Source organism: Ammodytes marinus (assembly GCF_949987685.1).
Source record: "Ammodytes marinus genome assembly, chromosome: 18".
In the NCBI taxonomy this organism is placed as follows: domain Eukaryota; kingdom Metazoa; phylum Chordata; class Actinopteri; order Uranoscopiformes; family Ammodytidae; genus Ammodytes; species Ammodytes marinus.
In genome coordinates this window covers 10,523,309-10,594,389 of record NC_137222.1, presented here as the reverse complement: position 1 = coordinate 10,594,389, position 71,081 = coordinate 10,523,309, and the positions used below count along the sequence as shown (strand labels likewise).

At 40.0% G+C, this 71,081-nt stretch overlaps 5 protein-coding genes across 12 annotated transcripts in view; 3 read left to right on the top strand and 2 right to left on the bottom strand.

The window, feature by feature from the left end:
- Positions 1-8,153, top strand: part of dnm1a (dynamin 1a) — a gene marked incomplete at its 5' end in the record, with an annotated part of 50,462 nt that extends 42,309 nt beyond the window's left edge. For 2 of the 4 annotated variants that reach the window (XM_080046987.1, XM_080046985.1), the window contains 7 exons: positions 1,927-2,036; positions 2,664-2,775; positions 3,052-3,066; positions 3,506-3,679; positions 4,141-4,382; positions 5,727-5,921; positions 8,102-8,153. In XM_080046987.1, coding sequence (XP_079903113.1) covers positions 1,927-2,036; positions 2,664-2,775; positions 3,052-3,066; positions 3,506-3,679; positions 4,141-4,382; positions 5,727-5,921; positions 8,102-8,132 — 879 coding nt within the window. In that variant the 3' untranslated portion in view covers positions 8,133-8,153. The remainder of the gene's footprint in view (positions 1-1,926; positions 2,037-2,663; positions 2,776-3,051; positions 3,067-3,505; positions 3,680-4,140; positions 4,383-5,726; positions 5,922-8,101) is intronic. The other 2 variants (XM_080046986.1, XM_080046984.1) reach the window with 1 other exon arrangement.
- A 3,008-nt stretch (positions 8,154-11,161) lies between these two features.
- On the bottom strand, positions 11,162-30,689 carry golga2 (golgin A2). 3 transcript variants are annotated; one of them, XM_080046978.1, is made up of 27 exons: positions 30,614-30,689; positions 29,209-29,355; positions 26,631-26,783; positions 26,174-26,220; positions 25,572-25,635; positions 24,890-24,949; positions 23,885-23,965; positions 23,324-23,362; positions 23,175-23,237; positions 22,774-22,867; positions 22,532-22,638; positions 22,353-22,411; positions 20,989-21,130; positions 20,667-20,750; positions 20,321-20,428; positions 20,111-20,198; positions 19,559-19,701; positions 18,846-19,064; positions 18,525-18,638; positions 18,162-18,386; positions 17,784-17,883; positions 17,170-17,261; positions 16,633-16,915; positions 16,268-16,426; positions 16,022-16,128; positions 15,323-15,515; positions 11,162-14,584 (listed from the first exon to the last, which is right to left on the bottom strand). In XM_080046978.1, exons 1-27 carry the CDS (start codon positions 30,659-30,661, stop codon positions 14,313-14,315), a joined length of 3,291 nt encoding a protein of 1,096 aa, XP_079903104.1. In that variant the 5' UTR covers positions 30,662-30,689; the 3' UTR covers positions 11,162-14,312. The 3 variants fall into 3 exon arrangements, with proteins under 3 accessions (XP_079903104.1, XP_079903105.1, XP_079903106.1); XM_080046979.1 differs by having other exon boundaries at positions 11,162-14,581; XM_080046980.1 differs by lacking the exon at positions 26,631-26,783.
- Positions 30,690-39,644: 8,955 nt separating this feature from the next.
- hspa5 (heat shock protein 5) lies at positions 39,645-43,299 on the top strand. Its single transcript, XM_080046988.1, has 9 exons — positions 39,645-39,780; positions 40,288-40,437; positions 40,542-40,773; positions 40,886-41,023; positions 41,125-41,237; positions 41,351-41,741; positions 41,853-42,090; positions 42,199-42,366; positions 42,475-43,299. Exons 2-9 carry the CDS (start codon positions 40,322-40,324, stop codon positions 43,041-43,043), a joined length of 1,965 nt encoding a protein of 654 aa, XP_079903114.1. The 5' UTR covers positions 39,645-39,780; positions 40,288-40,321; the 3' UTR covers positions 43,044-43,299.
- Positions 43,300-43,403: 104 nt separating this feature from the next.
- Positions 43,404-47,152, bottom strand: rabepk (Rab9 effector protein with kelch motifs). 3 transcript variants are annotated; one of them, XM_080046990.1, is made up of 8 exons: positions 47,052-47,152; positions 46,525-46,817; positions 46,276-46,430; positions 45,624-45,779; positions 45,134-45,298; positions 44,289-44,438; positions 44,017-44,166; positions 43,404-43,889 (listed from the first exon to the last, which is right to left on the bottom strand). In XM_080046990.1, the coding sequence occupies exons 2-8, from the start codon at positions 46,575-46,577 to the stop codon at positions 43,672-43,674; spliced, it is 1,047 nt and encodes a 348-aa protein (XP_079903116.1). In that variant the 5' UTR covers positions 46,578-46,817; positions 47,052-47,152; the 3' UTR covers positions 43,404-43,671. The 3 variants fall into 3 exon arrangements, with proteins under 3 accessions (XP_079903116.1, XP_079903117.1, XP_079903115.1); XM_080046991.1 differs by lacking the exon at positions 47,052-47,152 and having other exon boundaries at positions 46,525-46,579; positions 46,709-47,008; XM_080046989.1 differs by lacking the exon at positions 47,052-47,152 and having other exon boundaries at positions 46,525-47,008.
- Positions 47,153-52,892: 5,740 nt separating this feature from the next.
- rgs3a (regulator of G protein signaling 3a) overlaps positions 52,893-71,081 on the top strand; it is a gene marked incomplete at its 5' end in the record, with an annotated part of 139,806 nt that continues 121,617 nt past the window's right edge. The window contains 5 exons of the mRNA XM_080046981.1: positions 52,893-52,971; positions 66,658-66,708; positions 68,337-68,395; positions 68,485-68,579; positions 68,739-68,807. Coding sequence (XP_079903107.1) covers positions 52,893-52,971; positions 66,658-66,708; positions 68,337-68,395; positions 68,485-68,579; positions 68,739-68,807 — 353 coding nt within the window. The remainder of the gene's footprint in view (positions 52,972-66,657; positions 66,709-68,336; positions 68,396-68,484; positions 68,580-68,738; positions 68,808-71,081) is intronic.

Below are 71,081 nucleotides of genomic sequence, written 5' to 3'. Positions count from 1 at the left end.
CATTTAGAGGCCTTATTGTCTCAATATTAACATGTCTGTCTTGTTTGATCATATAGTTTGCCTTTCTGTGCCTGCTTTAGTTCAGGTCCCTTGTACTTTTCCCCAACATTCATACACTAGTTCACCCCCCCCCACACCTCCTCCCTTTCCAACTCTCCTGACTGGATTTACTGGCCAGAGGAGAGGAAAATGTATGAATCAGTCCAAGGTTGCTCACTCCCAGGGAGAGGGGAAGCCAGAGAGCGAGGGAACAAGGGGAAAGAGGGAAAAAAAGATGAAGAGAGAAAGAGAGAGAGGAGGAAAAAGAGAAGTAAAGATGGAGAAATACTGAATCCAACTAGAGACGGCAGAGGACGGGGACCTCTTTGCCCTCACAGACACTATAAATGATGATGTCAACAGTAGTGTTGAGCAACTGCTTGTTTAGTTGTTTTATTCTTTATAACAGACACCTGGGTGTATCTCCGATTCCAAATGTGTGTGTTTTGCTGTGAGAGAGATTTTTTCTTTTAATTTTTTTTTATACATGCGTTTAGGGGACATGACCATTTTGCTGCACAGGTCATAAATCCTTTGATGAAGGAGTTTGGTCACACACACAACCCCCCTGTCTCCCTCTCCCTCTCCCTCTCTCTCTCTCTCTCTCTCTCTCTCTCCGTCTCTCTCTCTCTCTCTCTCTCTCTCTCTCACACACACACACACACACACACACACACACACACACACACACACACACACACACACACACACACACACACACACACACACACACACACACACACACACACACACACACACACACACACTGGGTTGGGCAGGGCAGGGCCGTGGTTAGCTATCCAGATGGTTTTAAGGTTAGTTAGAGACTACCCTTAAAGGTGCTGTTTGCAACCAAAAGTAGTGTCTGTGTGTATTTCGGTGTGTGTGTGTGTGTGTGTGTGTGTGTGTGTGTGTGTTTAGTGTATGTTTATAGACACTCACCCTGTACTATTTTTGGCTTTTTCTTTTCTTTCTATTTTTAATTGTAATTTTATTGTCGATTGTAAAAGATTACCACACACTTGCTAATATACCCTGGGAGGGTAAAGAAACGTAATCTTGTGACAAAATACTTTGAAGAGTTTGACCACAACACGTGTGTGTGTGTGTGTGTGTGTGTGTGTGTGTGTGTGTGTGTGTGTGTGTGTGTGTGTGTGTGTGTGTGTGTGTCTTTAGAGGCTGAGATAGAGAAGAAGTTAGAGTGTTGGCATGTGTCGGACTGAGCTTACTAACTTTTAGGTTCCCTGATTCATAAATAGTTGAACGTCTGAGTATCATATGTTGTGTGCAGATTTACAAGTACAAGGGATTTCTACACTGGGACGTCTCTCTCTCTCCCTCCCTTTTTTTCTCTCTCTATGTATGCGTGTGTTTCTCATTTGTTGCTCGCCTTTTTTTCTTTCTTTTTTTTACTCCGCTCAACTGTAATCAAAACCACAGACTCAAGGACCACAACTTTCCCATTCGTCTCTCTTGCCTTTTTCTCCTCGTTTCTTTCTTTCTGTTAAATTTAATAAGTGAGCCCTGAGTTCTTTCATCTGCTTTTTTTTGTCTCTTTTAATCTTGTTTCTGTTATTGGTGCTCTATGATTGAAGTTGACGCTTAAAATAAAACAAGGATATACATAAAGTAGTAAATTGGCCAGCCCACAATAAATATAAAGCAGCATTGACTTTTACATTGGCTTTTATTTTTAATATACACTGTATGTATCTATTTTTTTAAGAGCAAATATGTGACAGTGTTATACCGTAGTCATAATGTAAATACCCATGTCCATTTTGTTTTACTCTGTAGCGGAATTCCTCACCTATGGATTGAGTGGGTCTCTCTTTCTCTCTCTCCCTCGCACTAACAACCAGTGTGTTTCTCTTGTGCCTCCTGCAGGAGAAAGAGAAGAAGTACATGCTGCAGGTGGACAACCTGAAGCTGCGCGATGTGGAGAAAGGCTTCATGTCCAGCAAGCAAATCTTTGCCCTCTTCAACACAGAACAGAGGTGTCATATCACACACGCACACGCACAAACTAACATACTTCCACACAACAGATTTATACATTATTGATCACTTTATAAAACAGTGTTGAAATGAAAGCTCTGCCTGACTTACAGTCTTTCCATTCAGACAAAGGGAACAATTGCAGGGAAATATGCAAGATGGTGTATATAGTAGGCTACAACACTACAAATACAAAATAAACTGTTTCAATAAGATGAAATTGTAGTCTGCAGCCCACTTAAAACTGTATTTGATTCATGTGATTTCTGTGTGAAATCCCAAGAAACCTCAAGTCAAGGCGAGTCTTGAAGCTCAAAGTGTAAGGCGGTACGGGAAGATGTTTTTATACTTTCTAATTTGAAATAATTGCTTTGGCATAAATGTACAGGAGGGAAAAAGTACTATGTACATATGAATATTTTGGAGCATTATTGGCATAGGCCAAATTAACTAATGGAAAATGGTCTTTGAATTTTTACTAAGTGGTTACTTTCCACCCCTGGTGTGAGGATATACAGCTGGTCAGGTGACAAAGATATAGAATATAAAGGCATATTTAAAAAAAAAAAACATGAAGAAGAACATGATTTTCAGTGTTTAGTGTTGACCTTGTTGTGTGCCCACAGGAATGTGTATAAGGACTACCGTCAGCTTGAGTTGGCCTGTGAGAGTCAGGAAGATTTGGATGCTTGGAAGGCGTCCTTCCTCAGAGCCGGAGTTTATCCTGAACGGATCCAGGTAAGATTTAGTTTTTTTTACTGCTAAAGAAATCTAGGACATTAAATGTAGTACGCTGATATTTCTCCTTTTGCATTGATTGCAAGCCATGTACAGTATGAAAACACATGCAGAACACAGACCCAAACATTACAATGGATAAACATCATTATGGTTTTGTCAATAAATATTAAGTTACATGTGTTGTCCACTGTCTGTCTTTGTCTGTCTGTCTTTCATGTGACACTGTATCTGTCCTCTTTTCAATGTTTCCCTCATCGCTGTTTGACCTTATAGGAGAAGGAAGGAAAGGTACGTTACTTTGGTCTGCATCCTGCATTTTGGGCATATTTGTGTCTTTTACTATAACATCTCTTATTGTTTAGAAGGACTTTTCCGCCTCTTAGTTCGATGTTAGCTCTGATGATGTTTTGACCATCTGACATTATTCACATTCCAATGGTCCGACTCAATGTTACTAGCACAACCAGAAGTTTCCATTTGCAATATCTCAGCCTGAAACTGGTGCTACATAGTTATCCATCCATGAGACCATGTTGATGAATGTAACTGTTTGATCCAGCATAATTACGACAACGACAAACACAACTTATAATAGTAATAATAATAATGACTAAAATAGTCCAATGTTCCCATGTTTCTTGCTTTTGTGTTGTATGTTGTATTCTATCTTGCTGAAGCTGAACATAAATGACCTCCTCCCTCCACCCCTCCAAATTCATCTCCACAGAGTGACGGCGGAGATGAAAATGGCTCTGACAACTTCATGCAAGGCAGCATGGACCCTCAGCTGGAGCGGCAGGTGGAGACAATTCGTAATCTGGTGGACTCCTACATGGCCATCGTCAACAAGACCGTCCGTGACTTGATGCCCAAGACCATCATGCACCTCATGATTAACAATGTGAGAAGTCAGCACAGGTTGTTGCAGCTGCATTTATTTAAAGCTACAGGGCGTAACTTTTTCTTATAAACGAATGCCGGTTACATTCAAGCCATCGGCAAACAAGTTGACACAGTTGATTCAGCTCCATATAACTCTCTTGGTATTTCTCTGTATGGTTTACAAACTGGCACTGGCACTGGCGCAGGAGGTCAGAGAAATCCTAAAGAAGCGTCCAAGAAACGTTTTAGCCGTTGATTCTACCACTAAGAAAAACACCTGGACTTACAGTAGAGGCAATAAAATCCATGCGTGCAATCACCGAAAGCATACCTCATATAGATGCTCCGACGGTGTTGTTCCTCAGAATTTCTCGTGGGAGGGGGGGGGCGACAGAAGTTACGTACTATAGCTTTAAAAAGAAAATTGTGACACCCAAAGGCATTCACCAAAAAAATAAAAAACTGTCTTGTTTGTTCCAGACTAAGGAATACATCAACGCGGACCTGCTGGCCCAGCTGTACTCGTGCGGCGACCAGAACTCGCTGATGGAGGAGTCTCAGGAGCAGGGCCAGCACCGTGACGAGATGCTGCGGATGTACCACGCCCTGCGCGAGGCCCTCGGCATCATCGGTGACATCAGCACCACCACCATAAGCACCGCCACGCCGCCTCCGGTGGACGACTCCTGGCTTCAGGTGCAGCGGGGCAGCTCAGGAGGAAGGTAAGCAACCATGACACTAGACAGAGAGAGCAAGAGCATAGAAGGCTGCGGCATGGGGGGGGGGGGGGGGGGGAGCTGATGGCTTCTTCTTTTTTATCCCTTGAAATAATGTATTTTTAATCTGGGTCAATACTACTGAACTCAAAGGAATACTTCACCCATACGGAACCGGCATTCTATCATTATAAAATGGCTATTATAATATAATGAATGAGGTTTTTCTTCCCTCAGTCTTCCCTTGGCCCAGCTGTCCTGTTAATCCTAACCCTACGTGTGATGTCAGACGCATAAAAATGTTGGGTTAGACAGTGAGACCATAAAACACTCTTTCTACCTTTTCTCAGGCTAGGATGAACCGATTTAAAAAAAAAATTGCACATTAATACTACATGGGATCTCAGAGTTAAATACACCTTAATATTTCCACCGGTGAAGTAGGTCTTTAAGTAAAAAGATGAGCTCAGTACTCATGTAAAATGATCATATTGTTGTTTTTTGTTTTGTTAAAGATTGGTCAGTTATCATTCTTTCATCGATCCATTCCCTAAAATAGTTCTTAGTCTTGCCAATTCTAACACCATAGGTGTCATGTTTTACTGTATTTACACTTGAAGTTGCTGGGTCAGAAACTTGAAATTTCAATTTCAGAGACATTTTCTAACCTGTCAGACAGGTGTACAAACAGACACTTAGTGAATGGTGTCTCCCTAATCCTTAGCAGCTGGAGGACAAGATTAACGGATCAATGAATCCAAGGATATAGAATTTGTTGTGAAGGAGATTGAGGCTTATTTAGTAATGTTTTAAATATGTTGTGCAAAGCTTGTATGATAGAATATTAAGGGACTTAAGTTGAGGAAGAGAAAAATGCCAAGACTTCACAGAAACCATCAAACAACAACTATGATTATACTAAGCAACGTAATCCTTGTTGCAGCTCCTAATAAATTAAGGTAATTCTCTTTATTTGTCAGTTTACACAAGGTACAGTACATCAAAATTTGTTCTTCGCAAATTTCCTCTCAAGTTACCACACTTCGGAGGGGGTCAGAGTGCAGGGTCAGCTATAGTACGGCGTCCCTGGAGCAGTTTTGGATTAAGTGTCTTGCTCAAGGACACATGGTAGAGATGGTGGGCACTGTACATATAATACCAGCCACCACTAGTATTACAAATGACACCCTCTCCTGTCCTGTGCCGGGGATAGAAGCCAGCGACCTAATGGTTACTGGTCGGGCCACCTTTCCTGGTCGGAAAGATTTGCTCATCTAGGCCATCCTACAAACTTATGTGTGTGAGATGTGTTATTCAAGGGTGTCACTTCAATGACCTTCTCTCTCCCAGGTCTCCAGCCACTAGTCCAACTCCAAACCGCAGGGCTCCTCCGTCCCGCCCAGGCTCTCGCGGCCCTCCACCTGGGCCTCCTCCCCTGGGCGGACCACCCGTCCCATCCCGCCCGGGCGCTTCTCCGGACCCATTCAGCGGGCCGCCACCCAATGTGCCCTCCCGGCCTAACCGCGGGCCCCCAAACGTACCCAGGTGAGTCAAACCAGGAGGGTTCTTTCAAACTGCTTCTTGACCACTAGTATTTGACAAATGTTTCAGTAGGTTTTTACAAGGACTTAAACATCCACAACCCCAGCTGATTATATTACTACGCAACATGAATAGAAGGTAAATGAAAGTGAACAAACTGTGGATCTGGTGATAGAGGGCAGATGAATACACCAATAGATTGATAAAGATCCCTAAATAGATTAGGTTTAACTCATGAGCGATGGACTGCTTTTCTCTCTGGGTTTTGGTAAACATTTGACATCTTCCTTTCCCCTGGACTTGTTGGTATACCCTTCCGCCAGTTCTTCGAACTTTCAACACGCTGTCAAGCATCACCAATGATAGCTTAATATTCCGCTTTTCATCGCTCACACCCACCTCTCCATTGTCCTCATCTGACCATTTAGGATATTTATAGCCTAACTGGAATGGGCGTTAATGTGGGTCTAAAAAAAGTCAGATTTTTTCCCCAGTCACCATTAACTGTATATGACTTTGCACCATGTAACATCCGCCTTGTGCCTTGCTTGTGTTTCTGAGCAAGCTTAATCATTTTTCAGCAGCTTGCCTCTTTTGCCGAAGGAGACGCTAACATCGCTGGGCAAAGCTCTCGCTGACATCCACAGCCTCAAATCAAATCAAATCGGATGGAGGAGTATTTCATAAGCCTAAACCAAAACAACCCTCACTGGGGAACATAGTATACTAATCTGTCCGAAGTGAGAGCTGAGCCCACGTGACGTTGGACGTTTCCTGCACTGCACCGTAACTGTTTTGCACTGCTTTTCTCTTTTCCTTCACTTTTCATCCCTCTTCTCCTCACCACAACTCTGTCCCACACATTACTATGGTTCCCCTCCGCAGAATCACTATCACTGACCAATGAGGACTAACGTTTCTGGTATGTTTTCGGTACTGTCCGCCATCCTCATCACCAGTTACATTTTTTTTCGTCCTCTCAGAAGGCATTGTTTTTGCTGCATGCCATCTTCTTTTTCTCACTTTTCTTTTATTGTTCTCAGAGCGCTGCATGGGCAAACACACAAACCAGTTTTGGAGGAGCTGTGTGTTTGGAGTTGATTTAATGTTTTTTTATTGAAGGGGCTTTGGTGTGTCAAAATGTGTATCAGGAAGGAGGACATTTTCTCAGATACCAGCACCAACAGGTTACACAAGATTCACCTCGAATATTCAAAGATTTATAGAAATGATTGTGGTTTTTGTGTCTGTGTTGTTTGTAATGTATGTAAGCCACAACATCCCATTCATCCCTGACTTTTGTCTCTGGGTGTATGATGTTGTCTTTTCTTGACTCTCATGGTGTCATTATCATCAGTCTATACAGAATTTAACGAGGATCCACCGATAAGTTTTTTTCTAGGAAAATGCCAGATAGTTTTACTATTTTCAGGCCTAGCCTATAGAAACAATTCAAAAGAAAAAACCTGAAGGGGCAAGATCGCTCATATGGCACTTACAGACCAGCTTGTGAGAAACAGTCATGTAGCCTAACTCTGCATAAAAGCAGCTACATGTATTTCCCAAAATAACAAACTACTCTTAGAAATGTTTTGTCTATACTTAGTTGTTTTTATCTTTTAATCTATTGAATAATCCCTAGCCTGGGAGCTTCTTTTCTTTTCGGTTATTCTAAATGTATGCCCTTCCTACATCATCAACAGTAGCCTGTTCTCACAGTTTTGGCTCTCCTGTAGTAACACTGTATGATTATTTGTAGAAATTACAGCGGCAGAGCTTAAAAACATCTATATAATTGCATGCTTCTGTACTAAGACAACACACAGATACTGGCCTCTACTGCAAACATACATTACCTGCATTGTGGCCATGTTTAGGCTACTGAGCCTGATATCTTTTTATGATGTTGGTGTTTTTTTTTTCCGGGCTTTCTTCTTCCTTGTGTTATTTGGTGATAGGTGGTTGTGTTATGTGTAAGTTGATGTTATTTAAGTGTAGGTGCATGCATTTACTCATGTAGGGTGGGGTGGGGTTTTGGCTGAAATAACCACTCGTAAGTATATACACCCCTAACTCAAAGTTGAAATGAACAATGCAAAACACCTTGAAAACCTCTAAATCCAAACCTGTTCTCGTCTTCTCTTCTCCTTATGTGTTCCTGTGTGTTTGTGTGTCCATGGCAGTCGGAGACCCCCGCCTTCTCCAACCCACTAGGCTCTCTGAGATCCTCCCTCCCTCCTACTTCCACATCCATCTGTCCCAACCACCCACCTTTTGGATGAGAGTCCATGGACAACAGTGCCACCTTCCTGTCGTTTTCTGCCAAACCCGACCTGAACCGGCTCCGTCTCTCTTTACTCTCACAAACCTACAAAACCCTCCCCCCCTCCCTGACCCAACAACCACACCTCTGTTACACACAGAGAGGCGGAATACTTGAAACACACCTGCATGAGTGACGTACGAACGTGCTGCACCCTCAGAATTGAAATAAAACTATGTAGAGAATTCTAAAAACAGTTGATAAGAAACAGTGTACCTACTATGCGCACATGTGCATGCACACCTGCTTACATAAAATACACAATTTAACTCGACATCATTGTAAATGAGGGTCACCCCTCAATTGGTCTCTCGAGGATAAATAAAAGTTAAATGAAATGAAATGAAATTAAATAATTATATTTATGTATATATATAAATACACACGTGCAAAAATACATCCAGAATACTTGCTCTTGCTGTAAAAGAAAAGGTGGGAGGCATTTGCAAATTTAGCATGACACGAGTATTACTTTATACTCCATCCTTTCTAATGGGTATATTCTGGCTGCTGACTCTTATTAACAGTTTTTTTTATGAAATTTTTCTTTCCAGAGTTATTTTCTTCTCCAACAAATGTTTTTTTTTCATCTTGCCTGTCATGCTTGAAAAAAAACAAAGTTGTCTTCATGGTAGATACTCGCAGCAACACAATATCAGAATGTCAAATTCTTCTGTTCATTTCGGTGACAGTTTGAGCAGTTCCATATCAGAGACCTTGTTCAGAGAAAATACTTTGTAAATTAAGCCATGCTGGAGAAATGCTTATGTTCCTCACAGCATTCCAGGCCATAAGTTATCTCGACCCGTCAACCCATGTGTGAAACAAACTGCACACTCTCCGTCACAAGGGAGGATGGCTTGATGGAAAAAAAACTCACATTACATACTCCTAACCCTCAGATATCTGCTCAAACCAGGGGATGCTGCTCTTAATTGTTTTTCTCCCTCCTCCTCCTCCATTTATCTTCCCTTACATTGGGTCTTGTTCTTCATTCACTTACACAACTATCACTAAATTCACCTGTGTTGTAACTTTATTGTGTAATGTCATCACTCATTGACTGGACAGTCAAAATAGTCCACATAACTGTAATCTCACCACATACTGTGTTCAAAGAAACCCTGTCTGTGTTTCCACAGAACCTATGCAACACAAAAGATGCTATCGCCGATCTCTTTTTGGCTTAAAGAGGCACCGCACCTCCCATGCCCTTTCCTCCTCTCATCTTCACATAAATGTACTTGCGTTGTTGCTCTATCTACTACTTGTTTTTACCAAGAGGAAGACTATCTGTGGCCTAGGTAGAACCCTGAGACTGTTAAACTGTTCGATATATATAGGTCCTTTTTATTCAGAGGGAATGAGGTCCCGAATGGGAAAAGGTTTTTAAATATTTGGAGGGTGTTTCTGGAGTCAGCTCCGATCACATTATGCATCAAACCAAGGAAATATTTTCAGCATTGTATCCAGGTTTAAGCTCTGCCATTCATTTTTCTGTTTTCCTCTTTTTTTCTTTCTTTTCTCTCAGCGGTCATGGGGAGTGAGTGATGCGAGAACGCGAAAAAACAGCCACAGTCTATGCATAAAACGATCAAACGCTCCTCCTGTTTCACAACCTCACACCGTTGTATTGAGAGCCTGTGAGTTGAACCCACCTCTTTTCAGCAACCTGAACTCTGCTGTCATGGGTAATAATGTGTTATTGTATATTGACCTCCGAACAGCCATGAACACCACACAAACCAATCTCTGTACCTTAGTCCATGTCATCCTAGCCATTTAAAGACTACCTGAAACACTTCGGTGACCCCTTTGTGTATCTTATTACTGCAACGCAAAAATAAACACAACAAAGCATATTCTACTTATTATTTAACAGTAAATAGTTTATTATGGACACATCTAAATGTGTTATTATGTATATGTGTGGTGCATCTTATGGGACTTGTACTTTCACTGTCTATAGATTTTAGTCTACAATGTATGATATTGCTGAATATTTAAATAACTATGGAAAAATTAGTATGTGTATAGGGAAATAATATTTGAAAAACGTTAGCTTGTAGCAGAGAGGGTTTTTTGTTTAAGTTTATTCTTGGATTGTCAGTAAGGGACAGTGTGAATGTGTGCAGAAACCGGGTCCTGCATCTTGTTTAAACTGCTCCCTGTGAATAGAACAATGATTTTGCCCCCGCAGGACTGCTGTGCTTTGTCAATACATTAAAAACCTCAGTGTACTGAATAAACGTTATTTGTCTTTTTTTCTTTCCTTGTGGTGGTAAACAAAAATAGCAGAACAGCTACAAGGAATCTGAATAAGGGAAGTAAAAAAAAATTCAATAATGTCCACCATTTGATAGTGTTTTGACCCGCAGTGTTAACATATGCAAAAAGTATGTTGATAAGTCGGTAGAAAATGTATCTCCATCAGTTTTAGCTTCATTTATTAGTCATTTAGGTCTTTTCTAAAGCCAAAAAATTCACTAGTTCCAGGTTCTCTGATTCAAATAATGTTCTGCTACTTTTTTTACTCTTCCATTATAGCAAATTGATTATTTTTGGGTTCTGGATTATCGGACAAAACAAGACGTTTGTATGTCTATATGTCAGCTTGGGCTTTAAAAAATTGTTACGGTTATTTTCTATATTTTTTGACACTTGACTGACCAAACGATTAAATCAAGACAATGATCAGCCGATTGATCTAAATGAAAACCGTTTAAACCATAGATAGTAAGGTTTAAACTGAAAGTTTGAATCAACCCAAATCATTGAATGGAAATTAGTTTCATTAAGTGGTTGAAGGAATTGTCAGACATGATAAAGTACCTAAAAGCTGAAGGTGAAGACTTCATGTGCGTATCACAAAAAGAAATTTCAGAAAATCAAAATGAAGAAATCAAGACAATAATTTTATGTTGCTCAATCAGTTTTATTCAGGAGAAGGGGAGAAAATATTATTCAAGGAAGAAACAAAAAAAAAATCAGAAAGCTTCTGTCAGAAGCAGCCCTCGAACATATCAGTTCTCTGAAAGATTCTTCATTTGCATCTAACAGTCACTTCTATTTTACATTAAAACTGATTAGTTGAGATACTAACTTATTCCAAATAAATATATTTTCTTTTTTTAAGTCAATCTTTGTATTAAATCACAGCCAGTCAGTAACCGCCAACCTCCCCAAACTCTGAACAGACATACACACAGTCCCGTGTATGTCGGGCAGCTTTCTCCCACACACCAGGCATAATGAATATACAATATGTTACACAGTTACAGTATATACACCACCTCTTTTACAGTAAAGACAATAAATGCTTTCTCTTTGCTATTCGTTTCAATCACACATTACCTATTTAACAGACTTGGTAAGTGTGGGAAATCATTTTATCCACATTGTTTATTGGTATTTTGCAAGCCCCCTAACAAAAAAATTATTTTTATACAATATTCACCTCTAGGTCTCACTGCTCCCAACAAAAACATATTAAACTTTGTGGCATGTTTCAAAAGGAAGCCAAAAAAGGTGACAGAATGCTACGAAGCAAGGATTTTTTTATTATTATTATTTTTTTTAAATAAAGAATGACAGCAAACCCAGCTCTTTATTACAAAGTGCTGTGGTTAAGGGTAGACGCAGGGAAGTTTACTTTCCCAGTAAATCAAACACCAAGTATATATGGTCTCCACATTAGATTTTGATTACATTTTGCTTTTCAGTAATAGGCTTAAAATACCATGACAGTATTTGCACTAATACTTTCTGTTTTGTTGCGTTTGATATATCAAATGTGCAATTTAGTGTCCTCTAATTCTAACTAATCACAACAGAGAGGATGTTAAAAGTCAAATGCATCCAAATAAGAGGGTAAAAATTACCTCCAAAAGAAGTTGTGGAGTTTGGTTGCATATTAAAATCATGGAAATACTCTTACAAAATAGAGCACTCTGTTGTGATTTGATCTGAAATTGAAAAATGAGCCTTTATAGTGAAACTCTTGTTTATTGGTTATAAAGGGAAAGAGCTCAACATGACAACAAAATTCTTCCTCCAATCTACATATATGAATATGACCATCTCTCAGGGCTGGACCTGTTAAGTCTTCAGTTTAAGAGAAAATGGAATCTGACCTCATTTCATCTTTCTTGTGCCCAAAAGAGAGTGTTGTTAGCCAGAACAGGAGTTATAAAATATGAACATTTTGACTAGTTTTGGAAAATAATTTCTCAAATTCTGATTGGTCCCACAGTTCAGGGAATAACAACCAACTTCTTGTAGTGAGTAATCTTGTTATTTTCACCTTCTCATATTTACACATACAACTTCCTTCTCAATCCTCAAGAGTGCAACACTGCACTGCACGCACACACCAACACGCTTTCAATTAAATTAATTTCTTCAATAGGAAACCTCAGCTCAAAACAGCGGCTTCATAGGATTCCCCTGTTTCCTCCACAGACATTATAAAGCCAGCTAAGAGGCTCTATGGTAGAAACATCCCCCGTCCAAAGAGCCTTAGAGGACAGAGTGAATTGTGAAGCTCTGTACATTTTTAGTGCAATCATTCTTATATAAATCTGATAGAACTCTACAAAAGAAGTACAACAGATGCAAGTTGGACTGAAGGGGAAACGGTTTGGAATACACACTCACACAATCCAGTTGTAAAGTAGGTGCAGTAATTCATCTTTGATATGTGGAACTACAAGAAAACGTAACAGATAAAGGAGAGGCTATTACTAATAGTGTCTTAAACTTAAAGACCCCATGAAATAGAAGTGAGTCTCTCCAGTTTGTGATGAGGCCAGAAAAATGCCCCCCGATTATATAATATCCAAAAAGAAGCTATAAGTGCAGATAAAAATAATTGAATACCATACTTGGTTACTCTATCTCAAGCGACTGCACCTTAGTGTGTCAAGCAAAGATAACTTGCAGAGAGCATGAAGGTGGAAGCAGCCTATAGCATCGCTACCCAAATTCCTATTTGTTATCCTCTGAAAAGATGCCCCCCCCCCCATTTCAGCAACCAACAGAGATAATAATGCCTTTAACTTTGACTTAAACTTTTCTTCACAGGGTCTTTAAATTGCATCTATGCCCTCAATGACTTAAAAACCATCGCAGTGGTGGTGGATTCTCTCAGATGAAAACGATGTCGGACAACATCACAGCGCAAACATTTCACAAATATTAACATTTACACGTACAAACATGTGACTTATTTTTCAGTGTTTGGAGGAAAAACACAATGTGGAGAGAAGGTCGTTTTAGGAACAGTACCAATCTGCGACACCTGCCTTCGTCTTCCTGAACCGGATCATGTAACTGGCGAGGAGCTGGACTTTGAAACAGAACAGCGCCTACACTTTAAAAGCTATTATGTGCACCATCTTCTCTATTTGACTTAACGTACGTCTCCCTCCATCTCTTCTCCTCTTGCACCCTCTCACCACCATCTGACCTCCTCACATTTTGTCATTCCACAAACACCCCGGTAAATATTCAGGTTATTACATTCAAAAAGGTGATGCTCTCTTTTGGCATTTGTACAGTGAATTGTGTAAAACTGAGATTTGCACTAAAATTAAGCTGCAAACCAACAGGCTGCAAACTAGTTTTGACAGCTCTTTGAGCACTGTGTCAGCGAGGGGACAGAATATATATGCGGCCCCTTTATTGCACTTATGTGTTAGATGGGGGACGAGACGAAGGATGGGGATTAAACATTTTGGAAGGGAGAATAATCAGATTGCGTTAAGGAATGCTGATTATCTCTTCTCTGGAAATAGCTTCATAGGAGGGACGAAAAACAAAACAAAAAGATAAAAACAAACTAATAGAAAATACTCTTTAATCATGCACACCTTAGTGCCAACAATGTGAACGGAAAGGGGGGCAAATTAATGTAATGGCTCATGACATGTTTTTGCAGGGTGAGGTTTTTGTGAATATGATAAATAAGTAAACTGTGGTGTTCAATATTCCCCAGACTTCAAGACATGTCCAATACTTCCCACACACACACACTCAGACACACACACTCAGACACACAGCATCCGTTACACTCACACCACCAGGATCTTGACTTCATCCTGTTCATCGGGCCGGTAGAAGAATGGGATGCAGGGGTTCTCCCCGAGGAAGGGGGGCAGTCTCATGCCTCCCTGGGGGTTCTGGATCTCGTGGAGCAGCTGCATGATCTGCTGTGCCGTGCCGTCCTCTTTGGGCCCCGGGGGCGCAGAGTCAGTCTGGACCGACCCGCTAGAGAGAGACTGAGACAAGGGGGCTTCAGGGCCTGTGGTGGGCTCCGACAGAGGAATGACTTCCATGGCCTCTGCTGCAGAGAAGGAGGGAGAGAAGCATTAAGTTATTCTGAATATTTAAAATACGTTTTAGAGACTATGGGAAACAGTATTTTTATGGTAATACAAAGAACAGTACAATATTGACATGGCGTGCAATCATCCCGCTGCTGACTTTTGTCAAAGGCCATGTCCACACGTACAGGGGGATTTTCTTAACCGTATCTTTGCTTGTGTGGTTTGGCCTTTTGTCCACAGACAAACATCACAACCAGATACTAAAACCGGAGCGTTTTGAAAACTCCGGCCAAAGTTCACTGGGAAATTGGAGGTTTTGGGAAACACTGGCATCATCACCTCAATTAAATTTGCACGTGGCAATTATTGTTTACATCTAGTGAGCATTCGTGACACATTATCACCACCTACAGGCCCGGCATGATTACTACAGTGTGTTTTGCGTTGTCATATGTACAGAGAGATATTCTAAAACACTGTCATGCGTATGGGAATTTTTCTGCAAACGCTGGGGGAAAAATGCATCTAGAAAAAAACATTTGTGTACTTGTCGACATGGCCTTAATAACACATTGGGATTAAACTGTTTTCATGAGTGACAGTGTATTCTACCCAGTCTGTTGACATCTATATAAATGCACTAACTAAAGACTGAAGATGCCGACACTACACTATGCCACTATATGAGTCTACCTCGAGTATTTTAACTGGAAGGGCAGCTTAAGATCACATTCAGTACCAGTGGCTGTGCCTACCTGCTCCAGTGACAGCATTAAACTCCATGTGCGTGTGTGCTTGGTGCTCTGGGTGAGTGTGATCCTCCCCGACAGGAAGTAGGTCTGGGTTGGCTGTGGCTGCGCCGGCTACAGCTGCGGCGTAGCGGCTGTACCAGTCGTTCCGCTCAGCCACCAGCCTCATCACCAGATCTTGTAACTCCGCCAGCTTCGCCTGATGGTCAGAGGAGATACAAAACGAAACGGCACACAGAATTAGAGATGCTATTCGGGAGGAGCCTATGAAAGTGTAGTGACTTGTATTGACATGACAATATGAATCAGTGTTTGATTGTTGTTAACCGCATAGGAGCAACAGAAATCTAATTTTGTAGTTTTAGAGTAAAACATGTTTTGCTTGTGGAAACAGGGGTCCTAAAACTATCAAGATAATGTCACATTTTGTTATCTTTTGAGAGTAAACTGAATGACTGAAATTACGAAGCCACAGAGAGTTTCAAGTGCTGACTGTCTGTTTTGACAAAGTGAGATCAAAAGGAAATTTGGGTTGCCATCAAAGAAGATGTTCTGAGATGAACAATGAACATGCGTCTTCCATCATGATCAGTTTTCTATTAAAGGTCTAAATACTGAGAAAAAAATGGCCTCAAAATAATCTCATGCAAATACATTGGACTGCATTGATAGTTATTCTCAATAAAAAAGGTTTCTATACAGTACCTTCATCTCCTCCTTGTCCTGGGCCAGCATGCTGATGTACTGCTCCTTCTCCTGGTGTTTCTGCTTCATGATGGCCCGCTGACTCTGGTACAGGGCAATGTACTCCCCTGGAAAGACAAACGGGGAATATAGGAAGAGAAATTAGTACAGTGATGACATTTTTTTTGTGTTATTAAGATATTACACTGAAACAAAACTCAACTGTAAAGAAAATGATATTCGCAACAAAAATATTCTAGTTCTCACCTATGGTGTCGGTCTCTCCAGACAGCTGGATGCAGCGGTGCTCCAGCTCCTCCACCCTCTCCTTCAGGTCGGCTTTCTCCTGCATGAGGGAGGTGAACCGATGCTGAAGCTTCTCCATGGCAGCCTGCAGGGCCTGATGAACTTCCACAGGAACTCCTCCTTTAGAAACAAAAGGATAGCAATGGTTTTCATAATGCATTCCCATAAACTTTTTATCCACATGATCAGAAATGTATAGAAAATGATCAGGCTTAATCTGTATATACACAAGAACTTAGTCACACACTTATTTTTGTGCATGCCTTTTCATTGTAAAAATAAAATAAAAATGATTGAAAACATATGAACCAACTGGTCTTCCTTACCTGACTGCTCGTGGCTGTGTTCACAGTGACTGTGTTGTTCGTGTGTGTGATCATGGTCATGTTCATGTTGATGGTCATGTTCATGGTGGTGGTCATGGTCATGGTGGTCGTCATGGTCATGGTCATGAACAGGTGATTGGCTGTGGTGTTGATGCTCCATGGTGAGGGCCATGGCGGCTTGGTGCCGGGCTGCCATGTGAAGCCGATGCTCTTCCTCAAGTCGCCCCCTGGCCTCGTCCCTCTCTGCCTCCAGCTGAGACAAAGCTCCTCGGATGAACTCCTCCTGCGAAAGTCCAGATGATAGATAGTGAGGTTGGGAGTGGAGGAATGGGGTCAAATTAGAGCAATAATTTGTATGTAGTTGTCAATTCATGTCACATTATTGGAGGTTGCGATGTCATTTCTGTATTTGAAATGGTTAACATTGAGTCACACTTCAAATAAAATCATTCACACTGGCATGACACTGGATGCTGGACAAATCCTTAAAGCATATAAGCACAAGCTGTTTTTGGGGAAGAACATTCATCTCCTCACCATCTCCTTCTGGCTCTCAAAGTCTTCTGGGATGACTATGGCAGAGGACTTAGTTGGGCTCTCTTGCAGGCACTGGCTTTCCACTCCATCGCCTAAGTGACATAATGATGAATTAAAACTATTGACAGATTTTTTATTCAATTAATGAGTGGTGTGTAACACTCATTCCCCACAGGTGTTGCATGTGTCAAACTAACTACTGCTGCTTTACTTTCCTTGCCTGTAGGTGGGACAGCTAAACCTGGAATAGGTTGTGCTGCAGTTCTGCTATTAGAAGAGGTCAGATGCTTTTCATCAATTACCATGTGTCTTCATTTCTAGTGAACACTAGTTTTCAGTTTCTTTCTTAATAAAAAAAATTAGGATGAAGTAGCCATTAAGCTATAACATGTGGCTAATAACTTGATTCCCTTTGAAGAGAACTTGAGTTATTTTCTTTTGCACTGGATATAATAATGAGGAGGTTCCACCAATAAATAGAATATGAAGAGGCTTTTGAAATACCAGTAAAAAATTAAAAACAAAGAAGGGAAAAGTCTTCATGACTTGCCTGTTGAAATAAAGGTGAAAGGAAAAAATAAATAAAAATAATACTAGCAATAGACAAATCTTACCTTGGTCTCTGGATGACGAGCCAAGAGCTGAGCTGTTCAGCAGCTCATTCACCTCAGACTTCAGCTGCTCGTTGTCTCTGACTAACATCTCCAAATGCTCCTATAGGGGGAGACAGAGAGACATTGAATGAGTGGAAATGATGGAGAAATAGTTCCGCGTGATTGAGAGAAACCAAGAAAGGACACTAAAACAATATTCTGGATAATGAACTGACCCCATATTTTTAAAAGCTGTCCCAACTTATTCTTCTTGCTGATGAATAATCGAAGAGCACATGGCTTACTGCACCCCATTTAAATATCAAACCGACTGGAGTGCAAGTTTTTCATACATCATCAACGGTCCCCTGAACATGTCCTTATTCCTGACATACACACCTGCGCTTGTTTGAGCTGATTGTGGCTGATCTCCAGCTGGACGCGGCCCTGGCTCTCATCGTGCTGCAGCCGGTCCATGAGCTGGACCTGCTGCAGATACTGCTGGTGGCGCTGTTCCCTCTCTGACACCAGGGCCTGGTAGCCCGCACTGTACTGCTGCAGGTGGGCCACTACCTGATCCCTCTGCTCCAGCACACCCACAGTCTCCTGAGATTTCACTTCCAACTGGAGACAAGTGGACAAAGAGGTATATGAATCCCAAGAGGAAGCAACATGTGGCTGTCCATAAGCATATCTCCAATAGTGTTTGTCACAGGGTGGGGGTGGGGGTGGGTGTGGGGGTGTGTGTGTGTGTGATTGTACCTGTTCCTTGAAGTTGTGCAGTTCCTCTTGCAGTTCCCCCATTCTGCGAGCTAGCTCCTTCTTCACATATTGCTCGGACTGGATGGCAGTGGTCAGCTCCATGTTCTCATTAGTCTAGACAAGTGAAAATGTGAAAAAGAAACAAGATAAATTCAGACACAACAGAAAGAAGAAAATATCTATGGATATGATCCCTGCAAAATGATAGAGACTTAGGACAGATATCAAGGAAATACCACCATGTATATATAAATTACAAATCTTTCAAAATGTGTAATTTAAAATAAAAAAGGCAGTTCGACATTAGATTTCAGCCCTCACCAGTTTGACAAACCCATTCTGTAGCTCAGCCAGCTGGTCCTTCAGTGTACGGTTCTGGGTGAGAGCGCGGCTGATAGTGGCCTTGTCTGACTGAACATCCTCCAACATGCGCCGGCGGTCTTCTGCCTCGTCCACTCTGCTCTCCACCTGGCGCTCCAGCTCTCCCAGACGCGTCTCCTGCTCCGCACACAGGCGGCTCAGCTGCTCGTTATCTCGCAGCTGGAGGAAATATTACAGAGGATGATTATACAAACTTCCAACATTAAGAGGTGGTCAGTGAATGTGGAGAATACTTGCTGTCATTTTTATTTTTGTCAAAATCTGTAAATATCTCCTCGTGATCTGCTAACTATCCATACTGTCTGTGAGCTTAACAAAAATCTAGTGTTAGTACGCGGCCTAGGCTCTGTAAACAGGCATGTTGCTAGCTACGGTGGGCCCCATTTGTTTACATACCAGTGTACAGAGCCTAAGCTGTGTATTGAGATCAGATCTTGTTCGTGTGCAGACACACAGTACGGACAGGAAGCGGATCATTAGGAGATATTCACTGATTTTAACAAAAAGTGATTTTGTCAACAAGTGTTCTCCAGAATTGAGTACTAATGATCTTTGAAACATTAGGGTTGAAGCAGATCTATTTGAGTGCAGGACATTTTAAATGTAATGTCCTGCAACCTGTTCATGCATGCATGTGTAAATGTAATACAAACCTGTGACTGATAAGTTGCAGTAAGAGCCTCTTTCTCCTGTGTTAAAGTGTTGAGTGCTTCCTGCAGGGCTACCTCACTCTCTGAAGGGCCTGAGGACAGAGGCTCTGCAACAGCCTGAGCCTGTCTCTCCTGGGACAATAACACTGGAGGAAAAGAAGAAGAAGCATGGTCGTTATTCATTTGAATCATTTTGCTACAGAGAAATACACCAGACTGTGGCAGCTGTGGTTCTAGTGGGATCCCAATATTTAGAATACATAATACCATTTGCATAACTTTAAAAATGTGTTAAACTATGTGATTACCTAACACTAGAAGTAAAATCTAAGATTTTAATTAATGCTATTATGTATGGAAGACTGAAGCAAACAGTCTCTTTGAAAAACATTATGGCTGCACATAAATTAGTGTGGTCCAGTCTCCTTTCCCTCTGAAGTTATCTTTCATTGATCACCTTAATCATGTGTGCATTGCTAGAACATAAGAGTAACTTCGGTAATCCTACTATGGTCAGGCAAGCGGACAGCTCATTTACCAACTTGAACTTTTTACCTGCTGCATTTTTCAGCTCTGTGATGCTATCCTCCAGTTTGTGGACCTGATTGATGTTTCTATCCCTCTCTTCTGCAACCAAAGCCACCTGCACAGACACACACATTGACAGAGCTCAATTGGTCGTTTATTTGACACCAAAAAGAAAAAAACAAAATCACACACAACCTACCACTCTATTCAAAGATTATCATGTACTGTGTGGTTTACCTGTGTTAGCAACTGTTCCGTTTTGTCCTTCCATACACGTCCCTCCTCCTGGATCTGCTCTGCGTAGCAATCCCTCTCTGTTTTCAGCTGAGAAATCGACTCCATCAGCTACAAGGTGAACAAATAAAATAAGGGGAAAATGTTGTCAACAAAAGAAAACTTTCTGGTTAGAAGAGCGAAAAAAATAGCCTGACTTTAGACATAATGGGTCATGTTTTCAACCTTCATGTATCAAATCATTCAAAATGGAAAGAAGATAAAAAAAAGTAAATGAATATCCACACAGACAGGTACTAGAATGATTCACAGAGCAATAACTGTAAAAAGAAAGTCCTTGTACACAGACCTGGTGATTGTGTGCCTCTTGGTGCTGTTTCTCTTCCAGCAGTAACTGGACCTGTTGGTTGGCACTGTTCGGATCTGACTGACACTGGAGAGAAACCAAAAGGACAAACCCTGAAGTGAAATGCAGGTTATCCATGAAAGAAAGAAAGATCTTCTATGGCGGCATTGTTGGAAAACAAACATTAAAAGGCCCTAGATTGAAACTAATTCAAAACATTGGATTTTGGCTGTACAGTTGATCCACCATGTCTAATTATTGGTCAAAGAAAGATGAGTTTAAATGTGCGTTCACAGTCAAACGTTGTTCCCGTGTCTTAACACACCTGTTGCAACATGAGGTCAGCTATCTCAAGCCTCTTTTGAAGATCTTCCACCTCCAGCCTCATTGCTCCGTTCTCGTGTGTGCTCAGCTTTATCTGCTCCGACATCTCTGAGCTCTGCTGCTTCGTTTCCTCACCCACATTGCTGCAAAACACAACACATACCCACAGATTGTTCATCATTTATTTTATATTAGAAACTCCCAGATTCTTACTTGGGAGACATGACATCTGTTGCATGACATACAATCTGTTGGACAAACCTTAAAGGTTCAGTAAGCGGAATGGTCAGTTTAGCTAACTTCCTGTCAGTGACAGCAGTTAGCATTCCCCTCCCTCGTCACCACATTAATGCACTGCGGTCTTAACCCATTGATGACGGCTGCTGCGCGATGCCACATTGGCTCTCCTGCCTGATGCTGCGTCGCGCAGCATTATTACTTTATCTAATTTTCATGGCATTCCCAGCATAGAATGCACTGTCATTGGTTCAAATACACATGAGGTGGGTTTTGTTGATTTTTTTAAGACCACGTGACCACCCAAAAGTTGTGTGGTTTGCCGAAAATCATGTAAATCAAAAAAATTCGAAATAAAAAAATAAAACAAAATAATAAAAAAAATACGCCAGCTATGTCGGCGACAGAACAGTTAGTGGCGTTTGGTGCGCAGAATCAAGGTCTACTATAGACTACTGACGAAAATCACAAAACACATTGCATCTATTTATTAACAATATTTAAAAATGTTCTAATTCATCTAATTTTTACGATTTTTAGAAATATTTGTTGGTTTGTAAGCGCTAAGGGAGCATGTTTAAATAAAACCTGTGAATCTTAACTTTTAAATGTATTTTATTTCATGTTTCTATGTGCTACACAGGCTTAGATATTAAGGTTTTGGTAGACTTGACAATTCGTACTATTTTTTCAGAAAACCCTCAGGCATTAAGGACATGCATCCTAGATTGCCATAGTCATCAATGGGTTAAAGCAGCGAGTTATCTAGCATCATCTCGGATCCATAAGTGTGATAAAACATGATAAAAACCATCAAAACAGACATTGGGAAGGATTTTTACCTGCTCCGCCATTGTAGGCGCATACACATTCACCGGTCTGTCGCTTTGCACGTGCACCGGCAGAGAGACAGGTGCGAGTTTGTAGCGTACTCTCTTCTAATTGGTTATCAGTAGTGATTGGTTATTAGTGGGATCCCCGAAAAGTTTATTTGCGATTTAACACTTATATTAACATAAATAAATCACTTACTTCACCTTTAATGTCAAATCAATAATTATCAAATCTTCTGCCGTGGAAATGTTATGAAATGCATCTTATGGTGTATGCAACGGTAAAGGGACTTACTTTAGTCTAAACACCTCCAGTCTCAGGCCGTCTCTCTCCTTTTCAAGTTCTTTGTTGTGCTGGAGACAAAAAGCATAAACAAACCATTTAGAGCAACTGAAATGAAGACTAAGTGTTTTTTGTTTGAGGCTGCCGATCTGTATTAAATGGGAGTGACTGCCTACTATAATGTCTGTTACCTTCTCAAACTGTTTCTGCTGCGTTGAGACAGAGGAGAGAGTTCTCTCCAGCTCCGACACTCTCTGCTTTGTTGCCTGCAGACGATTATTCAACTCATCTGCCTCAGCTACACGCACACATACACAAACAGAGAGAGAGACACACTAACTTTGAACTAACTTCTGTAAGGGTAAGGTCTTGCCAAGATGAAAGATTTTCACTCAAGTGCATGGTACAGTTTGATTCTTAAACACAGACACACCTGTTCTCTGCCGTGCAGCCTGCTGTGTGTACTGTAGTGCTGTTTGTAGCTCTGATTTCTCTGATACCAGTATACCAATGGTCTGGATGTGAACCTTGAGAGAGGACAGACAAATTCAATTCAACTAACAACATTAACAAAATATAATTCTTTACAGAGATATTACAGTGAGACAACACAATTCATTCCCGTCAGGCTGAGCAATCAGGGAATGGAGTTGGAACTGGGAGGGTGTGTTCTCGGATCACCTTTCTATTAATTTTATTCCAAGGTCACAACATACTCTCTGAGATTACACATTGATACATTTCATAGCAATTCAATAAGGCATTTTTTTTTTCACTATAAGTTCTAAAAACGTGTCGTAAGATAAATGTATTTATTCGAGGAAGAGAAGTTACCTGTAATTGTTCCCGCATGGCTCCCTGCTCTTTCGAAAACCTCTGTTCAAAATCTTTTCGCTCCTGAAGGAGGAGGAAGACCAAAGTTCATAAATGAAGACAGGGATGAACAGACAGTCCAACAGACAGAGAAAAAAAACAGTGTTTACCTTTTGCAGCTGATCTGAGAGACCCTGAGATTGTTGTACCTGCCAGAGGAAACGGATATATCATTACATTAGGGAAATATCAACATTTATTTTATCATATCCAGCAGTGTTACACATGCTAGCCAAAACCTTAACCAAACTACTGTAAAAAAAAAAATCAGCATGCTTATTTGATAATGACAGCGCAAACGATTGAAATAATACACCTGTTAAATGTTTGTGTTTATTTAAAGCTTTGAGGTTATTGCTGTTAGTGTGCTTAACTTGCATTATAACACTTTTCAATTAGCACTAACCAATGTGTGCACCCAAATTGTTCTTTCTGCAGTGGGTAGACTTTTTTAAGAAATGTATTTTAGTCAACCTAAGTGAAAGATAAATAAATAACATGGAAACCATGCATGACTGCTTCCAGTGTGTGGTTACCCAAGATGACATGCAAAATGCATGCTACATGCACTGATGTGGTATTTGTGGGAATGGCTAGATGAAAGGGGGTTACTCCAATCACGCAAATGTGCGCACGCACACACACAAACACGCACGTACACAGCTTCTTACCAACTGTTCTAGCTTGGTATTGAGCTGAGAGTTTGTTAGGTTGCTGGACTCCAGGGCGGCTGCCAGCTCCTGGTTGTGACTCTATCACGTGCACACATACATCCGGGAAAGAAAAAAAGAAAAAGTGCGGTGAGAAAAGTCAAACAAAGAACACATGGGAGGAGGAGAACAATTTAAATGTGAATTATTAACATGGAGGCAAACAATTGCACCCTCACAAGTGTTGCAAAAATAACATTATAATGCTTTCATAGCAAAGCTTTCATGTTATGATACATTTCAGTTTAAGGCTCACTTGGGGCAGTACATGTGATGTACTTAATGTGGTTACTTAAATTACACTAAGGTAAAGGACACCCTCACACAAAGACTCACAGTGAGTTTTGGCTAGATTACACTGCCAGCGTTGTACGCATGACAGCATTACCATTTCAGACAGCTAGCTACAAAGAAACACTTTCCTATACCAAATAATGGCTGTCAGAGAAAATACAATCTCTGGACACAGTATGTTGTGACTGAGTTTCATTGTATTTGTGGATGGTGTGTGATAACATGATTCCATGCTTAGAATCAGTCCTGGTAATCTACACAAGGCATCATATTACATGGATGCTACTTTAGTGTGTTAGGAGAAAAATAGAACATATACTGTGTTTAAAGCAAAGAGTTTTATTCAATAACAAAAGCCTGCTCCGGAGGTTCAATTCTGGCTGCTTACGCAAGTCAGTCAGTCAGAAGTGATGTAGCTTGTAGAAAATATCACATACTTAAAGCACATTTACGCCACAGGAGGCAGACATTTAAATCACATATATTTGGTTTTGCAACAGTTGAAGTCCACAGGTGGCTGAATACAATTTGGCCTACAAAAGCCTGTAGACAAAAAGTCTACAGGCTGACTGGATGAATCAGCAGGGGGCTGTCTGGGCAGACCGTGTTGGGTCTGACAAATTTCAAAAACAAGTTTTCGAAATCAGAGAAAATATAAGATTTCCATCTTACCTCCAGTTCTTTCTCGCTGACGGGAAGTGCACTGTCCCCATTCACATAAGCAGTAGATGACTGAAATTACAAAAAAGAAAGTACATAAATGCAATTCCAACTCAGTAAATTCATTATGTGTTTTAAGTCAAGTTTATATGCAGATCCTATGGGCAGCCACAGCAACATTTTAATTTGTAACAATATTTCTACAGACATGAGAAAATATTAATGTGCATGAATGAAAAGTGACCTGTCTTTTTAATACTATAAAGTCTCCGTATACGTAGATATTCGTTTATCTTGACAATCGTTCGGATTTGGTTGCGTTCATAGTGGGGGTCTGTTGCTGATGTGAGCTATTAGATTAACAAGATAATTGTCTACTCATCTTATTAATCATTTAAGTATATCTCAGATCCTTAGAAAAGCAATCTGTGTTTTGCTTCACCTCTGCAAAACTAAACCAAGTTCAGGTTGAATATATCAAGCTGGTTTGGTGCACCAGTTGATACTGTCAATGTGCTTGAGGCCATTTGGAACAACTGACAAATTTGGAATGTAATTCTTCAATTGCATTCCTGCCAGGAATAGATGCACACACCCTGGTTTAAAGTGCACATCAGTGTTGGTGTGTTATTGTTAAAAGCCTTACACTGTATAGCAAAAAGATGTGTGAGTGATTGTGAGTTTGTAATTGTACCTCAGAGACCAGACCATTCAGCTGCTGTGAGAGCTGTCGCAGGCTCTCTGTGGAAGACAGTTGTCTGCAGGATAACATAGAAATATTTAAATCACAAACATTAACCACATAATTTACAATGTTGCATTAATCAGGGGCTAAAGTAGCAGGCCAACGGGGACCACAGAAGAATTTTTTTATGCGTTTTAAGTCGGAGTTGTCAGTCCGATATCCGATATGTAGATTGCAGCCATATCGGACCCGCTACCGATATTAGATAGGCCCCATCCCTACTCCTTATGATCTGCTACCACACACCGTAGTTGTGCGTGCGCTGAAAAAAGATCCAGCGTTAATACACAGCCCAGGCTCTGTTAAAGGGCATGTTGCTAGCTACGGTTGGCCTCTTTGTTTACATACCAGTTGGACCAGCCTGGACTATGTATTAACATACATACATAAAGGTAATGAATCAAGAGGAGATATTCACTGATTTTGACAAATAGTGAAGTTTTCTCCAGAATTGCTGACTGCTTTAACAGCAAAAATCCTGTCTTGCTATAATAGTACACAATAGTTCTGTGTGTGTGTGTATGTGTTTCCAGGCAGAGAGGATAACCCACCTATTTTCTTCTGTTAAACTCTCATTGCCGTTGGTATCCGGATAGTCCTGCAAAGAGAGAGAGAGAGCGTAGGATCAAAAGAGGAAGAGTGTGAGACAGACGGAAGGAACAGAACAGTACAGTGACAACGTTGAAAAAAATGGGGTGATGACAATGCACATTTTGCACATCACAAACAAACAAAGCAGCAGACTGGCTGTTTTCATCACACACACACACACACACACACACACACACACACACACACACACACACACACACACACACACACACACACACACACACACACACACACACACACACACACACACACACACACACACACACACACATATTGATAAATATGCAATAACTGGCAAAACGCTTAACTTTGACCGACATGAAAGGTGTAAGAATGGCAGACACAAGATAAGATTTGTGAGACAGCGAACAACATGGCAGATAGAGAGAGACACACCTGCAGGTCAGTGTTGTGACCGACAGACTCAGGATTAGTAGCAGTGTTAGCACTAGCGAGGTTAGACACAGGTGAGCTGTGACCGGGCTCGCCCTTTGCCTCCTCCAGCAGTGGGGGACCTGAAGAGCCCATGGCTTCCACGTCAGCAAAGCTCTGAGGTGACACACACACACACACACACACACACACACACAAAATGCACACACTGTTTTAATGCAAAAAAGGAGAAGGTATGATGAAAGAGTTGAAGTGCATGGAATAACTTGATTATTTTACCGACTTGGATTAAGGCTATAGTTCATTTAACTAAATTGTGTCACTTATATGTTCAGATAAATTCATGACACAGTCCAAGAGGACATACGACTATAATTAGTCTGGTATCTATTTTTGTGGTAAAAAGCTTACAGAGCATCTTAATTAAAGCGCTGTCACTTATGATGGTGGTGGCTGTGATGAGAAAGCTGTTTGGCCACTGCCCCATCTTTTCCCCACCAGAGCCAGAGGGCACTCTTTGAAACATTTGCAGAATGAAAGCACTGGAGGAACTCAGACTGCCAACACTTGTTTGAATTACTAACACATAATAACCCTACTGTGTTATTTGAGTTACATTTACTCTTACTTTGAAGTTAAGCGAGACATTTTTAATATAGCAATATAACTCTAAGTGCATGCAAATAAGACACTTAAAACAAACAAACAAACTAATTTAGCAATGAGAACATAGTTGAAACACACATACATTTCTTGTTTTCCCAGATGCATGCCTGCATAATTCACCCAGTATCAGTCAGATATCGCAGCCATGCAACTAAGACTTATTCCACTCCCGTTGCCATACCCTAACCAGACACACTGCATTTTTACATAAAATGGAGAGCTCTAAAAGATCACTAACAACACTAGGATCAACATTTAACACACTCTCTCAACATGGATTTAAAAAAGCACAGCACCAAATGCAAGAACTTGCACTATAGTTTGTCCCATTCTGGTCTATGTGACATAAAATAATATGTTCACCTGACATATGAATATCAAATACCACATGAAGAGCAGCTATTTACAGCACAGGGATGCAGAGGCAGAAAAAAAAGCAGCAGGGCATAAACAAAGAGTGAAAAAGGAAAGAGCGACGGAGGCTCACCTGGCTGTTGCCATAAGGAGGCAGGGCTACTCCATTGCTTTGACTAAGTGCTTTGAGAATATTGTCAAACTACAGGAAAGAACAAACAAGGGTGGAGAATGAAAGAGATGTGAAAGGGGAGAGGAGGATTTAGAAAGTGATAGGGGAGTATTAATCGAGAAGAAGCTAGAATAAGATGTCTAAGAAGTAGTAGTACTTGAAGAAGTGACTAAAGTACGTAATAAGGAGAAACTGAAGATATGGCGCCCCATTTCTATCCTTTTAAACTACTTATAATCAGAATAACGACTATACAAATGAATATGACTAATATTAACAACTCTTGAATCAGAATGGACAGTGCAAAGGTTATTCCAAAGGTTGCTGTTTGGGTAAGAAGCAGGCAGAGATTGGAACCCATAACAAGACTCATCATCACGTATGGCCATAAAGTGTCTCTTCCACTCTGACCCCTAAAACTCCATTTGATTATTGCCAATCTTCTAATTAATAACAGAACAAACGACTAGACTCAGTAACCAGCTGTCGAGGTGATGAGCCTAGATTCCAATCAGGCTTAGAAAACCACTCACAGACTGTGGAAAACTGACCTGAAAGTCAGCGCCTGTGTGCGAAAGCTGTGTGTTGGAGTCACATGCTCAACTGTGTGTCGTCATTGGCTTATAAAATCAATTTGCTTATAAAAAGCTTTAAAACAAACCACAGACATGGGTTGATTTGTAAAATGTTATGGCAGTGATGAGCAGTAATGAAGAGTGAGTGCAAACTAATGACACACAATCAATGCACAACATAACAACTTGTGTTACAGCTTATACAACAATCTAGTTCATGTAGTTTTCTTTGGACACAGGGAACTCTCAGTTATATCTAACAACTATACTTCCTCATTTGGCTGCATTACAACCCTGGCCACTACAATGTTGTCCAGTGTCAGTATCTTTCCTAGATAAACATTTGTTTCACCCTGTCACCTGTACGGCAGATAGGGGTCAATGCTACTTTTGTGTTGTTGGCACCTTGTGCGTTCGATTGCAAAGAAGGAAACCATTTGCCAGCTTGATGCCATATAACTTAAAAATCGGCAAAATCATTCATGGTCAATGACAAAGCAGGCCAATACAAATAATTCCCCACACGAAAACAAACAATAACGGACTTAATCTACAAGCATGTGTACCTCTTTTTTCAGCTATATACTGCTCTACCAGTCCAGATATTTTGCATGAAACCAACATTAAAGTGAGTTTAAAAGCTTTCTAGTATTGTAAAAATGGTTTATACTTTATATACAAACACGGGGAAAAAACATGTTCATAAAATGTATATTTAAAAAGGACAAACAGACTGCAAAGCACAAAGAGAGTTTGTTTGTTTGACGAACACGGGAATGATGGCAAATAAATCGAATGACTGAGAAGGACTTACATTGTCGGGAGAGTTTCTGTCTGATGAAGGTGCATCGTGTTGGTTCAGTCCCTTCACCTTCCTCTTCTTCTTGGCCCCTGCGCCACCTCCACCACATTTATCTCCTCCCACACTAGCAGGGGAGCTCTTCTGCTGAAACTCCTTCAGCTAAGCAGCCCGCAAGAAAATTAAACAACAAATATACATGTGAGAAGTGCAGCAGGCAATTCTTAATTGCCAGATTTTTTTTTACAAAATTACACTTTATTTGCAAGCTCACAAAGTAAGAGGATGTGAATTTTGGTCTGAGATTGAGCACGGATGAACTCCATTCTCTTGACAATAAACCAGCCTCTCAAGGTTTGTGTTTCAAATGTAGACTGGAATGCAGTGCATTGTCGCTGCCAACAAGTTATTGACTGCCCATTTGACTTGCTTGTTCGACGGCTTACTGTTCCAAAGCAAACAAGATGAAGCTGATAACTTGTGATCACCTACTACCATGATCATCTATCTACGTGTAGGCTGTCTACGTGAACCCTGCCTGCGTGTTTAGGCATGTGGCCTCTGACAGCTGTCGTAGAGGGACCAGAGGGAATCACAGGGGAAATACCGGTGCTGCGATTTTTAAATTACTAGGGTTGAATAGCAGCCAAATGCTGTCGGTACGACCATTCTATCACGTATATTGTGGGGCAGCAAGAAATGCTGACGAGTCAATCCCCGAAGCTAACATTTCACAGCTGATAAGGCCATCTCTACGACTAGCCTAACAACACGCATAGATAGCTAAAGCCCACAGCGGGACAGGGAAGAGGGGTGTCAGCTGTCAAAACAGTCCCAGTCATCCCATCCGGCTAACTGTGCTACAATGTTAGCTCACTGATTGCTTTAAAATTCTGCAGTCAAGTCCGAAAGCTGCACGACTGCTGTGTGGCATTCATAACAGTCTCGTATAAGCCAACTATTCATTAGTTAGCTAGCTCGCTAAAGTGAACTTGCCTTAGTTTAGCTAGCATGTCAAGGTTTGCTATAACCACATTTAACGTTAACTGAAGACATATAAAACCGCAAGGCAGCGAGAGTAAATTCAGTTAATGAATGACTAAATAAACGGCGTGAGACGGTATAAATGGCTCTAAGAACTTAAAACAGGCTAATCAATCTGGAAAAGTTGATGCTATCAATCGAGGCCCCAGAACAAGCAGCGGTCTCTCCTGCGCGTTGAAGCCCCGAGAGGAGCGAGAGAGGTGGGACGAGCGACAGCGCAGAGGTCGGACTACGTGTAATGACAACACCCCTGCTCCGTGAAGACATTTATAACAACACGAGGAAAGAAAAACACCGGCAACACAAACCCGCTGAAGACAGACAGAACCAGTGCTTTTCCAAGATATTACGCCGGGTCATTGGGAAAATACTTTACCTTTTTCTTAGCTGCAGCGAGTTTAATTTGCCTGCTCTGGTCGGCCATACTGCTGCTGCTGTGGTCAACGGGCCGAACCACGTCATCAGTTTGGTGCCTGTTGGTGTCTCTACCGGTAGGGGGTGCAGGCATGTGCAGGGTGCAGGGCGGTGACTGTGATCCTCTGGTAAAAAAGAAAAAGAAGAAGCTATTGACTGTTTTATGCCAATTTTCAAAACTGCTGTTGGTTCATTTATGAACAGAATACAATTTCTGGGGCAAATATGTAGGACGAAACACATTTCATTAAGGCAACTTTAATTATATTCATTAAGGCTAGGCTACTTAATTATTTCCAGTGCTGCATTTTAATAAAATTGGAGCAACTGTAACAAACCAAATAATTTTTCTAACAGTGATTCTCTTATTATGGTGACCAAAAACCTAGATATTTCTCCCTTCTTACATGCTGACCCTGATAGCGACAACATTGACTCTGAGAACAAATTAAACTCATGTAATTATTTTACTGAAGACTCTTTAAAATCAGTCTGTATAGGAAAAAATATAAAAGACTTCAATTCCTTCACACTATTTCATTTGAATGTAAGAAGTTTACCAAAGCACTTTGAGTCTCTAACTGACTATCTTACATTATTACCTCTTCAATTATCGATAATAGGTTTTACTGAAACTTGGTTAAATGATTCTAAAGTGTATTTTTATTCCATAAACGGCTATGATAATCTCTATCACCATAGAAAAGATAGACCAGGGGGCGGTGTATCACTCTATGTGAAAAATTCTATCAAATACATCCTGCGAGAAGATCTATCGATATTGCCAATACAAATTCTCATGTTGAATCAATCTTCATAGAGGTAGTGAATGCACCATTTTTTTCTGGCCGTACTGTTATTGGCTGTGTTTACAGACCACCAAATGGAAATGTTAACTCCTTTGTTGATAATCTGGACAAGCTTTTGAATTCCATTGAGAAAGAAAATAAGATGTGTTTCATACTAGGGGATTTTAACATAAACTTAGCCTACATCACGGCAATTCAGAAACATTTTTGAACACATTATTTGCTAATGCTTTCTTTCCCCTTATATCACAAGCCACTAGAATAACTTCATCAAGTAAATCTATAATTGACAACATCATTACCAACCATACGAATAAAAACGGATTATCTGGTATATTATTTACTGATATATCAGACCATCTTCCTATTTTTACAGTTTATCACTCCAATGAAATAGGTCAAGATATTATACAAAGTGTTGTTAAGGAACTTCAGGATGTCTAATGTGAAGACATTTGAAAATAATTTATCTAGTAATCAATGGAATTCAACTTTGTCAACTTATGATTTGATTAAAGCATACTCTAGTTTTAGGAATGAATTATTTGGCATTTTCAATGAATCCTTTCCATTGGAAAAACAGTCCATCAAATCTAAAACTCACAAATCTTGGCTGACCAAAGAGCTAAAAAAATAGCCTGGCATTCCCAGACCTGCCACTAGGCGCTGGCAAATTAAATTTGCTGCGCGTGTTGGTCTGGACACGCTCCGTTGAAGCTTTATCAAGAAAGCCAGAAATCTGGCGGGCGTGCCAGAGCCTCTTATATGGTACTCTGGGGAGGACGTAACCGGATGACGACAGTGACGTGCATGCGACGTCGAAGCCGTGATAGTAAACATCAGAGATGGCTGCGGATATGTTGTGTGAGTTTGAGACTGCTTTGGCCTCGACCCTTAACGATTTGGAAGACAGCACTCAAATCTTTCATTAGCAAGTAAGTGGAATGTTCTATTTTGCCGACCGACAACGGCAAACGTTTAATTTAACAGTTAAACAGCCGTTCGCTAAACGAAAGGGGCTTACGTCGCCTTGTGCATCACTCTGATTGGTTGTAGTGCTATCCAACTGCGTGCAGTGGCATTTGAAATGCACGAGTAGGAGCCGCCCCTTGAGTTGGAAATTACTATTGATCGTCGCCAGACCCTCTATCGTTCAAGATATCAGGGTCTAGATTTCCAGGCTACTAAAAAAAAGCATATAAAAAAAAACACAAACTATACAAAGACTATCTGACTGTTGACAGGAAACAGTATGTAGTATGGAATGGAGCTAACTCGACTTACAGTCATACAGTGTGGAGTTCCTCAAGGTTCCATACTTGGACCTCTTTTATTCCTTATTTACATAAATGATTTGCATTTAATATCGGAAGAAGCTCTTTTTATTTTGTATGCCGATGACACAAATATTTTCATTACCGATAAAGATGAACACAAGTTGATAGATCGAATGAATAGCGTACTTGATCGGTTGAATAACTGGTTCAAATTCAACAAATTATCCTTTAAGGCCAGGACACACCGGCCCGATAATCGCCGTTGTAGAGTTTCGAGGGGACGGAGACACGAATCTGTTTGGTGTGTGCCGTGAAATCGGTCGTAGTTGATGTCGTCGGGCTTCTTTTGGCGGCGGACAGTCTTTCAGTTTGAGCAATTTGATTTGTGGAGGGCTAGCGAATCAGTGAAGCCCGGAAGTGAGGCGGGTAGCACAAACAGCTAACAACAGTTAGCCATCGTTTTAATGTGTTTGTTTGTTTCGTTCAGCGAGTACTCACATGCATCAACCCTTGTTGACTGCTCGACACCATGCTCGACACTCTTTGCTAAAAATGGTGCTCTTTATGGTCCATAAATATAAATACGTATTTCTATCTATGTTTATGGACTAGAGAGCCGTCCCATCATTTCCGGCTTCCGTATTTTTTCGGGGCACAATACAGATTAGCGCCGCCTGCTGTTATGGAGACATTACGTCCCGCACATGCGCAGAGCGTACGGAAAGGCAACAGTCGGTTTGGTGTGTTCTTTGCACTTTTTCGGCCGCGACGGGAAGACTGGAGCTCCCTGAATCGGCAGTCACCATTTTCGGGTAGTCGGACTGGTGTGTCCTCCTGGCCTTAAAAGACCTACTTCACCGGTTGGAATATGAAGGTGTATTGAACTCGGAGATCCTTTGTAGTATAAATGCGCAAAAAAAATTGAAATCGGATCATCCTAGCCTGAGAAAAGGCAGAAAGAGTGTTTTATGGTCTCACTGTCTAACCCTACATTGTCCTTCTTGTGACATCACAGTAAGGGTCAGGATTAACAGGACAGCTGGGCCAAGGGAAGACTGAGGGAAGACGGAGGAAAGAAAAACCTCATTCATTATATTATGATAGTGATTTTATAATGATAGAACGCTGGTTCTGTATGGGTGAAGTATTCCTTTAATGTAGATAAGTGTGCTTATATGATATTTAAGCCTAAAAATATTATTCTATCTGATCATATCCAGCCAATTTTTATGGCGAACAATGCACTCGCAAATGTTTCCAATGTTAAGTGTTAAAGGGGACATATTATGAAAAACAAAACATTGCAGGTGTTTGGGCACCCTTTTAGGTTATTGGGGTCTCTACCAGCACACACAAGCTTCAAAAAAACAAATGTGTCAGTTTCTTCAGGGATGCTTTTTTAGAAAAAAGGGGGATTTGAAGGTTTCTTCCAAAAAACACAGACTGGTGACGAAACCGGTCGGTTTTCATTATCATAAATACTCCCACGGGAAAGCTTACCAGAAACTCGGTAGTTGATTGGCAAATCAAGACGCCCCGTTGGTAACCACACACAGCTGAGCCTCCACTCGCTCATGCAACAACAGAGGAGAAGCAAGCTGCAGTGTTAGCTCATCCTCAAGCTACCATCACACCCCAGCCTCGAAGCAGACCGGTGCTGAATGGATTTACTTACATTTTTTGTTTGGCTATGCCCAGCAAAGGTTGGCAATCTAGTGTGATCTGCTGTTATACTGGAGTGTGGAGGAGATTGTGCCTGGAAGACAGAGAGACACCATCTCTCCTCTGGAAATGTAAGTAGTCCTATTTAAAAACAAATCTGTCCGTTTATGAGTTCAATGTGTGTAATGTGCTTTAATTTATCCCTCCTATAATAACCAACGCCGACTGAAACGAGAGAATGTCTCTGGGTTAAGTAGTTAGCGTTAGCGTCCGTTAGCGTTAGCGTCCGTTAGCTTGTATGCTAACGGTTAGATCTGTGAGTCTGTCCGTGACAGCCCGTGTGAAAAACAGACGGTGAAACTGTACGGTGTGTTGGAAACTGAAGAGTATTTGTTTGTTGTTGACAGTGTGTAGTTATGCAAGCAGTCGTGGTACATGCAGCAGTAGGCCTATTACATCTCTAGTGTAATGTACACTATAACAGACAGGAATACTGTAATTTGCCTCTGCTGCTGTTTGTTTCCTGTCCATTATATTTCAAAAAGCACACAGTATCACTCAGAACTCGTTGCTTCTTGAGCAAGGGTTATACTGAATCTATTAGTAGCCTATCTTATTTAATAATGGAAGAAAAAATATATTTATTAGTTTGTAGCTTTGCCATAACTACAGATGTATGATGTATGCTATGTAGGCTACATGATGTAACATTGATTGTGCCATGTTTTACAGATGAGTGACCTGACGGAGCGTTGACCCACAAGGACCGTCACACTATCTGTTCCATCAGAGGACTGTTCACTGGATGGAACAGGTGGTCTTCTTCAGGGCCCACCAGCAACAACTGGACAGTTACATACAATATGGCTTTGCTTCTGTTTGAATTATGTACACTTTATATTTCCATTTCACTGGCTATGAATAAACTGCTTTATTTTTAAGTATGGTTTTGGTCATTTTAAAATGTAATGATACTGTTTCAAAGAAAAAATCTTCAGAGAGATAAAGGGTTGAATTAAAAAACGTATAAGTCAATGCATGTAGATCGGTCTGAAAACTAGTCCAACATCCTGACTATGAAAATGTGAGTTTCAAGTAATCCTTTACTACACGAAGCAAACAGTGACAGTAAGCAACACAATACATGTTTTAACAGTAAAACTTTATTATAAATGAGTGATCACAATACAAATGATACATTACCTACTAGATATTGAAAGGGTGTCAGCTAATTTGCAGCTCTGACTGTAATTGTTTCTATATATTTTTTTTTTACAAAAGATAATGTCTTTCCAGTGGATCTTGACATGATACATTCCTTTCCTGCCACGTTACTGTACATTTACAGCATGGCATCACAACCAAAGCTTTTTCACTCCACTGGGTTGTAGATCATTCCCCAGTTTAACCTGTAGAGACATACATAAAATGTTGTATGTTACAAGTTTAGAGAGTTTATTCATAAATACTTAGCTCATATTCTGTTACTGACTGTGACATATTTAAACTGTATTTACCTGAGGATAATGTCAGGGAAACCAGAAATCTTGATGCAATTTTCACAGTTTTCAGCTCAGACTCCTGCCTGACCAGGTTCAGTTGTAAAGCTTTTGGTTTAGAAGTGATAAGTGTGCTGATATTTGCTGTAGAAATGAAGGTAAACATGGTAACATCGATCTCCATGCTGCATTGGCCAAAAGTAAACAAAACTGACAGCTGGGCGTGTGCCATGCCCATATAGGTAGGTATAGAGTAAATGAGCAGGGCGGTGCATGCACGCCCATGTAGATAGGAGGGGGGTAGATGTCAAAACCAAATTTTTTAGGGAGAGGCCAAAAAAGGCCTGAAAAGGCAATGAAGAAATGGGCATTGGTAGAAAACTAATGGGCTTTTTGTACAATAGACCATTAAAACCTTTTCTAGTAGACCTCGGAAATACACATTTAAACCCGAGTTTTTGCATAATATGTCCCCTTTAAGTTCTTAGGGGTTTTTATTGATGATAAGCTCAATTGGAAAAGACATAGGTGTCCATTAAATTAGCGAGAAACATTGAGGTTATACGACGAGTAAGAAAAATTTTGTGGATTTATATTACTGCCTTATTTATCCCTTTATATCCTATGGCAATATAGTATGGGCAAGCACATACAAAACCAGTGTAGATTTGATTTTTATGTTACAGAAAAAAATTGTTAGAACTGTAACCAACTCCGGTTGGGACGCTCATAGTGCTCCGTTATTTCAAAGTCTGAAGTTGTTAAGCATATATGATGTGATGTGAATACTCTTCAGATTGGCACTTTTGTTTTCCAGTTTTTCAATAATTTACTTCCCTCTTCTTTTAACAGTTTTTTTATAACCAGGTCACAGATCCATAGTCATCAGACCAGATCTGTAGATCTCCTTCACCGTCAATTTTACAGAACAAATCTTGGACAGTTTTCAATTAGGGATAGAGGTCCAATCATTTGGAACAGTTTTCCTGTTACTCTACGTAAACACTCTTTAGTTAGGCTACTTTCAAAAAACATCTTAAAATGTACCTAGTTTTAAAAGCTTACGATAACGTGTTAAACTGAATGTATGTTATGTTGTCTTTTTGCTTGTTATATCTTTACATTGCTTTTTCACTATGTATTTAAATTTATTTAAATTTTTGTAACATGACTTTGTAGTTGTTTTATCTCTTTAATTTTATTTTTATTTTTGTTTGTCTTTTTTCTTTTACTTTATTTCTTTACCTTATTGTATTTTAATGTCAGGTGGACATCCTTTATAAGCCCTTCGGGGTTTCTTTTGTCCCACCCGTGCATTTATGTATGTCTATGCGCATCTTCTTGCCATTTTAATCTTGTTTATCTGCACAAATAAAACTAAACTAAACTAAACTAAACAAAAATTTCCGCTCCGGGATCAATAATGTAGCCTATTTATGATTCTGATTTTGATGAGTTAATAGGTCTTCAGCATGTAGGCTAATGTAACGATTACAAAAAAAAAAATCTTTACACGTCATAGTCTACTTGGAAGATAAGCACATTCCATAGTCAACATGTTGCATGTGAAAACAAACTCAGAGTAGGCCAAATCACCTATCCAGCAGGTTAGACCCACGGCGTATGTTGCCGCAGTAAACCAGCTACTATACCTGAAATAGGCCCCTGGCCACTTGGCCGCCAGTAAAACAAAACAAAGAAGAAGGTAGCGTATTTCCGGTGGAGCAGGTTTCGTGTTTCCGGCGGAGCTCCGCTCCCCCATGGGTCTGCAAATAGGCACTCTTGCATTCCTGAGCAAACTGTACAGCTCTTTCATGTTAAAAAACAGATATATTGCACATTTTGATTATGAAGACCATGCAACATTCAATATAGGCTACTGGTCATTTATAGATCCTTTCAGTAATGTGAATTAATTGTCTTTCTTGTGACTCAGCCTTTCTGTCATCTGAGCGGTTTCACTTCCTCCAGCAGTGTCATATTTTTTCTCTCTAGGGAAAGTCAAAAAAGGAGGGATAATGTCTTAAGACTGAAGACATAATAATGCACTTTTGAATCTAAGTGTATAATTATAATTGATTATTTAGTTTACATCAAATAATGTCAACAAATTAAAGCTAGGGTCATATTCACTTTTTGTCAAAATGAGTTTATTGAATATCTCCTCATGATCTGTTACCGGACAGTTGTGTGTGAGCTGAAACTAAATCCAGTGTTAATACACAGCCTATATATGCTCTGTAAATATGCACACGGTGTACTCCTTTGTTTACATGCCTGCTTACAGAGCCTAGGCTGTGTCAGATTCTTTTCAGCGCACACACAGTACAGAAAGGTAGCGGATTGTAAGGGAATATTCACTGATTTTGACAAAAAGCATTATCTAGAATCACTGACTCCACCTTTAAAGTTTGGAGGAACTCACTGTTGGTGATATCATGCTGCAGGCTGCCTTATTTTGTTTGTTCCAATAAACATATCCAACAATTTTGTTTTAAATCCATGAAATAAATCAATAGGTCAACAATAACCATTGATTCTAAATAATTCTTGAAACAGGCTGATTTGTTTCAGTTACACGTCAGCCAGTGACATAAGTTGATTTGTTTGCTGTTTTTTGTTTTCCACATATTATTAGCTTACCACACCTATAAGTAATCAATGGTGCAGTGAGTAAACGTGTTCAGGCTGTATAGCTTATAAGCTAGTTGAAATAAGTCAGATATTAGTAACAGTATAGTATTTTTTATGTGGCCTACTGATAACAAACACTTCTCCTACAACAAAAGAGGACAGTGCATTTGTTTTGAAAAGGCACAGAGCATGTGACCATTATAATTATGAGAAACAAAAGTAACATCCAATTCTTTATTAATTTAAAGTACTCAACAATTCTAATGGAGTACATCAACACATTTGGAAGGGTCATAGACTTGGCTGCTGGTTACCTAACCTTGACCTATTTAGACTATCAAGGAGACAGTATAAAACAATACAGTGTAGGCGTGATTATGTTTGACGTGTAGGCTACTGTATCCATCTTAACTGACAGATACAAATAATTTAGTAGGATATGTTTGTGATCAATATGTGATCACTGAAACAGCAGGCTGGAGAATGTTGATAAAAATTACACTAACTCAAATTATTGTAGGCTGCTTGCATTTTAAGGTGGATTCCTGTAAGACAAAATTCCAAGGGTGTAGGCTACATTCTTCTTATAATAGGTCCATGGTAAATTCACTGATGAAACGTCCAGCCAATCCAATGTTGTTACGTTTGCTTTTAGACTATTTGGGCATATGCATATTACACAGGGCTTGTACCTGTCTTACTCATTGTAGTGGGTCATCATTACTAGGCCACTCATGATACCTTCTTCACAATATCCACACAGTCGCACTATTTGAAACAACAGCAACATGAGAATGAATGTCATTCTAAACCATGTGGGGATACTATTTAAAAAGCAGCACTTTAAACGTACAAAATGTGAAAATGCACTCTTCCTTTATCAGTAGAGTGGCGTGTCATTACTCCAACTGTGTTCATGAATGCGCTCGGCAGACAGCCAATCAGCATGGGAACCGTAGGCAAAGGTCGTGACGTCGCCTCACCGCGATGTGTGCAAATCAGAGACGGCCAGCTTGCCGGGTGCAACCAATCGGCGCGTTCCAACGAATAGCCGCTCAGCCAATCGCGGGCCTCCACGATGGGGAAGACGTGACGGCTTATATATGGAAAGAGCACGATTCATTCAACTGCACTTCACAGAGGAAAGAATACTGAAGAGACGAATAAAAGAGATACACTTTTCAACAAGGCTATCACCAGTTGAGGCAACGCCAAGGCCGTTAATTAATTGACAAAACTGCGATTAAGGTATGTACAAATACTGTGAATATGATAAAGCGACAACCTATTTTTATTTGTAAAACGTTGGACGTCATTTTAAGACAATTTCATAATGATTAAGCCAGCTGACGTTTTACCACATGGTGTATTTGACCATAGTGGTGTACTACAGTTCTTTAAATCATTGAACTGCAATACACAATGCTAAAAGAAGGTGCTTTTAAGTTAACTGCTCATTGTGGCAAGTATTTTCCCTTGCATGCCTGCTAGACACGCTAACGTGGTTAGCTAGCTACCGGTGAATGGAAGGGGGAAAAAAAGCAGTGGCGTTAACACTAGGAAGAGGCAGTGGTGCTCCACCCAGTTTACTCTGATTATTTAAGGCTCATAAATTCGACATTTTCGGGCATTTTCTTTAGGGATGGGTTCTCATCTATTGAGCATTTGGTAGCTGGGTGAACCTGGGGGGAAGGAGGCCCACGTCATAAACGTAAGGCCACGTTTTCACGTTTTACATTTTTTTCTTTTCAACAGATTTCTTTGTAGATCTGAGTCAAAACAAACAAAGATGAAGCTGTTGTGGGTTGTAATGCTGGTAGTCGGCGCAGTGGTTGCCGATGATGATGACAAGAAGGATAGTGTTGGGACTGTGATTGGAATCGACCTGGGGACCACCTACTCATGGTAAGAATAATACAAATTTGACTTGAGAAGCAACTTTGAAGAATAAATGACAATCAGAAATGGTTTCCTTTTTGGTACTAATTTTCATTGTGTTTTTTTTGTAGTGTTGGAGTCTTCAAGAATGGTCGTGTGGAGATAATCGCCAATGACCAGGGTAACCGCATCACCCCATCATATGTTGCCTTCACTGCCGAGGGTGAGCGTCTGATTGGTGATGCTGCAAAGAACCAGCTGACCTCTAACCCAGAAAACACAGTTTTTGATGCCAAGAGGTTGATCGGACGCATCTGGGCGGACTCCTCTGTGCAGCAGGACATAAAGTATCTGCCCTTCAAGGTGAGTTTCTACTGTTAAACAGCTTACAGTAAGATGTATGGTTGTAGGGTCTAAAGGTCAAGTTTTAAGCATCATACCTGGTATATTAATATTGATGCATTGTTCCTCCTAGGTTACCGAGAAGAAGACTAAGCCTTTTATTCAGGTTGACATTGGTGGTGGCCAGATGAAGACATTTGCTCCTGAGGAGATTTCTGCCATGGTGCTGACTAAGATGAAGGAGACTGCTGAGGCTTATCTGGGCAAGACGGTACAAAGAATTTTAGATGATGCACTTCAAAGGATATACCACTTAATAAACTTAAAATAATGTTTTTTCGTTTAAGTTTTTAATAAAAATATTTTCCTCAGGTCACACACGCTGTGGTCACCGTCCCTGCTTACTTCAATGATGCCCAGCGCCAAGCCACTAAGGATGCTGGAACCATTGCTGGTCTGATTGTCATGAGAATCATTAATGAGCCGTAAGTGTCTAAAATGATAATTTATTGATGTATTGGCTTCTTTGAACTTTGAATATTTCTATCCCTTCCTAAATGATGATGATAATAATAGTCTCATTAATTGTATTCTTTAGAACGGCTGCTGCCATTGCTTATGGTATGGACAAGAGGGAAGGCGAGAAGAACATTCTGGTGTTCGATCTGGGCGGTGGCACATTTGATGTCTCCCTTCTGGTCATTGACAACGGTGTGTTTGAGGTGGTGGCCACCAACGGTGACACTCATCTGGGAGGTGAAGACTTCGACCAGCGTGTGATGGAGCACTTCATCAAGCTTTACAAGAAGAAGACTGGCAAGGATGTGCGCAAAGACAACCGTGCCGTGCAGAAGCTCCGTCGTGAGGTTGAGAAGGCAAAGAGGGGGCTGTCCGCCCAGCACCAGGCCCGCATTGAGATCGAGTCCTTCTTTGAGGGAGAAGACTTCTCTGAGACCCTGACCCGTGCCAAGTTTGAAGAGCTCAACATGGTAAGTCATACAGCCCATCAGTTCTAAAACAATGTCTATAGCACAAATGAAACATAATTTTTTTTTAATTAAAGATTGACGATCCATTTAATCTTGTTTTTGTCTTTTTAGGACCTGTTCCGTTCCACCATGAAACCTGTACAGAAGGTGCTGGAAGACTCTGACCTGAAGAAGTCTGACATTGATGAGATTGTCCTGGTCGGAGGCTCCACCCGTATCCCCAAAATCCAGCAGCTGGTGAAAGAGTTCTTCAATGGCAAAGAGCCATCTAGGGGCATCAACCCCGATGAGGCCGTGGCATACGGAGCTGCTGTTCAGGCTGGAGTTCTTTCTGGAGAGGAGGATACTGGTAAGTCCTATACCTCACATGTTGTTGCACCTGCTTCACTTAACTGGCCTCACCATCTATGGCCTTACCATCTACATCCTGTTAACTTAACATTTTACACTCTTGCAGGTGATGTGGTTCTTTTGGATGTGTGCCCCCTGACCCTTGGTATTGAGACCGTTGGAGGAGTCATGACCAAGCTGATCCCCAGGAACACCGTGGTGCCTACAAAGAAATCCCAGATCTTCTCTACAGCCTCTGATAACCAGCCCACTGTCACCATCAAGGTTTATGAAGGTAAGAGTTGGGGGTGAGAAATTGTGTACCAAACATTTATCATCAGTTTTTTCCTTGTATCCAGACAAATTAAATAGTGCACATCTTAATTTTTCGTTCTCTTTTTAGGTGAGCGTCCGCTGACAAAAGACAACCATCTGTTGGGCACATTCGACCTGACAGGCATCCCTCCTGCGCCTCGTGGTGTACCACAGATTGAGGTCACCTTTGAGATCGACGTAAACGGTATCCTGCGTGTCACTGCTGAGGACAAAGGCACAGGCAACAAGAATAAGATCACAATCACAAATGACCAGAACCGTCTGACGCCTGAGGATATCGAACGCATGGTGAACGACGCCGAGCGCTTTGCTGACGAAGACAAGAAGCTAAAAGAGAGGATCGATTCCCGCAATGAGTTGGAGAGTTACGCCTACTCTCTGAAGAACCAGATCGGCGACAAGGAGAAGCTTGGTGGCAAGCTGTCGGATGAAGATAAGGAAACCATTGAGAAGGCAGTTGAGGAAAAGATTGAGTGGATGGAGTCCCACCAGGAAGCTGAGCTGGAAGATTTCCAGGCCAAGAAGAAGGAGCTGGAGGAGATCGTTCAGCCCATTATCAGCAAGCTTTATGGTAGTGCGGGTGCACCACCACCTGAGGGTGCAGAGGGTGAGCAAGATGAGAAGGATGAGTTGTAGGCAGGTTTAAAGTCAACTCCTCTGTCGCCCCTTGCCTCTCTGGTAGTGGCACCTAGATGTACATATTTGACTGATGGGACTCAAATAGTGAGAGGAATGATTTGGGAAGGGGTGGCTCTAACAAGCAACCATACTGAATCTTCTGAAAGACTTTATAACAAGTTTCAGTGTGTTGGAGGTGTTCCCTTCGCTGGAAGGCGGAGATATTCGTCAGCCCGGATATGAGGCTTGCTGCTGTTCTCAGGCAGTCCTGGTGGGGTTCTGTGGGGGGAGGGACTTGGTGGGTGGGATGGGGGGGGACAGGTGTTTGGTCCATTCAGTTGGATGTCTGTGGGATCAAGGGCTCATTATGTTCACAGGCAATGCTAAAAGTTATTTATTGAATCTGGTCATCATACTTCTGGAAAGACATAAGAAGAAATAAATGTTTGATACAAACTATTTGTTTATTGCATTCATTTACAGTTTAATTGCTCAAATGATTAACATGTCAGCCATTTCTTTGCACACAGATGTATGCTTTAGAACACAATTTTCTAAACTGTTCATTGAAATATATATACATACAATATTTACTATATACGTCACTTGACAAACAGTAAACTTAATCTTACAACATGTAGGCACATCATGACGCCACAGTCACAATACAGTCATTATGGATGACACCCTGTGTGTCCATCCCTCCAAATACAAAGACCAGATGTATGGTCTCATCAGCTGCTGGACCCTCTGCGTCTCCGTTACCCTCACCACACACCTTCCATGGCAATAGACACATGGAGTGGTCGAGACGGTTTGGTGGCATATCCCCTTCAAACTTCATGAGGACCCATCTACATTTGTCTGCAAACCGGAGGTTAAACATTAAATATGTTATACAAGTTCAAATGAATGGTGAACCAAACTGCTCCATAGCATAGCATTTGAAGTGATAAATAGTAAACATTAAATTAAATTTGGAGTTGTGTACCAGTGTTGAATCTGTACATGGAGTTGCTTGCTCCATCGGCTGCCATCCCCCCAAATATGTAGATGTTCTTGCCCAGCACCACAGCTGAATGGGCCGCTACACCTGGTGGGATGTCTCCTTTTGCCTTCACTTTCTCCCACTTCATGCTCCCTTTAAACAACAGACACATTTGCATTGGAAAAAAAACTAAACCAAAACAAACTTCCCTTTACCAAGATCCTTTACAATCTGAAATACATGAAATACTCTAATTGAGGAGCGTTCTCGCTTACTTGTGTCAAGAGAGTACATATCATTGTATAAATTCTCTCCGGCCATGCCTCCGTGAATGTAGATCTTTGAACCCACTGTGATGATAATGTGCCCATGTCTGCCTGGTGGGTGTCTGCCTTGTGTTTCTGGTTGGGACCAGGTGGAAGACACTGGGAAAACCAAAAGATAAAGCTGTTGCACATTTGCTTATTGTTTTCACTTAACAGTTTACAATGTATGGTATTTCAAACTAAAATTTAGTTGAAATTTTAGGGGCACTTACAGCCTTTTTTTAGCCTTTGCTGAGATAAAGGGACTGTAACAGGAAGCATAATAAGAATGGTATTGCCTTCAATGGGAATATGAATACTACAAATGAACAAGTTTGATACATAAGTCTGTCACAGATACAAATATCTGCACATATAATATGGAAAACCATCAGAAAGTAAAGCCTTATATTCACTACTTTCTTTCCAAGAGACTAATCTATGGATCTGTTAATCTGGCAAGGACTTCATATACTTTCAAATATAGGATTATAGGAGCCATCATGCACTTAACACTTACGAAACATTTGTGCAGTTTGCCATTGTTCTTCTGTTGTATATAAAAAAAGAAACCCCTCAAAAACAATGCAAGCATTACGATTTTTCACACTATCTCCTAAAAAGTCACAATTTGTGCATTATTAAATTAAACACAAGATCACTATGACTAAAGTATGTCCATGATCATTCAAAGAAAAGGTAATATAGTCTAAAGAGAGCTGTGGGGCAAAACACAAGATTGACACCAGTCCTTTTGACCAATAGGAGTAAAAAACGTATGTCGCTATAGAACAGCCGGTTCATTCAACACAAACCTGTATCAAAAATATGAAGTTTGGTGTCTGAGACAGGTGCAGCTCCTGCTTCCCCACCAGAAAAAACATACAGGCTGTCCCCTAGGCAGGCTGAGTTGGTGTGGTAGGTCCTGGGACTTGGGGGTTTGCCATTTACCACTTCATTCTTCCAGCGAGACCCATTCTCTGAAAACACAACAATAACATTGTAGAAATCTGTGGTCAAATACAGTTCAACCAGTCTGTCTGGCCGTAACAGAGCAAATAACATTGGTAACAACACAGTTAAAAACTGAGTGGTGTTGTGAGCTTATCAGACTGTTCACTTACATCTGAAATGTGACAAACGTGTTTGACGGAGAGAGTCTGCAGGTTTTCACTGCAACCAAACATTACAGTATATGATTTCATCCAATATATCGGCACCTTCTCTTTATGTTAACCTGTGAACTCACCTATGCTATGTTACTTATTAAGTAGCATGGACATGTGCATTTAAATGGGATTTTACCTGTTAGCTGTAGTTGCTGGATACAGTTCCGATTGCCGTCCTGCTGTGCACCTCCAAACACCCACAGGCTCTGAGGGCAGCTATCTGGCACAAAGCTGCAGTGTTCATACCGTGACTCCAAACCCTCCCACTCTGGGATGTCCCATTCATAATTATCTGGTTGAGACATAAGGGACACAAATACAAAGCAAGTCTTACTATATGAATGTGAAGCCGGGAACCTACTATAAAACGCTGGCGTAGCATTGACAAGTAACACAATACACAATGCTTGAACTCCTGATATTATCTTAATTCAGATTTGTCTCATCTCTAAAATGATCAGTGATGGGAGCTTAATCTCCAATTGTCAAAAATATACTACAATCAATAAATTCAGATGTCACAACATTTGGTCTCTACATAGCCTGTAAATTACACATTTGTCAGGGATTATTGTGATCTCACAACAAATAGATTATAATCTAGCCAAGGTCATGTTTGCAGTAAATTTTACTTTTAAAATTTGTAACAATTCTTTTACAGTTTATGGTGTGGACAAAAGCCCAAATGCAAACTGATTAAAAAAACATTTCCTAATGTGGATTATTGGTTAAGAGTGACACACAGTTATGCATGTGTCATATCTCAGGGCATGATCTTCCTTTTTTACCTAGATTTATGATATGGGTATGTGAGAAACTGCTGCTGGGGTTGGCTCCCCCAACAATAAGGATTCTTCCCTTTTCTCCATCTCCAGATGGGATAAACGTGCAGGTGTGACCCACACTAACACCTGGAGCACTTCCCCTAGGTATCAAAGAATACCTGTTGACAAGGAAACAGTTGCATCAAGTAGAAAAAAAGTTACCTCCTTACATCCCTTGTGCAATTAAATAATTATAATGATTATTTTCCTTACCATATTCCTTCTTTGGGTTTATTTAAAGGGTCGAGTACTGGGAGAAACTCCATTGCTGTCAAAGATATAGGAATGAACCTCGTGCTATGTATTTTTTTGTAGCCTATTTCTCTTGTCAGGGATCACTTTTGTATATTTTCCGTGATGATCAGGTGCGATAACAAATAGCTGATTCACCACTAACCTAGCCTTGGTAAAAAGTGTTTGTTGTTTCAACTTATAATGATTGTAATATGTCTCCAGTCTCCATCAGGTCATGGTATCCATCCACAGAAGCCCTAGGTGAAATGTACCTAGAACCGAAGCCACACAGATATACTAAAAGTGAGGGTTTTTATGGAGAATTTTGTAAACGGTCGGTAAAGGGTAGCTTGCAAAACAGAGTCGCAACAATGATATGTGAAATACAGTTTAATTTAGCGAAACTATCACTCAGTTAGCCGCATACTAAACAGTGCTACTAGCTACCTCCATAGATAGTATAGGCTACCTCAAATGAGCATGAAAACAGCTTCCTATCCACTAACCTGTTTTACTTCCGGGTGGAAAGAGGAGAGATTTCGTGTCATTTAACTGAGCTCGGCATTCTTTGGCAGCCTGTTTTACCTGCTTCTACGTCCAAATACTGATATATGGACTTATTATAAGATTATATGTATTATAAGTTATCATAGCTAAATTTAACTCAACTCTCAACTGTGGTACAGCGCTACGTTTAAAAGAGCACGTAAGTTGTTGAATTGCGTTAGCAACGTCGTCGCAGGTTCCAAACGTAGTTGTCATGGTTGCCATTAGCGCACGCGCAGTTCACTTATCCTATCCATCCCGCCGCTGCGGCTGCGTGTTGATTGAAACAGGCTACCACGAAGTTCCAAGTTCCATTTTACCATGCATAAAACATTCATGTGATGTTACTTACTCAGTTGAGCAAAGAAGCCTCTGCCAGTAAATACACTTCCACTTCAAGTACAAAGGTAGGGTCTCAGCAGCGCCACACATTTTAGCTTTGAAAATTCCATTCACACAGCTAGCTTATTAGGCTCCGTTTCAATATAAATAAACTTTTCAATTATGTCGGTTTTTTAAACCGAAATGCCTACAGTAGGCCTATTAACCATGGACATATAAGCTATTAACCCCGTCTAACAATGTCCATCGACAACAAAGGTTAATTATCATTTCGTCTACCTTTTAATCTTACTTTCTATGTTTCCATATTTTAACATAACGGCTATATTAAAGTAGAATATTTATTATTTTGAATATATTTATTAATTCAAACTCAATAGAGGAGCTGTTTTATTTATTTATTTGTTTTACTTAAAAGTTTGCATCTTGAAAAGTAATTTTATTTACAATGCAGCTGTATTTGTATCACTCCTTGGGACTGCCACTTGGAAGAGTATAATGATTTGCTTCTCATTGAGCTGGCTGCTCCATAAAAAAATAAATTTCATAACATGTCCAGTAGGTCGTGCAATTGTCTTTTTTGTTAAAAATTCAAGTAATTTACTAAATGTTGCTTGGACTGCCTAGTAGGAATGTTTTTGCTATTTATTTGATCTGATACAACACAACGTGAAACACAATCATGTGTTGTGTCAAACACAGACCATGTACTAATAAAAAAAGGTTTTTAGGGTGAATACCTGGGGAGCTGCTTTTCTCTTTCTGTACACAAACTATCTTTTACAAACAGCACAAATATATTTAATTTGTTTTTGATGAAGTTCCTTTCAGTAACTGAATAAAAATAAATAAAAATAAAAGCATTTTGTTGAGGCAGGAATAGACATCTACAATTAGCGCCATGACGTACCCAGAATCAGATACGCTCAATGGAAGAATAGGAATGATAAGGATTTAATCTCTAAAAAGGAATATAGTCCTTAATTGAAGTCACGTTGTCAATGTAATTAAATGCCAATCCTTCTGCACAGTCAGCAGTGCTGCCAATACAGTGGGAGGTGAGTGAACAAATCTGGATCAGTTAATTCCTCTGAAGGCCCTCCTTAAAAAAATGAATGATCGAGTGAATGACTGATTGAATATGTTAGAGTTTTATATCCAAACATTTTATATCTAAATGTAGCAAAACACAAACATCACTCATGGTGACTTGCCCTCCTTACCTTTTGTGTTATTTGCAGTAATACTTTTTCTCACTTCAGCACTAATGTGTGCAGTGTTGGTGTGTTATTCTTCTGCACTTAATGGGAAATTGTTTAGTGCAGTTGTAAAGAATAAAAAAGGACAGTAAAACACTTGGTAGGCAGAACATTGGCTCCACATTTTCAAGGATAAGTATTCAGTATGCCCTCTTTTTCTTTCACTGAAGGGGAATGATAAATATTTCCTGAAAAAGCTGCTTTTCGCAACTGTAGGTATGGAAAGGGAGAAAGATGATTTATCCTTGTTTTTGCTCTTACTTACTGAAGTACCTTTTGTTGATGGTGGTAGCCTTAAGTACAAATAACCTCTGGTTAAAAAAAGAAAGACCATCTCCTGTAATTAATTTTTTTATAATAAAAACGTTCAGACAATACATTAGACTGCCATGTTGTTTACTGTGATTAACATTTGCTTATCAGATCTGGAGTGCACTTATGTAATGTTTTAACATTTTCCTTTTCTCTGTTTTACAGCACCATGATTTTCTCATGTTTGTGTTTCCATCTAACTGATGAAGATGAAATGTGAGATGAGTTAAGTCCCACCCAGCCATCAGCGGTGGAGGGAAAGATGCAGATGGTACAGTCAGTAAAAGTAATCATACCATACTAAAATCTTCATGTAAAATGTTACTAAAGTACTCATATTCTAGCATATTGGCTTCTGCCACTGTCATTGTATTATATATTACCAGATTATTTATGTTTTTATATTTAAGCAGCAGGTTATTTGGTATTTTTGTCAAAGGTCAAAGGGTTAGCTAAAATTGATATACTGTTGGGAAGTTTAATCTACAGCAATGTTGTGAGTCACTAGCTGTAAAATAAAAGTACAATATGACCCTCTGAAATGAATAATTATTTTTCTTTTTAAAAACCGGACCACACCCAAATATCTTTAATTTACGAGATTAACAGTAGCACAGTAGGAAGCACCGTCAATGTTTAGCATTTTTGTTTGATAATTAACTTAAGAAATTAATTTATTATCAAACATCCTTTTTGATCAACTGATCGCTTAATTTGCAAAACATCTTAGCTTCAAAACTTTGTACCTTCAAAGCACATAACACATCTTTTCATCCCTTGACTGCCCTTGAATACTTATTTCAAAGTCGGTTTAATCTGAAATGAAGCATTTGATGTACATGTATTTTGTCAGCGCCTCACATCCCGCATTTAAAAAAAATGTGTTATAGTAGTTGTGTGTATACTATAAAGTAGACTTATAAAGTGTGTGTTACTAACTCAGCTGCCTATTGTAGCAATCTGGACATTTCTGCACTCAGCCTTCTCTCTTCTTGCTTCCGTAATTCAACCCAAATTAAAATCTGCACCGTCATCCTCAATCCTCCAGCGCAAATTGAAAATGCTTCTTTTCTAGGAACAAGTTCCATTCTCCTCTACATATCTCTGCTATCTAAATTAAGTCTCCCTTGCTTCTACTTTCCTCTTTATGTCACACCTGATATTTCCCCTTCTTACACTTTTCTGCCTTGCACTTACTGTATGTCTTTACCGTGCACATAGCCAATTTCCTCCTGGGGATCAATGAAATATTTATGATTCTGACTTCCTATTAGGGACAAATTAGAATATTTGCTTTGTATTTCTTGAGGGCTCTGTGGTTTTGACCGACAGCTTATATCTTGTGATATTGCCCGTCCAGGGGTTCAAACGACTCGGGGAGGGCAAATACAGGCCCTCGGCAAAATCTGGTGTACTAAAAAAAAGGCCACTGTGGACATTTTGTCAGTTGTAGATAATTCTATGGTTGATGAATCACAATAAATATGACTTACATTAAACACTCTCAATGAAGAAAGAGCCATGCATAATGTGGAAACAGTACCTCACACTCAACACAGCACAGACATTTGCACATATGAATAATGAGTGTTAACATAAACTACTGTAACTCTTTTGGTTCGAATTAACTTTGTAATAATTTGTAATACAATTTTATTTGTAGAAGAAAAAACAAACAAAGCATATTCCGTAGTCGTGCCTTTCACTGTGTACTTAATGTATATTACAGGAACTGTATCTATCAGGTGGTATATGTAATACAGTATATGTAAGTGTATTTCTGGTTAACTTTGAAATGTTGTCCTGGCGACTGCTGACTGAGAGAACAATGGACTCAAAGAAAGAAGTCAATGCTCTTAATTATAGGGCAGATGGTGGTATTGGAAACATATTCTAATAGTGGGAAGGAATACATTGTTTAATAGTGTTTTTGTCTGTTGAAAATACAAAGTGTGTATTTTGTATATGTGCTCGAGGGCGCTGACATCTGGAAGTCCAGTTGTGTCCTCTAACACAGACCATGCCGTGCCACAGTGGCATTATCTGCCCAGTTTCCCCTTTAGGGAAGCAGAGTATGAAGTTTGAGAGAACTCCTTTGTTTTCCCTTCACTGTAACTGATAAGGACTAAATGAATCAGGGGCTTTTTGTGTAGGGACAGAATCAGAGGAAAATGGAAAATGATGGTGACTTTTTTTTAAAGTCCAGAGGAAAGGACAAGAGGCAGGAAAAAGAGATAATAAGAGATATACTTTTTGTCGGCCTAAAATAGTTTCTCCGAGTGCATGTTATTGTTGTGATTATAATGCGTGTACAAAACCTGACCATTTGAATTAAAAAACAATGTGCTTGGTGCGCTGTCAATCAGACTATTTGCATCTCCTTTGATCGCAGCTTGGTTTGCCTTCTTGATTGGTTTGCAGTTTAATAATCAGGATTAGCAGAGAAGTTCATCTCTGGGTTACTGGTACACTGCCACTGGGGACCATGTCAGATTAATGCGCTGCAGTTTTTGCTATTCTGTCACATTTCACCCAGAGGTGTGTTAAATCAAACTGTAAAGTAATCTGGATTATTGCCATACAACCACAAAACTGCTTTGGTTCTTTTACATCAGACATGATTTAATCTGTCTATTAAAAACATGTTTTTGTCTTTGTTTGCCTATGAAGTTTTTGTTACACTCTTGGCCTACATTAACATGGGATATCATCGAATGATTATTGTTTTTTTTGCATATTAATATTTTAATAACAAGTTCTGACCATTAAATTAAACGGTGAAATAAAGTAAATTTTCCTCTGGGAACCACCAGTTAAGTTCTTTGGAACAGGCTGGTATTGTTTTTTTTTTTTTTTAAGATATTTTTTGGGCATTTTTATGCTTTATTTGATAGTGTAGAGAGACAGAGGTGAAATGGGGCAGAGAGGGGAGTGACATGCAGAGAACGACCGCGGGTGGGAATCGAACCCGGGTCTGCTGCTGGGCCCGGCCCTGGAGGGGGACGCCTTACCAACTGAGCTAAAGGCGCCCCCCAGGCTGGTATTGTTAAGTTAACCTTGGGCTTTCACATATTATAAATACTTTTGTCTGTGTTCATTTTTTAAGTGATTGCAAATCCATCCGACAGCTGCAAGTGTACTCGTAAACATTACAGGGAATGTAGCCCATATTGTTTTTGGACGACTGCAAATGGTGCTACACCAAACAGCCCATAGAAAACCAGGAAACTGCTGTATTATAATAGAAAGGGGTCGGTTTTAAAACAATATTGTTTGACCTCAAATCAAAAGCCATCTGTTACCAGTAGGTGTCTCTTTTTTAACAATATGCAGATTAAACGGAATGAATCAAAATATTCAGATAAACCCTTCAAAACAGGCTATTATGGCCACAGTACTATTGTAGATACATTAATATACATTTGTTTGCTACTCAATGTATAGACTTAAACTTAAAGACCATAACCTTTGTAATGTTGCTATGACTACATTTGGTCCACTTTTGGAGTAGATAATAATACAATTGTAACTAGAGGCTACTCCACTTGTGTACATGAGGTGAGATGTGTTGAGATCTTAGTGATAAAGAATAATGGAAGCAAAGTGCACATGCCCATTTAATTAAATTATGGACTGGCCTAGACCTCTATATCCAACCTGGTCATTGGTTCTCACACACACGCACGCACGCACGCGCACACACACGCACGCACACACACGCGCACACACACACACACACACACACACACACACACACACACACACACACACACACACACACACACACACACACACACTCAAGCACAACAAGCATCACATTTCATTTCTTCTCTCCTCTCTATAGTTTCTGAAACCATCTCATGTGGCAGCAAGCATGCTCTCCTCAAGATGACCTGTATCAGAGTCTACCTGCGGAATCCTTCTGCCAGTTCCCCCGATACATCGTCCTTCCTCCTCAGTACCCATGGTAAGGTTTATTCCTGTGCATTTTATATGAAAGTAGCTACTTATGATTCTTGCGGCAACTTAGGACAAAAGCGGTAGATTCTTCTACGGCATTTGTTTAGGAACGAGTGAAACATAGATAGAGAGACCACAGGGTGCATCTCAATATTAGGTAATGTATTTCTATGTGACTATGTAAAATTAATAATGGTAATATGACAATGGTGACCGAGATTACATTTTGATTTTATACCCTTCGTATAGTTTGGTTAGTTCACGGGAGAAATTGGACCCGTGCAAAGGGATCGATAATAACTATTTTAAAAAGGTTTTGTTTTTGCTGATGGTTTCATTTGCTGTTACAGGTCATTTCAGAGAAAAAATTTAAATCAAATGTTTCATTAACACTTCAAAGTTCCTCAGAAGAGGTTTAGATAAAATAGGCTTAAATTATATTTGTTTTTGACTGTGGTATGTGATAGTTTGTTAGGTTGGTAGGTTGTTTTACGTGCATACCTAACAGCATTAGACGAAAAATTACAAGAGTGTCCTTGACTTTCGTAATTCAACCTAGTGGCAGTAAAGGAATGTGTCCAGGTTATATAAAGAATTGTGTCACATACTGTAGGCCTACCTGCAGAGACACTCGATCCTCCAGCATGTCTAACATGAGAAGCATATTACTCGCAGCAACAAGTGGGCTCAGATGTAGTAACAAGTGCTTTGGTCTGGTAATGAGGATGCCCCTCCGTATCTGGTGACACCCTGAATCATTTATAGAGTGTATTAACTAAACTGGAGGAGGGTGCACCTGCACTGTTTACTGTCAGACTTCCTCCATTATCCAGTATTTATGGCTAAGATATTGCAGGGGTGTGGTTATAGTTTTCGGTGAGGCTTTTGTATTTTATGCCGTCGCATGTGTGGGTGTTGAAGTTCTGACTGTGGCTGACTTCAAGCACCTATTTGGAGGAATTCATTCCTCACAGCTTTTTAGTAAAACATCAGATCAAACATATATTTTCATTGTGAAATTCCCAGAATAACTGCATTAATATACAAGAAAAGGACTGATATTTGAAATGAAAAGAGGATAATAGGTTATGTCTATATTTAGATTATTACGGAAGAAGCAACCTCGAGCTGGGTTTGCCTTTTTGAGGCACTTGCCCAAAGAAGGACTCCCTATAGCAGCTAAGCATTTGTGCTACAGCATTTGTGGACCATTAGTAGCTTTCTCCCTGAAATCTAAAACCCTCTTCACCAAGCTCTCCCATCTTGTTCCTGTTGATAACTTAGGAGTCATATTTAAGTGGCTTCTCAACATATCCCATCACAGTTTTTAAATAGAAAACAGAAAAGCCCAAGACATATTTGAGGCTTTTTTTTCTGCAGTGGCTACGCCCATAGCTGGAACATATGGCACCAATAGCTTTTGGGTTTAAAATTTGCTTGGACACTCTTTTTCCCTCTCATGCCAACAACACAGATATCGCAGACTTACCTCTGTAGATGATTCTGCATTATTGTTGGTGTAATTGAATTTCTAATATATGCCGTGTTATTCATGATCTTCCCGCTTGGGGACACACTGAGTTAGTACTGAGAAGTGTGCCCTTTTAGAACTGGGTCAACATCGCCCTGAGATAGACTTCTTCCAGAAACCCTCTATTGTTTGGTAGAGTGTGTCTGTGTGTTGTCATCCACAGGGAAAGATGTCTCACTGCCAAAGAGTGAATTTCATCCACTAAACCCCTCAGGACCTGATGTTTTCACTTCCCCTTTGGTATTTGTAGCTTGTCTACAGTATAGCTTTCCCTCCTACATATAAACCTGCAGTTCATTCCATCGTATGGTTTTCATAGTGCGTCATCAATTGTTCAGTCTTAAGAATATGTCACTGGCATTTTTTCATTGTTTCTTTTACTGATATTTTTATACATTCTACACATGTTTGCAACTTCTGCCACCAGTTTAACTTGTAATTTAAGGCCGTTGCTGAAGACTCACCAAAAATACATCTAAACAAACACATACACAGACTGAGTCAAGTAACAACTAGTTTTTATTTTGCTGCCTAATAGTAACATAAAATGACCTAGTTTGCTGAACAGTTAAAGTGACACATTTTGATGCGTAAGTACTGACAGGAGAGGTTAGATAAGTTTCTTCATTTTTCAGCATTTGTGTCTTTTAATTTGACACACATTTACTCTGTGGATTTGAATACTGCACCACAGATTTTTATAGATGGTGAGTGGATGCAGAGCAAAGAGCAATGATGGAAAAGGATATAGAATCACTTAAAAATATGGGGTTTGTCCAACTTTAATATATTGATGTCTATTGATGGTCCAACCCAGGAATAGGGCAATGAAAAACAGAGATACTTTCATAGAAAAAGGACATGAGAAAGATGGTAATCTGGCCTCTTTTAATGTAACATCAATGTAGCTAGAAGAGCATAGATAATTTCAGTTATAATGTATCAAACTGTGTGTTTATTCCAAAACCTATTATGACATTAGAAACGTATGTCTACGCCATTTTTTTGTCCTACACGTTTCCCATTCACATATTTAAAAGTTCTCTAAGTATTCAACATTTTTAGTTACCTGGGAGTGGGGACTGATATCGACCACCACCAGTCCTCCACACAACATATAGATAATAACGTTTTTTGAATTGAACTTTAACTGAATTTTTCTTGTTGACTATTCTCAATTAACACATCTCTAACTGTAAACATTTATTTTTGTTCACCTTCAATAAGGTTGTTTCTTAATTTTTTTTCTCTTAGGCATTTATCTCTCTTCCCATCATTTGAATGGATACGTCTGCCAATGATTATGTGTGATTGATGGAGGTTTTCCTGTCGTCATGATGAATGTGCAGAGAGAATTTCAGAGAATTAAATATTAAATGTGGGCCAAGGCCTTTTAGTCTAATTTCCTCCAGTCTCTTTTAAACCATCAAGAAGGGCTCTACTGTTCTGTCCATCAAGGCATCTGTCATATCTGGCAAAGGCCTCTCCCTCATTAAATAGACACAATACATTGATCTACTCTTACGATTAGATGTCCATCACACTGGTTTTGGCAGCCAATACGGAAGAAGATGAGTTTGGGGAAGTTATATAACAAGGCTGTTAAAAGAAATCCTTGTGTGGCTCTCATCAATTCTGCTTTTTGTCCCCCCCCCCTCAAATAGGATGAATTGGCAGTCGCCCCGGAGGAAAACTTAGAATCCTATACACAGCAGTTTCACAACTTTTCAAAACCCTCCCGTTCTCACAGAAAATGTTACAGAAACACGGATTAACTCCAGTCTCTTTTCTCAATCCTTTCTACTGATAATGGCTACTTCAACTGTCTCATAAAGAATTACACTGTCCCCTGGCTCGGCCTTATTGGATGCTGCTGTGGCAAAGGTTTTCAAATGTAAATGTGACAAATAAGCAGCAAAGCCTGTTAAAGCAAAACGAGAAGGAGTGGAAGGTGCAGGATAACTAAGACACACGCACACACAAACACGCGCACCGAGACACACACACACACACACACACACACACACACACACACACACACAAGCATCAATTTTCACTTCTCTCCTCTCCTCTATAGTTTCTGGTTTCTGGGTTGTTATCAGCATTGAATCATGACCAAAGGCTCAGAGGCACCTGGCAGTGCTGTTGCTTAATTTTGGACATTGAAAACAGGTGTTTAAGTTCATCCTTGGTATATGACACATGGCTGGATGAAAATAATTTCTCACTGGCGGTCCAAAGGAAGCCGCAACAAAGTGCAATATTTTGTCATATATGTCTGTTTGAATGTCTGGGTGATTGTGTGGATGTAAATATTACATAAAACATCACATTAGTCAGTACGGTGGGTAAAGGTTGGGGACGTTATCTGAACCTTTACAAAATCCATGGTAGACTAGTGATGATTTGGCTGTACTCATGTGCTTTTACTCGACAGGCTACAGTACTTATAACTCATAATTGAGTTGGCACACAAACAAGGACATGCTCAGCAGGGGAGATTTTTTTTAGTCTCTGTCTCTATCCTTCTATCTCTTTCTACATCTAACTAAAATAAAGTATTCAGAAAGTACTATTCTGACTGCCTGGTATATGCTTATATACTGTATGGCAGGGCTATTCAATAGGCGGCCCGCGGGCCAGGTGCGGCCCGCGAAGGAATATTTACTGGCCCCTGCCTTGACTACCGACCGAACCAAAAAAAAAAAAAATTTTTTTTTTTTTTTTTTTTTTTTTTTAGTGGTGCACAATCAATGTACTAGCTCGTGTGATGTGTGCTTTTGCATGGTCATAACTGCACGAAAGGCCGCGATCTGCAGTAAATAAATGTGCACATGTGTCTCCAAGCTTTTCTCTATCAGCTGCTCTGTGTATGCAGCTTTGCGGGCGCGATTGTACCGCAGTGTAAGTGTATGGTCCATTATTTGTATTTAGTGTGTCTGCATAATATTGCACCAGTAGAACTTTGCATGTTTGCACAAAATTTGTACCTTCACATAGCAAACAAAAGTCAGTAACTGTAAAGTCAGTGTCTGTAGTTTTTTTGTATTCAAATAAGCAGTTGTTTATTTCTGTACTGTGCATTGGCATCTTTGAGCAAAATACAGCCAAAAATTTTGCCGCGGCGCTCTGCGACAGTGACCCCTTGACAAACACATTTTGGGGGGGAACCACTGTAAGGTGTTGCACTTAGAGTAGCCTACATTTATTTATATGTTTTTTGATAAGCTGTTGCACTCTTAGTAAACCTAGGCCTACCTGTATTTTGATAAGCTGTTGCACTTAGAGTACATTTATTTCTGTGTATTTTGATAAACTTTTGAAGAGTTAACCTATTGTGTTTTCCTGAACTGATAAGATTGTTAAACACTTAAACAACAGGCAACCTATGTTAATCAAATAGGGATTTTTTTTTGATAAGCTGGTGAACTCTATTTGATAAAATAAAGACAATATATGCACTCCTATGTCGTTGTAGTGTTTTACAGTATATGTAGCTATTGATGTGATGCTCATCAATTTTAGGCATTTTTTTCTGGCCCCTCATTTTGGATCATTTCCACCAACCGGCCCCCATTCAAAACTAATTGAATAGCCCTGCTGTATGGTATAGGCTCATATACAGTCACCGGCCACTTTATTAGGTACACCTGTTCAATGGCTTATAAAAACAAATAGCTAATAATCAGCCAATCACATGGCAGAAAATCATGTAGACGTGGTCAAGACAATGTGCTGAAGTCAAACCGAGCATCAGAATGGGGAAGAAAGCATGACGTAGCATGGACGTAGCTGCACTATGAACCTATCAAGAAAGAGGGCGGCAAGCGTAGCGGACTGGAGGCGGGAGTAGAATCATTCTCGTTCTGTAGCATCTATGGCGAAAACAAACTGAAAGCCGTTAAAAGCCGTTGGGCTAATAAAACGCATGAGGTGGCGTTTTGAAATGAGAAAACTTCCATTTTAATAGTATATGGTCTAAAGATAAGTATGAGCCTATGTTTGATATCCAGAAATTTTTTGCAGAGACACAATCTTGTTCGCCGCTTGTACTGTGTGGACAGGGAAATCTATACGGACCGCATGAAAATAAGCTCCTCCCCCAACCATGCAATACCAATGGGTTGGCCACATGTCCATGCTGGCTGCTCGGAGAAGGCAACTGAATTCGAGACTCATCAGACCAGGCATGATTTTTCCAATCTTCTATTGTCCAGTTTTGGTGATCCTGTGAGAATTGTAGCCTCAGTTTTCTGTTCTTAGCTTACCTAAGTGGCACCCGCTGGGGTCTTCTGCTGCTGTAGCCCATCTGCTTCAAAGTTGGACATGTTGTGTGTTCAGAGATGGTATTCTGCAAACCTTGGTTGTAACAAGTGGTTATTTGAGTTACTGTTGCCTTTCTATCATCTCAAACCAATATGCCCATCCTCCACTGACCTCTAACTTCAACAAGGCATTTTGGTCCACACAACTGCCGCTCACTTGATATTTTTCCTTTTTCGGAACATTCTCTGTAAACCCTGTAAACTCTGTTGTGTGTGAAAATCCCAGTAGATCAGCAGTTTCTGAAATACTCAGACCAGCCCTTCTGGCACATTGCCATGTTCAAAGTCACTTAAAACCCCTTTCTTCCCCATTCTGTTGCTCGGTTTTAACTTCAATAATTTTTACTGTCCAGGTCCACTTGCCTAAATGCATTGAGTTTCTGCCATGTTATTGGCTGATAAGTTATATGTGTTAACAAGAAATGGAACTGCTGTACCTAATAAAGGGGTCAGTGAGTGTATAAATATCATTTCACATTTATCCTTTTCTGCTTACATTTCTAAAATTGGTGTTGCTGGAAGTCTGCTAGGTGAGACAGGATTCGGTAGCAGTTGATTTCACGTTCAAAGACATTAAGTCTGAAGTAAACAACAGACTTCTTTGAGAGACAAGATTTAAAAAAAGAAGGAAAATTGCTCATGCATAGAAAGAAGGGATGACAAAAAATGTGACTCACCTGTTCAACACAGATCATGTGAAATAAATACACACACCACAGTGGAATGGAAATTAAGTATGGCCCTCCTAGATGTTAGTAGTTTGAACACAATAACATGTTGAGCATGGATTTTTATTGTATTCATTAACAACAAGATCAATAGAGCATGAGACGTCATTGCTGTTTTTCTGCTGTTTTCATTGTATACAGTGAAGTGGAGCAAATAATGAAAGTTACACAAGGAATTAATGATAAGTGATCTTTTAATTTCCATATAAATGAAAGGCGTTGGCAGCTTGTTTTGTAAATAGCTGGGTCTTTACAGAACCGTGACTCTACGTTCAAAAGCAACCACTAGAAAATGTAATTGTTTCGCCTTATATTTCTAGTCAGAGTAAAACATATTCCCCTAAGCACCAGAGTTGACTCTGTTCTCCAACGTGCAGAATGCTTTTATTGTGAAGGTGTCTAATTTTTTATTTTAATTTTTTTACTACTGCTATAAAAAGTCTAATTCTCGACCTTATATTACACTGCATTATTTTGGTTATAGTTTCTTTAGCTTTATTTCTCTGTGTGAAGGCTGTATGGTTGGCATCCCCCCTTACAATGGAGCCATGTTTGCCCTTGACCTTCCTTCACCTGAACAAGCCCAGCCTAAATTCTGTCATCCGCCATCAGCACATCAGCTCCCTGGCTGAGGATGACATCTCTTCCACCCAAGGGTGCATTCAGTGGATTTCTGAAGGGCAAAAGTAGTTGATGAGGCATATTAAAATGTAGTTATGCTTAAGAATTTCAGTTCATCAACAGACCAACTGCAAGTAAACTCTATTTTATTTCTGTTATTCCATCAGCATTTGTTAACGTCATGGAACATTTAATAATTTTTGCAGTTCAGGTCGGAGCTGAACTTTACTGCTTGATGGAAATGTCTCTGATTAGAGTAGATCGGTTGTTGCGAATAAATCCTAGTGAATAATTCAAAGGTAGAGCCTTTCAGAGCAAGAATCAATCAGCATCAATCAACAGGCTGTATCTTTAAAAAAGACAAGTGAGTGAGTTAATTGCTAAACTAGGTTTGAAAAAAGTAATTTTTAATGAAGATGGATACTTCAGTATGTGTGTTTGTACAGTAGCTTCACATCTGTTTCTTCAAATTTGTCACCAATTAATTAATTATTATAATTAATTTTTATTAGCTGATTAGCTTTATTTTTGTAAGAATACTAGTTGCCATCTGAATTACGTTCACTGGTAGCTCTCTTCTCTTTTGTGCCTCCTTAATTTCTCTCCTTCCTTGATGTCTTTAAAAACCTTTCTTTGTTAAATTTCCATCGTTAACACCCCAAATGAGTTTTCAGATGTTACTATGTTTTTATTTTCCTGTCTGAGCTGACAAATATGGCTAATGTATCTGTTGAGAAATGTATTAACTTTTCATTTTATGTTCTAAGTATCACCTGCAGTATTTTCAGAATGAAAGACAATCCCATTATTGGATCAATACAACTCCCGCTCTCGCTGCCTTTTTACTACAGACATGAATACCTTTTACCCATTTAAACAGCATTGTAAGCATGTTGTGTTCACTTAAAGATGCTTTCCCAGCAGTGCAGGACAAGAAGCAGGAAAGATTTTGACTTAATATGACACTACGATTATGTCCTGTTAAAAGCGTTGTCTAGATGTAGGGACATTATCGACTCTTAAAGTACTTCTATGGATTTTTCTATTGGTGCCGGGAAGAATAATTAGTGTGCAGGAAATAAAAAGCTATTTCCAAAATGCAAAAACATAAAAAGAAAAAATAACACTTCTCTCTATGACACTTTGTCAGTCCTCAACCTCAAGGTGTTTAATTACATACATGGATTAAAGTGATCGGATTTGCTTCTGCTTCCCTATCTTTTGTACAAATTTCACCGACCTATTTGTTAGAATCTCAAGTTATTTTACTTCAGCCTTGCCCTTGCAGTAGACAGTGTAAACTTGTGTTGCTTAATAGCTGTCCTGAAAATGTTTTTTCATTGTGCATAGCGTTGTCCATTTGTTTTATCTTCCACCTGCAGTGTCATCGTACATTGTGTTTGGTATTTTTGAGATTGCTTCATAAATACCTTCAGGTTCAGCTGCACCAGGAAGATATTTCAAACAGTGTTTCACTTTGTTCTTCTACTGCGGCCAGCAGCACAAAGACCATGCCAAGTTCAGTGTGGGAACGACAAACATCCCTTGTACCCAAGCTCTGAAGTGCCAGCAGCGTTATCACACAACGAGGCTCCCACATATTCGCTTTAGACTGTGCTCTTATGAGCAGGATTCATTTAGAATAGCACAAAGCCAATGTTAGCAGTGGCCATGTCAACATGTCTAATGGTACTAGGAGACTTACAGGAGAGGAGCGAAAGAGAGAAATCGGCAGACAAAAGGTGTGAGTGAAGGAAGAGAGAATAAGTGACAGACGCAAGATGTTGGAAAAAAAGACACTCACTCACTCACTGACTGACTCACTCACTCACTCACTCACTCAGACCCTGTTTCCACCTGGGATTAACATCTGACTTTTTGAATCTGGTTACAAGTGGCCAGCTCTCAGTCCGTGTGTTCCCACGTGTATTTTCAAATGTGACATCTTTGTCTACTTGTGATCCGATTCCATTTACCCGCGCTGTATTTAAATCAACACGCACATCATTTCCGTTTGCATTGCTGTTTTTAACCGGTGGGGTTCAAACAAGTAAACATACAGGGCTGTACAGTGCCACAGTTTTAATCGCATTTGCTATTAAAATGTATTACGTGCGAAGATAATTACATGTCTAGGTTGACGAGATAGGTTACTGTCTCATTTAGACAAGGAGGAGCGATGCACAACACTGCTTAGAGGGCTCTACATTAACACTCGCCAAATGCGGGAAATATCATAGATAGTATATCAAAGTAAAAACTCTTAGGCAAGTAAGGTATTACGCCTCTTTGGCTGGTGAAAGATGTGTGTTTGCCGGGCGGCTTTTCTAACGTCTGCTACACTCTTGTCACCACCACCAGTAGCCTACACGGCTTTCTGTATGCAGTTAAGATACTGCATATGCGAACAGAATATTGCCTGTGCGCCTTCACATTAAACACCTGTTACTAGCCAAACACGAGTTGACCTTTATTCTTAAGCAGATAAGAACAGGAAGTCGTTGCCTTGCAGCTCTCCAGTCAATAGCAGCGATTTCCGTGTTTTCAGATTTACGCAGTGAAATGAAAACAGAGGACAGAAAGCTTGTCATTTGCAATACTGACGGATGCAACTAACGTTCATGAGGCTTCTATAAAGCTGCATTTTCAACGTATTTCCGCTCAGGCAGGGGGCGTCAGTTGAGTAGGAGGTCCCTAATGTGGATAAAAAACACATTGGTGTTCCCACTACCAAATGAATGCGGACACAAAGGTCACAACGGATGTAAACCACCTCCGAATGTAGTTTTTGTGATCCGATCTCAATGCGTCTTGAGAGTGTTTTCACCTGTAGTTAGAGCTTTATTCATGTGATCTGATTACAAAAGTCAGATGTTAATGCCAAGTGGAAACGGGGTCTCACTCACTCACTCACTCACTCACTCACTCACTCACTCACTCACTCACTCACTCACTCACTCACTCACTCACTCACTCACTCACTCACTCACTCACTCACTCACTCACTCACTCACTCACTCACTCACTCATATACGTGTGAGGACACCAATGGAGGACATTCATTGGCGTACATACATCAATTCTCCCATCACAAACACTGAAAGTCTAACCCCAACCCTTACACTTACCCTGACTCAAACCTAATTCTAACCTGAACCTTAAAACCTAGTTTTACCTTCTCAAACAGCTATTTGAAGTAGTGCGGACCGCACAAAAATAGATGTACACACACACACACACACACAGCACACTAGAGGCTATTTGACTTTTTTTGGTTATTATGTGGGCTGTACTTTCAAAACAGCTTACTCTTGTTTCTTTTGCTGCCAACTCTCTAGTGTTGTAAAGTTCAAGGATCCGCTTGGGATTTTTGAAAATTAAATTTAACCCGTTCATGAATCAGAATTCATGATAATCTAAAAAAGATTTTATGTTGATGCCAAAGCAATGTCATCTTGTCAATACATTAATAGTTAGGCATTTTTGAAAATATTATTATTATTTATTTTATTATTTTGCTTCCTTGTTGACAGGATTAGGTGATTTATTGCACTCCCTTATCGGTCAAATATGAAGACCCTGTTATGGCAAAATATTCTATTACCAACATTTACTGAATCGAGAAAATACGGAGCCCCTAAAGGGACATGGAGGAAAAAAAATTTTTTGGTAAAAAAAAAAAAAAAAAAAAAAAATCAAACTCGAGATCTCAAGTTCAAACTCGAGATCTCGAGTTCGAAGTCAAGATCTCGAGTTTAAAGTCAAGATCTCGAGTTCAAAGTCGAGATCTCGAGTTCAAAGTCGAGATCTCGACTTTGCCTTCAAACCTCTCTCACCGTCACCAATGGTCCATGCATCAAAGGCATATCAATTAATTTATGGGAAACCACACAATAGTGTCATGGAGGAGTACTTGGAGCATTCTTTTCTCACACTAACACCAAACTACAACCTATTTGGCCTAAATCTAACGTTTATTATGCACATTGGAGAGAAAAGTGACAATGATTCACTTCATTTTGGCGCACCATGGACCGAGAGCGGAGGTCTAATTGTCAACACACACACACACACACACACACACACACACACACACACACACACACACACACACACACACACACACACACACACACACACACACACACACACACACACACACACAATATGTAGACGGTATACATTTGACTATATCAAAACGTGAACGTTTCCAAGACACAATGCCGCCTACACTACACCTGAGGAGAACTCTGTTTGGCTGTATTGGCTGGTCTGATGAAGGCTATAATTTGCACCGGATTAGACTATGTCCGCGTTCTCCAGTGACTCCATATGATCGGATCTTGAAGCACTCACAATAGTGCAGGCAAAATATGAAATTCAACCGGATTATGCGAACTTTCTATTTTTCCTCACTTGGAGAGAGAAAAAGCGCTGTTCCTGTGCGCTCTGGCACTACACCAGCTGTGCCCGCCTTGAGCCTCAAACTGTGTCTTAATAGAAAAGATAACTGCAGGTCATATGACAAAACTAGCGATTGGACTAAGTTAGTAAAGCCTCATTCACACTTTCAGCCTTTCCCAGGAAGGGATCGTGTGTGAATAAAACACAGTCTGGACTACAATAATAATAATTAAATAAAAAAGCTAATTTTTTTCTCTTCCGTTCTGAGGGAAGCTTTCGTGCGTAAATGTGCCACACCGCTACATGCCTACATGTTTGTCTCTGTGTACAAATGAAACAATCGATCGCTGATTATAAAAACTAAATTAAACTAATAGTTTGAGGAGAGTCTGCACTGGTGATTTCTAATTATAGCAGAAATTCCTCTGCTGTGCGCTGGGGAGAAACAGCGCCTGATTTGTTTTGCCTCGCACACGGTCGAGAGAGATAAGAGGCTTCACCCGACGGCACATGTTATTCATCTATTGCACCCAAAAAATCACAAATTTTAACTAAACAGCAGCAAAACTGTGAGGATCGCGTGGCGCTGTCCAATGTGCAGATCTGGAGCAGAATAGTTACCAGCGTGTCTGTTTCTCCCCAGCGCACAGCAAAGGAAGTTCTGCTATAGGCTATTAAAAATACGCCAGTCCAGACTCTGTGTTTTATTCACACACGATCCCTTCCTGGGAAAGGCTTAATTAGGCTTTACTAACCTAGTCCGATCGCTAGTTTTGTCATATGACCTGCAGTTATCTTTTCTATTAAGACGCAGTTTGAGGCTCACGCCGGGCACAGGTGTAGTGCTGCCAGAGCGCACGGGAACAGCGCTTTTTCTCTCTCCAAGTGAAGAAAAATAGAAAGTTCGCATAATCCAATTGAATTTCATATTTTGCCTGCACTATTGTGAGTGCTTCAAGATCCGATCATATGGAGTCACTGGAGAACGCGGACATAGTCTAATCCGGTGCAAATTACTCTTTGCGACTCATAATAGCCTTCATCAGACCAGCCAATACAGCCAAACAGAGTTCTCCTCAAGTGTAGGCGGCATTGTGTCTTGGAAACGTTCACGTTTTGATATAGTCAAATGTATACCGTCTACATATTGTGTGTGTGTGTGTGTGTGTGTGTGTGTGTGTGTGTGTGTGTGTGTGTGTGTTGACAATTAGACCTCCACTCTCTGTCCATGGTGCGCCAAAATGAAGTGAAGCATTGTCACTTTTCTCTCCAATGTGCATAATAAACGTTAGATTTAGGCCTAATAGGTTGTATTTTGGTGTTAGTGTGAGAAAAGAATGCTCCAAGTACTCCTCCATGACACTATTGTGTGGTTTCCCATAAATTAATTGATATGCCTTTGATGCATGGACCATTGGTGACGGTGAGAGAGGTTTGAAGGCAAAGTCGAGATCTCGACTTTAAACTCGAGATCTCGACTTTAAACTCGAGATCTTGACTTCGAACTCGAGATCTCGAGTTTGAACTCGAGATCTCGAGTTTGATTTTTTTTTTTTTTTTTTTTTACCAAAATTTTTTTTTTCCTCCATGTCCCTTTAGGGGCTCCGTAAGAAACTGAAGAACACCACACTTGTCTTTAAGTATTTAATCTTGCAAGGAGAGAAGCAATACAGAGAATGATCAGACATTCTAATTGCAAACCGCGTTATGTCCATTTCTGCAATTTAGAGGTATACATGAGTTATTAAAGAGCAGTCTGTGGCGTCATCACTACGTCAGTTAAACTGCAGAATAGAAGTCAGTTTTAGCTAACATCAAGGTGAAACTAAAATAATGAGCTTGGAACAGGATAGATAAATAAGCTCATACTTAACTGGACTTCCAGTGAACTATCATAAATAGGCCTTAAAAGAAATTTTTTCACTACAACCGGATGCAGTGAAAACACGCTTGCCTGGCTTTTTGTACAGGGTTTAGTTGCTGGACTATTTATATTCATGGATTATTTATATTAGTACAAACCATTACGTTCAACAATGACAACTGTTCCCCTGCCATAACCTTCCTTCTCTTGTTTCTAATAGGTCAGCTGAAGCTGTCAATCATCCAAGAGCATGAAGTACTTTTTGTTAGCGGTGAGTCCCAATAAAGGCTGTTATTTCAAAAAGAGACAGTGCTGTGGAGAATAAGTTTGTACCCTGTTAATTTTATTGAACGTAAATTTATTTAGTACTGTAAAGTGTGTGCCTGCTTGTGGCTGGTGAAATGTTGTTAATTATTTACTAAACTTTATTTGCAACGTATGGCAAATATTTAATGGCACAGTAGAGATAACCTGTCAAACTACGACAGGCTACCATTAATAAGAAAATAAGGACATTATTGTAACACAAGTAGTTGTTTATTTTGGTCTCCAAGCAACCAAAGAAATGCTTGTGATTCTCCATCTCCCCTCTCAACGTCTTTTGTGCCCCTGTCATTTCTCTGAGTGAATAGCCATTCTCTCATCAGATGCCAAGCTAGATGTTCTTTCTCACTTATTGTTCCTTTCTGCTGTCGTCAGTTGCATTTGATGACATTTCTAAATATCAATTTATTTTTGCTCCAATTAACATACATGAGGATGACAGGACATTTATAGACACACCTCAAGATAATTCAACTTAGTACAAAACCATCACTATGCCCTGTTTGATCCACACATATCTCCCAACAAAAGCTAGAAAGTAGTACATTTATTTCAGGAACACTGGCTGCCGTTTACTAATATAAAACTGAGTGTTGAACCAACAACCAATGTAGTATTTATGTTTCTTCAATGTTTTGTCCTCATGGAAATAATAATTTCTCATAGGCTTGGATAGAACATTTAATTAGAATTTTGGATGGGTATATAGTTTCTGAGATTTGAAATATGTCAATAGCGTTATTGAAAAAGAGTCAGACTTACCCATAATTGCCAATAGTCAAAAGATACCCTCATATTGGCAACTGTAAAGATGCTCTAAATTACTACTTAAATCAAACATAAGGAAACAATTCAATTTAAAATTTGTGACAAAGATCGTAATTTTTGACATTGACATTTTGATCTTCTGTCCTATCTTGTAAAATTCTGAGAAAAGAATATAAAAAAATCATGGACTTGGATTAGCCTCCTGTCTAGTTGTTTGTGTTGTTTTCGAGCTTTGTGTGGAAGCTTGTAGAGCCCTCTCATGTATTCTTATTTTCCCAAAGCAAACGCTAGTGGGCAAGGATCTCATTTGAGGGTAGAGAAAACTGTAGTTGCAAATGTTGACTTACTCAGATAACTTGAGCAGCTGTTTCTAGGAAGTTTGCAGATTTCCCTTTTGGGTTCTAAGTCACTGGAAATACTTCATCTGCGTCCTGCAAATCATTTACACAGCTTGTTATTTCAGCAGTCAGACATCCTCTTATTATTTATCTGCTTACTTCAACAACAAAAAGAAGAAATGTGGGAATGGGAAGCAGGCAAGCTTCTTTACAATTGGCAGCCTATTTTTTCTCCAACAAAATCAGCTTTGCCAATGCATATGCCAAAAATGCTTCAAGCCTGATCAAGTGGTTTTCAGAACTATTGTAGACCAAACAGGATTTGAGCTCGACAAAGCTTTACAGTGACAAAGCATTTTTGTGTCAAGTGACAATTTTACCAAGTGCAGGAAAATGAGATGTGCATATACATAATTAAATCAACTACAAAGTCATACTTTATTCAGTTTCTATTTGTATGTGTTCGCAGTTTTGGAGGCTAGGGGAATGCTGGAAGAGTGCCAGGAGCCATGTGACTCTTACGTCAAGGTACAGTGTGTACCACGGTTCAGAATGATACATTAAAGTCCTTGTAAAAACTGATTTTCTGTACTTTATAGATGTGTTGTCCTCCTCAGGTTGGCTTGTTCCCAGACAGTGATCCTATAGACAGACAGAAGACTCAGATGGTTCCTCAATGTAGGAACCCCATCTTCTTACAAACTTTTTCCTTGTAAGCATTCTGTCGTTTCTTCAACTATTACATTTCCCAGATGTGTGGCATAGCATCTTAAGATTTGTTAATAATACAGATTTGTTGTAGCTTAATTTAAGACTCAGTCACCCTCAAAATTTCAGACCACTTCACATTTTTTCTTTCCTTTGTTTTCAGTATTGTCAATGAGGGGGACCTTCATAAGAGACTACTCTTAACAATGTGGAACTCTGATTCCACAACCAGGTACATGCTGGTAATGTTGTGGGTGAAAGTGATGATAGTAGCTATAACGGAGAAAATAGCTTTGTGAGGTTTCTTTTGAGATTAAAAAAAAAAAAAACTCAAAATGTTTGTCTTCAAAAAGCTGTAACACACTAGAGAGCGCACCACATGCAAACAGGATCAAAGCTTCCTACTAGGGCAATAGCATTTTATAATTGATGCTGCATGCTTCTGTGTGTTTGCATGTTTTTTTTTGTTTAGCTGTTTCTGAATTCAGCAGAGAGAATGTGTTACTCTCGCCTCCCTGCCTCGCCAGACTTAAGCTGTAACAGGGTCATTGCTGGGTATGGAGGCCACATGGTTCAATGAGTCACACATTTATTTTACCATGTTGTATTGAGAGGACAGATGAAAAGCATTTCTATGTGAAAGAGAGAGTAAGGAATGCTTGTAAAAAAATGTTTTTGGGGGGGTGGGCGGGTTAAGGCGCTTAACTTTTAACATTGAACACACTGCAACCCCTTTTATTCTCTTAAAATTAGTCTTGCTGCTTGTTTAATTAAAAGAAAATAGCACGTACAGCATGTATTTGAAAGGATGTATACAGATGTGTACTGTATACGGGGACAGGCTTACAAATTGTAGAAAGAGATAAAGACCTTGGGACAGTTTCTGGGACACAGATTAAGAGCGATTTACTCATCTTTGGTAAGCAATTAAGCCTCATTTACACCAAATGTCCCATGGTATTATTGGTAAAAAGCCAATAGGAACAAATGTTTCCACTAGTTATATACATTTAAGAAGATACTTTCTTCCACGTTTTCTAGATACAGTACTTGCTTGTTTATTAGAATTGTATGTTCCTTTATTATGCTGATAAAAAGTTAAGCTTGCGAAATAACTTGAGCTGTGGGCTCTCTACCCTTCTTCTGGCAAATGAACAGCAACAAAAAAGAGGTAAAGTCTTAGGGGCCACTCACACTAGGGCCGCGGCCCCGTGCCTAAGCTAATTTGCATACTAAAGTCTAGAACGTTTGGCTAGTGTGACCACGCCATCGGTATTCCAGCACGGAACAGCCCCTGTGCGCACAAGCAAGCGCACAGGCGGCGTTCCTGACGTGAATTTATTAAGGATGCATAGTCCGTTAACGTCCGCTGCCTTACTAGTCGGCACCGGAATTGCCCACCACTTAGACTTGTAGCTACATAAAATGTGTGAGAATTAACGTGTGTGTAGGCCTAGGTGTGGGCTGATAAAAGAGGGAGAGAGCTAAATAGGTGAGCGCAGAAAGCAAAGCAAAAAGGTTTTCGTGTTTACTCACGTTCGTCAGATGATTTTTTTCTTTTTCCTCCCGTCAGCTGTCATAATACTGCCTTTACGCATGGCGGTGGAGAAGAACCCAAAGCAACACACTCCGCGGCCCGGTGATAAGGAAACAGTAGCCTACACTAAGGTTTAACATGAAACTTTAGACTTAAGACACTTTAAGTGTCTTAATTTAAGACACTTAAAAAAACGATCTCTGCCCATACAAAAAGTTCTGACTTGGATTACTTGATGGAGCGATCGATGTGTATAAAACCATCCGGTACGTGTGTCTGATGACGGGCCGTTATATTAATAATAAACAGCGTGCTGCACAGATATGAGACTGTTCACCGCGACCTATTACGTCAAGGCTATATTTAAAAAAAAATCGTTGCTCTAATGTGGAAGTGGAATATATGATGCAAATTTGCCCGGATGAAAATATTCACAAACAGTCGTATAGCCTACAATTAGACTACGCTCCAAATCCTAAAAGTGCACGGTGACGTAGGCAAGGTGCAATCGTGCCCAGGCCACGAGCAGTGTGACCACGGGCCAGCGGGGAGAGTGGGGAGGGGGGGAATTGTGCTGAATCTTCCTGCAGCACGGAACAGGCAAACGGCCCTAGTGTGAGTACTCAAATGTTTCTTTGTGCAGAGTCGGTCTAGTACATATACTTGGATTTAACTCGCTTTGTTCACATACTTGAAATCCACATAGAGATGTTCCACACATAACCATATTACCAAGATGCTTTGTCGAACAAGGACACTACTGCATTTTTCTACAATAAACCAGGGCAAGATCTGTTAAGAGTCTGTCACTTAGATGAACAGCAGTGATCTGACCATAACCTTTTTCTTTCAAAAGTCCACTCGCACACACAAGGACAGCACACATTTACATAATTTAAAGCAATATTCACATTTTTGCAAATGAAAGGACTGGTTTGGATCCTGTGATGGGAGAGAAGTATGTGTCCT

What these genes read in the sequence shown, in the direction of transcription:
- golga2 (XM_080046978.1), bottom strand. Translation starts at nt 30,661, where the DNA reads ATGGCCGACCAGAGCAGGCAAATTAAACTCGCTGCAGCTAAGAAAAAG. An exon ending in ATCAGCTCAAACAAGCGCAG is followed by an intron (nt 17,884 to 18,161) that starts GTGTGTATGTCA and finishes CTCCCCCTATAG; the next exon opens with GAGCATTTGGAGATGTTAGT. An exon ending in CTCGTCATCCAGAGACCAAG is followed by an intron (nt 17,262 to 17,783) that starts GTAAGATTTGTC and finishes TATGTCACTTAG; the next exon opens with GCGATGGAGTGGAAAGCCAG.
- hspa5 (XM_080046988.1), top strand. Translation starts at nt 40,322, where the DNA reads ATGAAGCTGTTGTGGGTTGTAATGCTGGTAGTCGGCGCAGTGGTTGCC. An exon ending in AGTTTGAAGAGCTCAACATG is followed by an intron (nt 41,742 to 41,852) that starts GTAAGTCATACA and finishes TTGTCTTTTTAG; the next exon opens with GACCTGTTCCGTTCCACCAT. An exon ending in CACCATCAAGGTTTATGAAG is followed by an intron (nt 42,367 to 42,474) that starts GTAAGAGTTGGG and finishes TTCTCTTTTTAG; the next exon opens with GTGAGCGTCCGCTGACAAAA.
- rabepk (XM_080046990.1), bottom strand. Translation starts at nt 46,577, where the DNA reads ATGGAGTTTCTCCCAGTACTCGACCCTTTAAATAAACCCAAAGAAGGA. An exon ending in AAACCCAAAGAAGGAATATG is followed by an intron (nt 46,431 to 46,524) that starts GTAAGGAAAATA and finishes CCTTGTCAACAG; the next exon opens with GTATTCTTTGATACCTAGGG. An exon ending in CATGTACAGATTCAACACTG is followed by an intron (nt 43,890 to 44,016) that starts GTACACAACTCC and finishes TCCGGTTTGCAG; the next exon opens with ACAAATGTAGATGGGTCCTC.